This window comes from Pinus tabuliformis, chromosome J (genome assembly GCF_031772625.1).
Source record: "Pinus tabuliformis cultivar Carrire ecotype Pingquan chromosome J, CPIR1, whole genome shotgun sequence".
Classification (NCBI taxonomy): domain Eukaryota; kingdom Viridiplantae; phylum Streptophyta; class Pinopsida; order Pinales; family Pinaceae; genus Pinus; species Pinus tabuliformis.
In genome coordinates, this window is record NC_142295.1 from 1,034,844,229 (window position 1) to 1,034,916,317 (window position 72,089).

The 72,089-nt window shown below is 36.3% G+C and overlaps 1 protein-coding gene across 1 annotated transcript; it reads right to left on the bottom strand.

The window, feature by feature from the left end:
• Nucleotides 1-32,575: 32,575 nt before the first annotated feature.
• On the bottom strand, nt 32,576-33,320 carry LOC149230394 (uncharacterized). Its single transcript, XM_089381306.1, has 4 exons — nt 33,155-33,320; nt 32,908-32,995; nt 32,727-32,805; nt 32,576-32,644 (listed from the first exon to the last, which is right to left on the bottom strand). Exons 1-4 carry the CDS (start codon nt 33,318-33,320, stop codon nt 32,576-32,578), a joined length of 402 nt encoding a protein of 133 aa, XP_089237432.1.
• Nucleotides 33,321-72,089: the final 38,769 nt, after the last annotated feature.

Here is a 72,089-nt window from a genome sequence, read left to right on the forward strand (position 1 = left end):
AGAAACTTCACCATCTTATTTCATTCAGAAGATTTCCATGGTGTAAAGATTAAGTTGCAGCAATCCATGCACTTTCATTGGATGGATACTTGTCAAAATTTCACTTGGTTCGAAGGTACAAAAGAGGTATAAGAAGAAAGTTCATTGTTATTCCTTTTAGGCCTATTGGTTATGTAACTGTTGTATTTAGGAATCATTATGTTTTACATGAAATTTATGTTCAGAAAATTTCATAATTTCAAGATGTACAATTGGGCTTGAGTCATGTAAACAAAGTAGTGAAATTTGTCATCCATTTTCATTATATTTTGTTATGTCATCTTGGTAAGAATGATGTTTCTTTTGATGGTGACATGGACAAAACCATGAGTTTCTATGAAAAATGGTGCAACAAACAGTGCAGGATCAACTTGAAAAGGGCAAAGACCAGTACAGGTATTATGTCAATCACAGTTTTCAAGTCGACGGTGCAAGCTGGTGTCAGTTTTGCAAAAATAGGCTTCAAGTTGTTGAACAAGGAGAGAATGTTTATATTTCACATTCTGAATGCATTCCTACATAATTTCTAAATTAGTTTCAACAAGACACCATCCGTGATAGAAGAACAAGGTCCTCAAGGCAAGTGAATATTGATTTCCTTAGAGAGGAGCTCAAGGAAACAAATTCGTCAAAATCCAATTGGATTGAGCTTGGAAAGGTGAGGGGGATGTACCCTCATCTACTTGTCAGATAATAGTATCTTTTGGGGTCCAAAAGGCTTCTAGTGGGGAGGAATGATCAGGTGCTCAATATTTAGCTCAAAAATCAAAGTTCTCAGATTGGCTCGAAACTTGTATGAATGCGTCCGCCTCATCAAGACGATCAAAACACAATTCATTTCACTGAAAACCGAGTCCGGATGAAGGAGAAAGGGCCAACTATTAATTTTCCTAAACAACTAAAAATTGCAGAACAGGACAGAATGATGACATGGCAGTACAATCAATATGATGGGAATCTTCTTCAGTTTTGTCCAATAAGGTTGTGACAAGTGTCACTTCAGGATTCGCCAGTTTGGTTGTGTGAAGGTGAAATTGCCCAATGTCCTCCAAGGTGGAATTATGGTTCATGGTAAATATTATGTGGAAATTGTATATATATATATATATATATATATATATATATATATATATATATATATATATATATATATATCAAACATATATATAAATCTGAATATCTATACAAAAACCATAGTTTCGAACTATATGAAAGACCATGAAATATTTGAATATGGAAATGTTATAAATGGGGCGGAAAAATGTATCAAGGGATGGGTGGAGGGCAGGTCGAACCCGTGACCTCCCCCTCCCAAATCAATTACATAACTACTAAACCAAGCACATGTCTTGTAAATGGTGGCCCATGATATTTCATTTAAAGCATATAGAGGTTCCAACGGCGGAGCAGAGGGAGCCAGCCCTGTGGGGCTAGCCCCCTCACCATACGAACTCAACATATAACCAATGGCCAACGCTAAACGGATAAGTGTGATTAGCACCACTAATCTGCCTTAGCCTTAATTAATCTGAATATTATGATGGTGACAGTTTTGGAGGCGTGCCAATTTCGGTGGAATTGCCAACCTTGGTGGTGCTAACTGGAGTCTTCTCCAGTTTTAGCGGGGTTTCCTAGGGAAAAATTGAATGAAGCATATATTGAGCAATTTTCGACAAAATTGAGCTCAGAAAGAGGTGTTCTTGGCCAATTGGGACATGTTGAACACATTGGTGTAGGTATCAGGAGCCATAGAGCTTTGTAAATAACATTGTTTTTGCCACATTGAGCTAATACAAAGGCCCAAGCCATGGAAGCTGGACCAAGGAGATGTAGCCCATGAGGGGTGAACTCCTTCATCAAAACACTGTATTAATGTGTCTCTTTGATGGTTTACTGCACTGTACATGTTTGATGTTCAGTATTTGTTTCTGAAGCTATTTTCTCATGAATGTCTTTTAGAACTTAAGGAAATTTACCTGATTGTATACACAAACAACTAATGAAACCTCAACACAAGGAGCAATAAGCATGCACATATTTATAAATATGTAATTTTTATTAGCACATCAAAACTAATCATACAAAAACATATCAAATTTAAAGAAAAGTTCTTGAAATTAAAAGCTATCCTCCCCAAAGATTGTAACCATTGGACTCCTAGTACAACATCAACACCACCCATTGGAATGGAAAGCATTGGATTATTCAACACATATTCCCCCATGGTTAGCTTGATATTATGACACTCTCCAGAGCAATTTATAGTTCCTCCATTTGCAACCATCACTTGGCACTCTGGTGCTGGATATAGAAAATAGTTCAATTCCTCGACTATCTTACAATGAATAAAATTATGGGTGCTACCCGAATCAATCAACACTATTACATTTTTCTTCTTGATATATCCTTCTATATTGAGAGTTTGAGGAGTGTTGATTCCTACCAATTCATTACAAGATATATCCAGATTCATTTCTTCTTCCTTTGGGGTTGGTTCTTGGTTTATATCCTCTTTTTTTGATGTTTATTATTCCTTTTCTTCCTCCTCTTCACAATCTATGTAAAATAATTTCTTCTCAGCACACTTATGACCTTTTGTGTATTTTCTATCACAATTGTAACAAAGCCCTTTTGCTCTTTTTTCTTCCAATTGTTATGGTGTCAACCTTGTAGGTTGTGGAAAGCTAGGAGCAACAACACTTCCATCTTTACAGTTGTGAGTGGTAGGCTTCCTTGTTGCCATAATTTTGCTTTCAAATTCTCTTGCCAACCTGAATGCCTTCTCCAATGAATCAGGTTCCCAAAGGTGAACCTCATATTGGATGTTATCCTTTAAATTCCCTATGAAGACATCAATCCTATGCTCCTTTGGAATATCATTTACCCTTATATTCAATTTTTGGAAGTCCTCAATGTGCTCTTCCATTGAATCTTTTTGTTTGAGATTTATCAATTGGCTAGAGAAGGTGTTGCTCTTTGTATCCTCATATGTGTTATCATTTCATCCGTAAAAATGGACCAAGTGACAAGTGGTTTATGAGAATAAATTCATCGATACCATACAAATTGATTGGGTTCTAAATACAAAGTTGCAATGCGTACCTTTTGTGTGTGTTGCACATTATGGAGATCAAAATATTGTTCCATCTGTAGTATCCATCTTACTGGATCCTTGCCATCAAACTTCCTCATATCGATCTTTGGAATATGGTGGGTCTTCAATCCAATGTTATATTCTGTGAAATCATGATTAACATTTCTTTGTTATCATCATGAGTTTCATCTAATACCTTTTCTCCATTAGGAGACATTTCTTGTAGCAACTTTGTCAAACCTTCCATGCCTGCTTTTAAACCATTATTCAAACCATCCATCTTAGCTTCCATGTATGCTTTTAATCCATCATTCAAATCTTCCATGTCTTCTTTTAGTTCATCTTTGGTTTCTCTTTGTGAGAGCGAAATTTGTTGCACTTGGTCCCATAATTTTGATATATCATGTTGCAATTATTCCTCTTCATGTGTCATAGTAGAAATTTATGAGGGCTTAATTGGTGTAGAATTATTTTGTTTGGGAGGAATTTTAGAAACAAATACTAATATCTATGCTTCTATATTCCCTTGGAATTACTTCAAACTATTTTTCAAACAAAAGTTATGCAATTAAAAAAAAATACACACCTTTTTCTCGCTTTTAGGAGCTTGATCTTGAAATGGTTGCATCTCTTTAATTTTGGCTCTCCAAGACCTGCAATTTTGTATGGTTGTATCCCTCCAAGACTTCTTTCCAACTCAACAATTCAGATTGATATTGGATTCCTCAAGATAAAGTTATGCCCAATATCCCACGATGACCTGGTTATGGATTGGTTTAGTAAAACAAACTTGTACAGAATGCCACATGTCAGTGTTTCACCCTTCAACCCTGACAATGATACATGAAAAATTATAGTCTGTGCAATTTCATCACTTTTTATGAAATTCAAATCCGATGTTCGTAGACAAAGTTATGAAAATTTTACCTAGGTCACTTGTTTGAGACTAAATTCTGGAGCATGTAAACAACTAGACTTCTTCACACCATATCTCAAAAAATCTAGCAAAAGAAGATATGAAATTTTCACTAAAAATTCACCAAGATTTTGCTCCACATGGTCGAAATTTCAGCTTTTGAAGCCTTGTAGAAAAAACGTTATTGTGAAAATTTCAAGATGACCTGTTTGAAGCAGCAAAACCCTAGAATCCAAATCTCTTATTCCAAATTATATGCAACTAGATCATAAAATAGAAGAAAAGATAGATCAACGACTTGAAAATTAGCCTCTTTGAGTAGGAAACCTCCTTTATATCACATAAATGAATAATTATTGGATGATTCAAATGACAATACCTCCTTGGTATGTATAGGAGTCTAAGGGGTCACAATATAATCAGAACCTACATCACAATGATAATGTAAGGGCACAACAATAAAAATAGTGGGACTCTATGGGGCACAAAATAACAATATGATGTCTACATGGGCACAAAAATAACATTAGGGGCTACACTAATAATAACAATAAGGAGGCTACACTAGTATTATAGGGACCTAACATCCAATTGGATACAATATCACATGGGAAGGATAATGGTGGATGGGGTCTTATGGACATCAAAATATTTGGATTGGTGTTATTGACTAATAGTTTTTGGAGAGCCTTAAATGGTTGTGGCATTTGGAAGGATATCATAAAAGAAAAATATATGAAAATAGGTCTCTAATGGTCTAGTTCAGATTTGGAAATGGTTCTATGCAGTTTGGGGCACATATTTGGAACAATTTCTTAAATATTAAATGTTGGCTTTTTTATTATCTTCAATGGAATTTTGGTAATGGTGGAAATATATTAACATCCATTGATCCCATACAAGGTATGCTTGATAAATATATTCTTCCAATGGAGATTATAAGTGCCTTTCATGCAAAAGGGATCTTTTTCTTATCACAAATTTGTGAAATATTCGAGATATTGAATTCATTCCCTAAATGGAAAATGACAAAGGAGTTGGGTCTCACTAATGCATATTTTGTATGTTGGAAGCAATATATATATGAACTTATGATGACTGGGATTACTTATGGTGGTCATGAATATGTTTTAGGCTGGAATGGATCTCTGCATGATGGCTGGCTGGTGGTTTCAAAGATTTATAAATGCATTTCTCTTTCACTTCATAAAATTGTTGATTGTTGTTGCTACATAGTGGTTTTGAGTTGGAATATTCCGATGGAGATTATTCTTGTTGGATGGTCACCTGGAAGAATTGAATACTCACATGAGATAATTTGTGTAAGTGAGGTTTCAGTGGTCCAAGTCGTTGTTACTTTTGCAGGGATATGACCAAGCATGTTCTCCATATATTTCTCCAATGCCCATTCGCAATTACAATTTGGAATTAGACTCTATAGGTTTTTCAATTAAATACTAGATGGGTCTTCCAATCTTTGGAAGAGTGTCTTAAGTGGTGGATACGATTGAATGGCTCTCACAGGACCTTGCCTCTAATTATTATGTGGGGAATTTGGTGTGCGATAAATGCATTGATCATTGAAGGTCGCCCTTTATAGATTGAATGCATTTGTACTTGTATTTGTGTTCGTTTTGGTGAGTATGGTCAGAAGCCTCCCAAGGTTATGTTGCCATAGAATTTGATAATGGACCACAATGTCAATTTTCCGGCTGGATATTTCGATGGTGCTACCCAACTTAGTCGATGTGTTTGCAGGATTGTTATTTGGGTGACTAAACTATAGAATTGCATTTTTATTGGTTTGGTGGTTGTCGAACAAACACCATAGCATAAGTTATTGGATGGTGGGGCTTGCTATACAATGCTAGGATACTTCAAATAGATAAAATTTCTATTACGGGTGACGCGAGAGTTATTATTGGCTAGTCCAACGGTTGGGAAAACCTTTCCTCCCCCGACCTAGTAAATTGGATATATCACATAGAGAAATTAAAGAAATATTTTAATTGCATCTCTTTTGATCATGTTTTCAGAGAATTCAACACAGTGGAAGATGTGCTAATAAAAATAGGACTATCCACTTCTTTGGGTTTTTCTCACTATTATTCTCTGCGCAATGGTGAGATGCAGGATGAAAGTTATTTCCTGATGTGTTGATGATGATTCTATTTTTTGATGTGATGTACTTTCTTCAGAATATTAATCTATTTTCATATAAGAGATTAACAATTTTTGGAATCTTTCTATGAGCGATGGTAAGAGGTTTTTGTACACAATTTTGTGTATTAGAAAAATCCAGTACACATTAGACCTATATAGCGATGAACTATGACAACTATATACAGAGGTGTTGGACCTTTTGTGGTGGCTTATGTTGATTATAGTATGGTTGATTTTTTATGCATCTATGATAATATGCATTAGTTTTTTCATATTAATATGACAATCTAAAATTTTTTCTTTCCTGAAGAAGAAGAAAAAAAAAAAAAGATTTAATATTTAATCTTTATCATTATTGCTTTTATATATAATAAACAATGAAATTTCATTGTAATCTGCATTTCATTTTATTAATATATACATGATAATTTGATTTTGTGAAAAAACAAAATTAATAAAAAATACATCTTTATTGTTAATAATTTATTAAAAATTATTATTATTAATTTAAATTCATTTTAACTATATAATAATATATAAATTAATTATTTTTTAAAATTATATATCAATAAAAGAAATGCATAAATCTGATGTGATATTGTTGTAGTTGTAAAGTTGGTCATTTAGCCAATCCATGTTGTATACTAGACAAAAGTAATATCTCTAGAACTTCTTTTATAGTTCACATAGTCAAATGACCTGGCTATCGTACTGGGGTTAGAGTTGGATTTGATGCATCACTCATATTCACTTGTTAGAAATAAGAATTATTTTTTTGTAAGCTGAGGTATGATTCTATTACTATAAAAATAAAAATAAGAAAACTATGTACATATACATGGCGCCACCCGCCCAGAAGGGAAACCAGGTGGCCTTCAAAAATATATAATCCCCATCCAAAAGAAGTAAATGTTCAGGTTGTCTAACGAGAATGAAGAACCTGCTATTCTACCTAACAACATACTATGCAAAGCTGTAAAGAGAAACTGGCTTTAATTAACTTGATTCTAAGCCCTCTAAGATAGCAAAAATACAAAAAGAGTCATATAAGAACCTCCATAAGCTACTGCTTCATGGCCTCTGGCTGGATATCAGGTTCTGTCTTAACTATGCCACCATCTTTGAGCATCTGGACCAGCTTGTCCATCTTCCTGTCCTGCATCATGAGAGTTATTTGTAGATTCTTCAGTTCTTTTTTCAGGTTCTCTTGGGCAAGCTCCACCATTTCCGCTGCTACTTGTTCCATTGACTTGGCGAGCAAACGCTTCATACCCCAATAAACATGCAGAGACTGTTTGTAAAGGGACATCCTCCCTCTGGTGTGGCCCGGGTCGGGAAGATAATGCTCCCAGTCTGCCATCTCAGGGTCCGATTGGTCCTGCAGCGCCTCTTCCTCCAGGTGGTCGATAATCCTCCGAACATTGGGATGGGTTTCCTTCACATAAGCATTCTCGGCTTCCTGCAATTTCCGTCGCATGTCCTTCTTGCCTCGCCTCCTTCCAGGAACCCCGGTACTGCAACCTTCCTCATACATATCGTTGCGAGCTCGGTTCTGACCATGACCTCGTACACCACCGCGACCCCTTCGGCCTCGACCTCGACCGCGGCTTCCGTGAACCTCCTCGTCGTCATCTTCCTCTGGACTGCCATCATCCTCCGCAACATCGTCGTCTCTGGCGCCCACTGAGCCAGAGTGCCTCATCCATTTGCCTACCTTGCCTCCCGAGGTCGGCCTTAGCGTCTCCTCTGCATAATTCTCCCTGATATCTCCTGCCTGGTCATCCGACTCCTCAGAGATGTCGACAGAAATGGATCGCAAAGTTTCCTCAGCCGCATGTGTCCCTTGCTCCTCCAGAATCACCCCCTGACTGCGCGTTCGCCTACCCTCGTTGCGGACTGCAGCCATACTCGCTAACAGCAGTTGCCCAATTCTTCTTTTCGGCAGACCAAATTCCACCATACGCTGTTGCAACAGAACCACCGAACCTCCCTCACGTTGTTGAGTTAGATACAGAGAAAATCCTATTCTTCTACAGGCATGCAAGAGTAAAACAGTTCCATGCAGCCTTATACCGCCATTCGACCACCTTCCATCGTTATTGTGAGGTAGCTCCCAAGCTTGCCCATTATTACACGTCGCAGGACTAAGGCGTTGATGTGATAAGCTCCTTGGCCTCCCGATGCCACCGCACTCCCACCACAATACCCGCTCTGCAGTCGGCCTTGGGATGGGCAATTCGTCCCATGTCTTCATTAAATCGTTCTGCCAAATGGGAATTTTAACTGCTTCGTACATGATCCCACCGCTGTGTTCATTATTATGCCATTAGTAGCACTCACTGTACATTTTTTATTTTTTGGGACATCAATATATGAAATCACATGGGTATCCCGATTGGTTGGATCCTCTTGCCAATCCATTGACCCTCTACTATGAGGTGCGAGTTTGATTCTTCAGGTCTGCCTAGGCTAGACTTTGAAAGTTAAGCCGAATGTGTGTGGCTATTGCCCGCAATGGGATCATTACATTCAAGAAAAAAAAAGAAAAGTTAATTACATATTTAAATTTCTAATGAAAAGAAGACCATAGTATAATTAATTCCAAGATCTCTTTATCTTTATATTTTCGAAAGCCTTCAACAATTTCTCTAAGTGCTTCATCGTAAGAAAACTAACCAATATTTAATTGACTAAGAGTTTAATCCATTAATAACATAAATTGCATAAAGGGAGTCTCAAAGAACATTTGAGAGGACTTAATGAAAATTCTATTTGATCCTTTGTGTCATTGTTTTTATAGTTTTGTTAAGGATTTGGATATAGGTTATTTAAAAAAAAAATTGGTTATATATAATAATTTGATTTAAATATTTGTGGAATTATTTTTTATTAAGATAAGTGTTATTTATAATTAAATAATTATTAGTACAAAATTTTAGTTCAAATATGTCACACACAATAATCAAATTTGGATAAGTAAGATAACAACACCTTATTTTAATTATCAAATTGAATCCCATTAACTACCAAACAAGTTATTATAAATATTCAGAATTCATTGAAATTGAAGTAATTCAACATTTAGGTTCCTTAATAATTAACTTTCCAAGTTTGTTTATTAGACTTTAAATAAGCACTCGTAAATCCTTTAGTCTTTTAATTGTACTTTTAGTTCTTTTTGTTCTTTCCATTGTAAGATCTTACTTCAAATTACTTCACAATATTACAAATAATAAATATATTTATATGGCTTGATAGATGAGGAAGTTTTGTGTACATTATTACATTTAAAAGTGTTCTAAGTATTGATATCTTAAATAAAATTTAAGAATATGAACACAAATTTCTATATTTTAAGATGTTTCTTATTTAATAAAATTTGACACATGGAGTATAACTTCACCTTATCTCCGCCCAAAAATTATTATCTTAATCTAGTAGTGAAATAGTTTCTATAATTTTTGCAAAGTTATGATTAAAGGAAGTACATAATTGTTGATCCATGTCTTTGATGAAATATATCTTCTAAAATCGATGTTATAACAACAAAATATGTCACAATGCCCACTTTACACCTAAGGATGATATTGTACCTTGAATTTGGAGCATCATCAATCCAAAAGATTGATGTCATTGCACATTAATTTAGTTTCACCTTGTAATGTCTAAATAAATCCTTGGTAAGACTTAAGAGTTAACTAAATCGATTGTATCAATTTATTAAGGCATGAATCCTAATGGGAAGCCAAAGGTCATATTTTCAAATCCAATCAATTCTCTTGGGGTTTTCCATTGTTATTATTCCTAGTGGTTGAGCCTTCCTCCACCCAAGTCTTTTGAGGAATATGAGGAGATCCATGAGGTTTCCGCAGGGGAAAATATCCTTGATGATTAGATGCAATTCCTTAACTTATGTTGACTTTTATTCCTCTACATTCTTTGCTTGTACCTCCCAAGATACCTTAGAGAGAGTCTGACATTCATTTTTTCATTACTTGGGCTTAATTATAGATGTTCTTAGAACCCTTTTATCTAATTTGTATTATCGTAGTCCTCACATGCTATGTCAAAGTAAAATCCCTTTTTTCTCCCATCTCTCTAATTCATGCTATTCTAGGAGGTAGTCTCTTAGGATATCCCAATTCCCTTCAAGGGTCCAACATAGGTTGGCCAAGAAATATCTCAGTTGGGGAGTCTAGGAATCTCATCTATATAGGAGTTCTCACAACATCCCTCCCATAAACCCATGAGAAATTTCTCAACAAAATATCACTAAGTTGTTTTTCATACCTAATATGGTTGGTAATGTTTCATAGCATCAAGCTCTCCTTTCTTATCTTCTACATAGTTGTAAAAACTATGTATTTCTCCTACTCAAATTCCCATTCCTTTCATGCATGCTTTGACTCTCACATTTCCTAGGAAGAGGTTTCTCTTGGCTCATGTTGTCATAAATAGGTGAGATAAATTTCCCACCAAAACTCTTACATGCATTCAATAATTGGGTTTTGAAATAATCCAAAATATGAAATTAGAAGGACCATCACAAAATGATTTAGAAAGGTCACTTGAGATTATTAGCATAGAAAACTCCCCTCAAGACTCCTCCTTTGGCTTCCTCTCTTATGGAATCAAATCCCCCCAATGTTATCGTCCCTCTTGGTTCCTAACAAACAATTTATTATTATTTAATCAATGTGTGTATAAATTATAGTGCTAGGCTCTCCAACCTCAAACACACCGGCTCACCAACCTATTTTCCATATGTACAATTACATTATAATTCATAAGAATTAAAATTGGAATGTTATATGCCACCTCAAGATGGTTAAAATTGATCAAAAAATTCTTCACAAACAAAAGTAGATATTTTTCATAGGTTTTAGTAGATGTTTAATATAATTAAAAATTAAGGGAAGTTGAAGGTATTAATAGAGGTGACCTCTAGAAGATTCGAGGAGGTGGAGCGAGGGTTTGAGCTGAACAAGGGTCTGCAACGGGATAGTAGTGTTGGTTACCATGGAGGGGCGAGGAGGGGACAGTTCCACTCCCTCCTACAGTCAAGCAGTTGTGAATAGCAGCAGGGAAGCTGTTTCAAACTGCTTCAAGAAACCAATGGAGGCAGAAATTAGGGATATCAACACAGGAAAACCGATAAACAGCAAAGCTCATGAACAGGCAGAAGATCATGAGGAGGTCAGAAGAGATAAGAGAATAGGAGGAGGTAGCCAGAGAGCTGAGCACAGGAATTTAACAGGACTCTGTAAACCTAGGTCAACCATTATACCCTGGGTTGTGTTAAGTGATCCAGCGCTATAGGTGCACAAGGATCATATGGTGGCATATGCGGTAATATGAAAATTCATTGGGATATGGCCAACGGAGAAGGCTTTGCATGCTTGGATAAAAAAACACTGGAAACCAAAGGGGGAAATAAACCTACATCTCGAGTCCAAGGGTTTCTTCACAGTGGTCTTCACAAACCTAGAGGACAAAGACAGAGTGTTTGAAGGAGGACCATATTTTTATGCTGCTCCAGGCCTCTACATGCGACCATGGGTGATGAATTTTGTCCCGGAATGAGAGACATTTACATCAGTACCAGTATGGATAAGACTCTACTCCCTACCTTTAGATTATTCGTTGCTAGAATCCTTAAAAGCCATAGGCAATATATTAGGTCATTTTATAAAAATATCAAATGCAACTCGACAAGGAAAATACACCTCCTTTTCCCGTATATGCATAGAGATGGACCTATCAGGATCACTTCCAGATGAAATCATTCTAGAAGTTTATGATGAAGAGTGGGTGCAGGCGGTGGACTATGAACATGTCCCATTTAGATGTCGCAAATGTCATAAGCACGGGAAACTCTTTAGAGACTACCCATTAAACAAATTGGACAACAGTAATAAAACCAACACAGGCAAAGATCCCGAAGGCTTTACCAAAGTGGGAGGCAAAGGGAAAGGAGGGAAAAAGTACCAGAAGAAAACCAATGAGGATAAGCACCCAAGTCACAATAGATTCAAGATTTTAGAAGAAGAAGGTGGGAACAATGGGACGAACCAGGTACTGGAGGATAATCCTGTAGAGAAGGAAAAAGAGGATAGTATGGAGGAGATACCTAAAAACAACAAACTGAAGGAAGATCTGCCGAGTACCATGGAACTTGACACGGATCATGAGATGACCCCAAGCGAGGTGGGAACAGAGGACCATGATCTGCAGGAAATTCTTGAAAGGGAGAATCTCGACCTAGAAAAGTTCCTGGAGCAGGGAATCACCAAAGGGGTGGATTCTCTACCACAAGAAGAGTTTGACAGAGTGCAACAACTCTTCCTCTAGAGATCTCAAGCAAAGGGTTCTGGAGTCAAAAGAAACCATGATAGCCAGGAAAACAGAGGGGTGAAAACGATAGAGGTAACACAGGGACACTCGTTGAAAAACCCAGGCAGGAAAAGAGGAAGGAAAAGACAGAATGAACTGCTAATAGAGTGTGGGAAACTCATGATAAAATCAGGTAAGATGAAAGATCTTACTAGTTACTCATTTACAAATCTTTCTTAATGAAACTCATAACCTGGAATATTAGAGGTCTAGGAAGTAAAAGGAAACAAAGAAATCTTAGCAATAGAATAAAAGAGGAAAAAACTGATATGGTGTTTATCCAGGAAACAAAATGCTCTATAGATAAAATTAGAGCGATACACAGCAAATGGCTAATCAAGTATGAATATCTAGAATTTAAATCAGACAACACAGCAGGAGGGATTCTCACACTTTGGAACCCCCAGAATCTTGAGATCCTAGATGCTGAAGCATCCAGGAACTACCTTTCAATGGTGATCCAACCTTTGGGTGACAAGGAAGTATATTTGATCACAAATCTCTATGGTCCTCAAAGACTGGAGGACAAACTCAGGCTTCTTATCTCACTGGAGGAGCTTAGAGTAAGACATCCTGTTATACCGTGGATTCTGGGAGGGGACTTTAATATGATCAGATCTCTTTCGGAAAAAAAAAGGAGGAACCAGAACACTAGGTAGAGACTCTATTGCCTTCTAGAACTTCCTAAATGACATGAAGCTAGTGGATACGGAGACTAAAAATGGTACCTTCACCTGGAATAATAAGTGGGAAGGGGCTTCTCAAGTATCCTCTAAACTAGACAGATTTATAATCTCTGAGGACCTCATTCCCACAGGCCTTGACTTGTATTCTTTCATCCTCCCTTTTGAAGGCTCGGATCGCTGGCCTATCCAACTGGAAGCTTCTTTTATAGGCACTCTGAGAAACAAACCTTTCAGGTTTGAAAATGTGTGGCTCACTCACCCTGACTTCATCAACAATATTGGAAAATGGTGGGCAGAGGATATACCCGTTCAGGGAACTAATATGTTCCTTCTACATTAGAGACTGAAAAACATCAAAATTAAGCTCAAAGAGTGGAACAAAAATGAGTTTGGCAACATTTTCAAAGCCAAAAAAGAAGTTGAACAGAAATTACAGGCAATTAACCAGATCCTCATCATCGTTGGCTTTACCAAGGAAAGGAAAATACAAGCTGACTCTCTTCAATAGGAATGGGAGAACAGATGCCAGCAAGAGGAGATCTTCTGGAGATAGAAATAAAGAGTGCAATGGATTAAGGAAGGGGAAAGAAATACAAATTTTTTTCATAAGTCAACTGTGGATCACAGGACTCATAACAGGGTTTCAAAACTCAGAGATACTCAAGGAAAACATCTCAGCACCCAAAAAGAAATAGAATCTGCTCTGGTACAACATTTCCAAAGCATAACAGAGGAACCTCTCATAGAGAGATCACAATTCATCAACAGCTTCACAAAGAACATTCCAAAGATTGTCACTAGAGAAGACAATTACAATCTTAACAGGCCAGTGACTGAAGAGGAGGTCAGCGAAGTCATTAAAGAGATGAAAAATGGGAAAGCTCCAGGCCCAGATGGGTTCAATGTAGACTTCTTCAAAGCATGCTGGGAAATAGTCAAACAAGATATCATTGATGTGGTGGAGGACTCGAGGAAATCCAAAACTGTTTTGAAGGCGCTTAATGCCTCATTCATAACTTTGATTCCAAAGCAGGAAAAAGCTATGACACCAGACAAATTTAGACCCATAGCTTTATGCAATGTGGTGTACAAAATCATATCCAAAGTAATTGCAAATAGGCTCAAGCCACTTCTTCCAACTCTGGTGTCTGAGGAGCAAACTAGATATGTGGAAGGAAGACAAATTCTAAATAACATCATTCTAGCACACGAGGTGGTACATTCTCTCAAGAGTAAGAAACAAGCAGGTATGATTATACAACTTGACCTAGCGAAAGCTTATGATAAGCTAAGCTGGGCTTATATCAGGGAAGTATTGAAACCGTATGGATTTGAGCACAACTGGATAAGATGGGTAATGGCCCTTGTCTCCACAACAAGTTTTTCAATCATGCTTAATGGCTCACCATCCAGAACATTTAGGCCTTCGAGAGGCCTCAGACAAGGAGATCCTCTCTCCCCCTTCCTCTTTATTCTCATGATGGAAGGTTTAGGCAATGTGATCAAATCAGCCAAGGTGGAAGGCAAAATCCAGGGTCTCAAACTCACCCTGAATGGAGATGCCTTAACTCATCAACAATTTGTGGATGACACTTGTTGCAAGGTACACCTACGGTCAAGGAAGCTAAATCTTTCAAGCAAATCCTGAATGACTTTGCCATGGCTGCTGGTACAGAGGTAAGCCTTACCAAATCAAAGATTTTCTTTTTTAATATTGACATTACTATTTAGAGAAACCTCACCAGAATTCTTGGCTTCCAAAGAGAATAACTACCCTCCAAATATCTGGGGATACCTCTAATGGACAAACCTATGAGCAAGGAAGTTTGGGAACCAGTAATCAATAAACTATAGGACAAAGTCAGAAAATGGACAAGCAGGCCTTTGAATTTAGCAGGAAGGTTAGTGCTAACAAAAGTTGTCCTACAAATTGTTCCCATCTTCATGTTATCAGCTCTTCCTGCTCCTAAAGGAGTTTTGCATCTTATCCGAAATATCCAAAGGGAATTTCTTTGGGGCAAAGGGGAAGAGAATAATAAATGGGCTTTGGTCGCATGGGACAAGCTCTGTAAACCTAAGACCCATGGTGGTTTGGGACTTCATGACCCTGAAACCCTAAGCAAAGTTTTAGGGGAAAAACTATGGTGGAGATGGCTAAAGGAAACAACAACCCCGTGGGCCAATATCTGGAAACAGAAGTATGCAAATAATTGGCAAGAAAAAGATCACATTCGAATGTCTGGGCTCATCAAGGGTTCCCACATCTAGAACAATGCCTGGGAGAATAGAGCAATTGTACAAAAACATAGTTTATGGGAGATCAGAGATGGTAACCTAGCTTGGTTTTGGGAGGACAACTGGCAGCAGGAACCTAACCTGGTAAGATAAGAACTAGCCAATCTCAGAAATGACACTGATAGGAAAGGTCTACTCAGGGTAAGTGACTTTTGGGATCAGGTGAGGAACAAGGGAAAATGGAGAATATGGAAGGATCTCGTATACAGTGAGGAGGCCCCTTTGAAGGCCCAGGTAGATGCTCTTGCTGAGATCTTGAAATAGAGAAAGATTTTGATATCAACATCGTCTGACCAATTGAGATGGGGAAGAAACAACGAAGGAAAATTCAACCTCAAAGAAGCCAAGAGAGTGGCCCTAAGGTTTGACTTCCCAAACCTTGATAAGGCATGGAAGGAACTATGGCAGAACCCGCACTGGATGAAAATCAAACTGTTCATGCGGTTGGTGCAACATAAAAAAAATCCTGACTTGGGAAAACCTTCAGAAAAGAGGTGTAGCTGGTCCATCCAGATGCCATTTTTGTGAATCACAAGGAGAAACTATGGAACACCTACTCAACCTCTGCCCATTCCCCTCTTCCTTGTGGAATTGGGTGGCTTCAATCTTCAAACAAACAGATAGGGACAACTTCAGTATCACTGATACTTTGAAGAATTGGAGGAAAAACTCCTCAGATAATGAAATAATCAATAAAGCTTGGACTCTGGTTCCAGGCTTTTTAATCTGGGATGTCTGGAAAGAGCGCAACAATAGGATATTCAAGAACAGAATAGGCTCATCCCAGAGCATCATAGCTCAAATCATTAGACAGCTCAAAGAGACTATGGGAACACTTATAAAAAAACCCCCCAAGAACCCACCTCAAGACCAGGATGCACAAAACTATCGCATTTGGGTCTCCAGCTACCTTTCCCCCAGGGAATAAGTAAGATTGTAAGGCACAAAATTATGGAGAAGGACTTCTGACAACCTCCTCCTCATGGGTTTTTGAAATTTAATATAGATGGTTCCTCTAAAGGAAACCCTGGGGCAGCTGGTTATGGCGGAGTCATAAGAGATGAGCAGGGTAACATAAAAGTCATCTTTCATAGTCATTTGGGGAAAGCTACTAACAATATGGTGGAACTCATGGCCTTAGAGAAATGCCTAGAAATCTTGATGGAAACAAAGTTACATAATGCCATCATTGAAGCTGACTCTGAATTGATAATCAATTCGATCAAGAAGATCTGCAATGGTATAGCACCAGAAAGAGTGTCGAAACACTGGAGGTTATTGCAGGTCTATCAACGCATACAATCCCACCTGAGAACCCTGGGAACCCTCAATTTTGTTCATGTGCACAGAACCGCTAACAGATTAGCGGATCGTCTGGCGAACGAAGGAGTACTCTGTTAAAGCGATAATCAAAGATATGATTGGATGATGATGCCATCAGGGAAATTGCGGGAGGACTGTCACAAACAGGCTATCGAAGACAGGGAACACTTTCAAGGTATGAGAAATAAGTAGGAAGTAGACCAATGGAATCAGCAGGAAATGGACCAAGCATAGAGAAGGAGCAATTGATAGAAGGTGGGCAGGTTGGCAGGTGGTGGAGTTATGGATTTCGGGGGGAATTATGCATGTAGAACACTTTTTTAAGCAGAACCAAAAGTCTATATAGCGGGGCCTATTTACTCTTCAGGTGCGTATGAAGCTGTAAAGAGTGGGCATGTTGACGAGATCCATTAGTTATTCTTCCATCCCATGGATTTTGGGTGGAAAAACAGCTCGGTTGATAATTCTCTAATCGAACTCGAAAATTTATTGTGAGGTGGCTTTTAACTCTTCGGGTCCATAAGTTAGGCTAAACCGTGGGCAAGTTGGAGGCATCGCGTTAGAACTCCTCCATCCTATTAATTTCGGGCGAAGAATATGAACGAAGGTTAATTCTCCTTTCAGACCCGAAATAGTTTACTGTGGTGGCTTAGGATTTTTTCCGGGTCTGGTTGTTGGATTAAATTATGGACAAGGTTTCACCCCGAAATCAATTCATGGTCATTGGATCGTCGTGGGCAGAATCAAATGGTCATCAGGTTTTAAAGATAATCGAAGGAGGAAAACGGTGCTAAGGTCTTCGGATCTGTGGGCTTCTGGTTCTTTTTTGTGGCTTGAGAGTTGAATTTATTAAACTCTCCTTCTGGTCAGCTATGCAGGTTTAATTCGCTGGCTTTTTAGAGCGACACCCTGAAGGTGGACAGTTATTGGATGTCTTTTTGTATTCTTTGCAATCTTTGCTGGGCGGATTGTCATGTCATCGCTCTTTTGTAGTCTTGTTGGTATTAGGTTCAGGATTTTGATATCCCAGTTGTCTGTTGAAGCTTTACAGAGCTGATGCTACCATGCTTGGCTCTGTGAAAGAGATGTACTATATGTATTTTGTTTAGATTAATGAAAATCCCACTCTCACTTGATCAACAAAAGAAGAAGGTATTAATAGATGTTTTTCCTCTATTACACTTACTACAATAATGTGCTTCAATGAAACACCATATAATATAAAATAACACATATTATATATTACAATGCACAATTGCTTCACATATGGTTAAGAATTAGTGTGTATATATCTATGTGCACTAGTAAATATTGGTAATGGTAATAACAATGGAAAAATTAATAATATCATCGAAAGGAATGGTGTTGATGTCGTACTTAGGAGCATTGGTGTATGCAACACCCCCATCAACCTTCCTAGACCTTTTTTGGGAACTGGAAGGTGTTACTTTATTTTAACCCAACCTCCATAGTCCTGTCATGGAAATGGGGTCACAAAAATTCCTCAAATTTAAAATACCCCAAAAATACAAACAAATACCACCATTGTGTCAAACTCATCAAAATATTTTTGACAATATAAGATTTCTCACAATCTGAGCTATGGATCAAAATTTATGGCCATTTGAACTTGGCCTTCATTTAAGTTTGCCTCATCATCATGACTACCATGTGGTGATCACTGTGTGGGTCATGTGGCTTACCCTTTCAACATAGGGTCCCCATGTGGTATACCATGTCCTTGTATCCTTGCCACATCATCATGCCCCTTTTTATGTTATATGTGATCTCACTCTTAGTGTGCTTTCTTGTTTCACCATGTTGTGCACATCATAAAAGGGCTCAGGGTGAGACAAAATTAACTCCCCGTCAATTGATGGGAGGACATTCCATCTTGCCCCCCCGTCAACCTCGCTCTCCTTTGACACATACCCAGTTGCGACATGGATTTCCTAAGGACTAAGACCCAGAGGTCCTGACACATAAAAATCATTTTGTCAATTTTTTATTTCTCCTCCCATCCCTTGGCCCCATCTACCTCACCGTTCCCTAAGACACACATAATACCAATCCTCTTGAGGTTTCGAGGTCTGTGGTCTATTGAAAACCTTATTTCTGTTAAATTTCATTCTAATTCTCTATCTCGGCCTCCTTCTTCATCACCTTCACAATCGTGCACATTACCAACCCTATTGAGGTCCCGATATGATGTCATCTTGAGATGATCCCCTTATGACATCATCTCATCTACGTGGCATTGTCTAATACCGCCATGTGTCATGCATTTTTGGCCCCTTCGGCCCACCAACATGCCCTTTGAGAAACATGTCACCCTGAACCCACGTCACCATGCCACCATGGCCCCTAGCCTAGGTCCCGCCATGGTCTCAACTCATTGTTCAATGCAAAAAAATTCCCATTATAGGATGAGAAAACATTTGGTCTCGACTCTCATTATCTCAACCCTTTTCTCCTCTACACACATTGTAATCCCTTCGAGGAATGAGGTCTTGAGGCACCAAGATTACATCATGTTGATAGTCTCACCCCACCTCTCGAGCTAACAAGCACATCCTGCACACCTCCTTGTAGTACGAAGGATACAATAAACATTTCTACAGTACATGATAGGGATTACAATTCATCAACTGGCATCTTCTCCCGCCTTCACTTACTAGCTATATAGTGTGTCTAGGACTTGGGCTTTCCGAGAAAAATTTTGGAAATTCTCCCATATATGTATATGATTAGGGACTCTCCCATGTCTATACCACAACTTCGATCCCTCCTAACTTTGCACCTTATGTATATTAATATATGTCTGAGTATACATGGTCAGAACTCCTGACATGACCACACTACCATCTCTCCTAAGCTCGCTTTTTTGTGTGATATGTGTGTGTGTGTGTGTGTGTGTGTGTGTGTGTGTGTGTGTGTGTGTGTGTGTGTGTGTGTGTGTGTGTGTGTTTCTACCCATATACAATCGTATATATTTATATTGTGGCCTTTCTCAACATGACCAAGAAGCCTATCCCTCTTGAGCTTAAATAAATGCCCAACCCAACCTATATGTGTGTTTGAGTGTGTAGGAATACATGCACATATAAATAAGCCACCCTTTGTTAGCTTTAACATATTTGAATTAAAAATATCGACTTTATCCCATTCACTCACACTCTCAATTATGTGGCCTCCCTAAACAAAGCCTATTCTCACTATTGTGGTCTCCCTCTACCTTCTAATTCCAGGCTTAAATATGTATTTATTTATAAATACATACATAGTTTTATACATCGGTTAAGGGGATGATTTTCATTACAATTAGACACTTTACAATGTGATTCCTAAAATAATTCCAATCAAGAATACTAAATTTCAAGAATACATGCCATATGTAAGACAAATGTAATACAAATCCATAACAAATGAACATTTTATCATATACAAGAATGAACATTCTTAATAATCATACTTGCATTTTAATCCACAAAAAATAATCATTGGATTACATTCACATTTTATTCACACATATAATAGAATAAGTGGAAACTTATCTTGTAGTATGAAATATTGGTGACTGATATTGGGCCTCTGACTCTCCACCCAACCTTAACTTGATTTCATTGCAAGCCTTCTTGCAGTCAATCACCCTTGTGCAAGGTCAAGCTTGAGGAGGTGTACTCAAGTGAAAATTAGCTAAACAAATAGATGATACATGGAATCCAGAGATCACACCATCTCAACCCTTTTATCCAGGCAACAATTCTTCCCTCGGGCGTCCACCCAGAACCAAGAATCCAAAGTGCACTTTCTTAACTACAAAGTCGTAGTCAAATGGTAAAACACAGAGGGAACCTTTGCAAATCAGGAGTCTAAAGGATTTAGAGCCTCCACTCAAAATTGGGAGCCTAGAGGGCTCTAATCCTTCACCTAAATAATGATCTACATGCTCACTAAGAACACTCATAACATATTCCTGATTCATGTATTTTTGTTTTCCCTACATCCTCTATTGTGCATGTGCGGAGTAGTTACTCTTTCCAAACTATATCCCAATGTGTTTTACCTTTTATCTATGCCCCCCCTATTCCTCCTCAACCTTCTCTTGTGTGACCTCTTTCTACTACTGTCTACCCATTAGTGCTCTCTGTCCTCCCCTATCAATCATCGTTGGTTGTTACTCAGTTGACTTGGGAACACAGTCTATGAGACATGACAAAGGAGTTGAATCTTCCTCAAATTAACTTCCATTTGCATTAAATTATTATTAGCTATGCCTTGGCTGCCATTAATTATAAATTTTCCCAATTCCCCAAGAAACCTCCTCCTCCACAACTCTAAACCTGTGTCCCAATTCTTAGCTAGTCCATTTCATTTCACAATCTCATTAGAAGGTTATCATTCGTAAATATTTACAAGAGGGATTTTTATCAAAAATGGTTTCACAAACCCTACCCCCTTGGAGGAACACTATCCTCAGAGTTATTTTTCCAAACATGATTATAAAACTTTCTTAGACCAAGCACACAAGTCTACTGGGAGCTTTATTCACACATCTCTTTACAATAATTATAGAATTATATACATTTTCTTAACCAACAAATGAAAATGGATATGTTTCCCACATGTTATCAACCATCTCCCATGTGGCTTCCTCGGGCCCAAAGTGCCCACATTGCACCTTGAATTGCTCGATTACTTGATTCTAGAGTGTGAACTACTTTTGATCCAGAATGCATATAGGTTCCAGTTGGAACTCTCCTTCTGGTTCCACCATAACACTGACCAATCAATCACATGATTAGCATCATGTACATACTTCTTAAGTAAAGAAACATGGAAAACATTATGTACGTTTTTGTGGGTGGCAAGGCTAGCCTATATGCCATCAACCCTATTCTTTCAAGCACTTGAAATGGCCTAGAAAACCATGGTTCCAACTTGGCACAAGACCAATTTTCAAATAAATTCTCTTGGGTATAATTGGTAGGCAACATGTTCCCCTACTTTCAACTCCTTATGCGATCTAGGCTGGTCTGCATAGCTCTTTTGCCTCTCTTGAGCCACTTTTAAATTTTTTGTAATGGTAATCATTTCATGTTCCATTTCCCTAGCATATTAGGCACTATAAGGACCTTATTCGCTGGGTCACTCCAGTTAATAGGAGTATTGTACCTTCTTCCATGAAGAGCCTTAAATGGACTCATCTTCAAGGATTCTTGGTAACCATTATTCTAAGCGAACTCTACTATTGGAATAAAATCTTCCGACTTCCTCAACAAGTTAATAACATACATTGTAAGAATGTCCTCCAAAACTCTATTTTCCTCTTTGTCTATCTATCTGTTTGTGGATGGTATGTTGTGCTAAATGTCAATTTCGTCCCTAGGCAAAAAAATAGTTTCTTCCAAAAAAATTAAGTAAATTTCACATCTCGGTCTAAGATCATTTTCTTTGGTACTCTACGCAACCTCATGATTTCTATTATGAATACTTGAGAAATATCGCTCTTTGTATATGTGGATCTTGTAGCCATAAAGTGGGTTACCTTGCTCAATTTGTTTAACACAACCATTATAAGATTGTTTTACCTAGTTGTCCTTGACAAACCTGTGATAAAATCCATGCAAAATACCTCCCATTTCTATTTTAGAATGGGATTGGCTATAACATTCCTGCTAGATGCTTGCATTTATCATTCATTGCTGACATTCTATGTAACAACCCCAGGTTGATTTTCCATGTAAATAAAATAAGACCAAGGTCATGGGACACGTATTCCAAGTTGAATGGAGGGAAAACACTATAGTGGGAATCATTTGTGGTTAATAAATGGCTATGGAAATTGGAAAAGGCACTGGCAAAGGCAAAGAGGAAATAACTAGCAATTTAATATGGGAAATAAAGGAAAATAGGAGAAAAGGAAAATGAAGAGACACAAATATGCATGCAAGGGAAATTAGAGGAAAATGAAATAAAAAGGAAAAAGGAAAGGAATAGAGTATATATCAATAATAAAAAGGCATAAGAGAAACATTTCACAAATTTTGTCAGTTTTATCTTCATCACTTTGAAAAATATAGCTCTAAGGGAAGAGAGTGGAAGCACTTGGGCAAAAGAAAGCAATGGACAAGTAAAGGAAATCAAGGGAGCACAAGGAAAAGGTTGGAAAATAAACTACAACAAGAGGACATTGTGTTGAAATTTCTAAGTCTATCCATTAGAAATTTAATCTGTATTCTTCTGGTTTATTTCTTCTACTTGTTAATTACTAACAAGTTATTTAAAACATATAAATAACGAAATAAACACAATGCAGTCTCAACCATCTACAGATCAACAACTGAAAGAAATAGCAAACACACAAGTGACACCGTTGTTTTTGGACAACTCGTCCCCGGAAAAACCCAATGCGGGAAAATCGGTGCAAGAATTCTGAGGGTTTATTATTATGTAGTATATCCTTGAGTATAACTGGGTGCCAAACTAGCTCACCTGACAGAGAAAAACAACCAACAATATTACCTCTCTATTCGAAAGCATGTATTCAGAAAACCTGCCCCATGAAACCGTCTCCAGCAACACTAAAGAACTGCGTTAGCCCTCTTGGCCTCTGTGTCAGCCTCAGAACCCTCTGCATAAGCCTTCTGAGGCACTTTATAGCCTTTGGGACCCTTTGCGTCACTTCTGTTGCCCTCTGCGTGGATGACGCAGGCCCTCTGGCCTCTGCGTTGTCTCTATTGGGTTCTGTGTGGCCTGCTCTGGCTTCTGCGTCTGCCTCTCTACCTCTGCACTGGTCTCTCGGCACTATCTCTGCCTCTTTGTCTAGTACTCACTACCCATCGCTGCTGATCATTGATTTGACTTTACTTAGCAAACCCCGCTCTAGTAAATCGAATCACTGATCACTCTCGTGTATCTTCCAACTGACCCTCAAGCCTCCTCTTATACTTTTCATGTTGGTCCTTCAACAACCAAGATTAAATCCCTAATCAATGGCTAAGATTATATTTGGCTTGATCCATGACTTTTGGAACCTTCTAACCCAATTTTATATTAATACCCATTAATATTTTATTTTTCCTAAATTTGGACTTAGGAACTCCTTTAAAAATATTAATTATTTTAATATCTCCCAAACCATGCACAATCTTCCCAAACCATTTCTGGGTCTTGGAGATCTCATGTTCTTTAGCCTCTCCACCAATTTTCATGGCTAGAGCTCATTCTATGCTACCCCAAATAAACACTCCCGCTTAGCGAGGGTTGTGCTCTAATAATACTCCTTACTGAGCATTACTCTGATTATATGGCACTGGTACCTGTGTTGATGCTAGGCATCCCCGCCCAACATCCTTTGCACTATTGCATCCTGTACTATTGCCCATGGCCCTGCCACTGCCACTGTTGCATCCGTACGATAGCTCCCTCTGCATATGTGTTGTTGTTGGTCCTTTCTCCCAACACTTCATATGCATTGCAACCCCCTCTCATCATGTTGCATTATGCTACTGCATTGCAACTCAGTTACTGAGAAGTAAGTAACTGATCCACCCAACTACTAACATCCCTGTCAGGCTAGAAACACTCCCGATACTAAAGCCCTCTCTGCCGCTAACAAGTGCTCCCTCTATGGCCTCGACACTATTGCAACAACTCCCTACATCTTGCACCACTACAAACCTATATGTGCCATTATGCACTATTGCAACACTCTCCGAGCCTCTCACGCTACTGCAACCTGCTAGCCTTGCACTGCTAGGGGACTCCTGCACTGTAGCACTCTCTGTCACTTCATCCCCATCTGTTTCTACTGACATCCACGAGTCCTGCTACTCTCTCTTCAGGGTTCCCGTAACAAGGTATAATCCAAGAGGTTGGGTTCCTCAAGGATCCTTCCCCTTATCGCCTATAGTCTTCCTGACTACAGCTCGATGTCTCCCCACCTCTTCTCTATAGGTACATGAGCACTCATGGCACACACAATAGACAGGATCCTAGCCTTCCAGATGACGAAGTTGGATGCCCCATCTAGCCTGTCTTGATCCCTCATTCCATTCATGGCCATCTCTTTTCTCTTCCTTTCGACTCCTCCAAGTCTCTACTTCCCTCTGAAAGTTCTCTCTTCGACTCCTTCTGAATCGCTACTTCCCGTCTGGAAGTTCTCTGCTAGACTGTCTCCGAATCTCGATTTCCATCCTGGAAATCCGCCTGCCAGCCGTCGAGTTGCACCTCTCCGATCTCCTATGCACCTGCAACATTGATCTAGATTCCTTGGCTAGAAATCCACCTCAGTAGGGACTCCCTCTACCTCGATTTTGCCCCATTAGCTACTGTTCTATCTCAGAAGTAACAACATCCCAACAACTTCACTACCTGCAATCTTCCCATAGCTTCCTATGCCCCAACAACTGAAGGACTGAGCCTCTAGGCTCTGCGCAATCCCGGCACTGGCTGAAATTCTCCCCCAGCCAAATCCGTTAACCCTCCTGGTCTTTGCGTGAGTCTTTTTTTCCCTCCTCAGCCTCTGTGTTGGCCTCTCTCTGGCCCGGACTGATGACGCAGTCCCTCTGCATCAACCCTTCTCTACTGCTTTCTACAAGGAACAACTTCTATCACTTGGAACAACTATCTCTACTGCAAAATGCTCTGCTTCAGCTGGTGCCTTCAACTCTCCTATGATTTGTAACCACACTCTGATACCATGTTGAAATTTCTAAGTCTATCCGTTATAAATTTAATCTGTATTCTTTTGGTAAATTTCTTCTACTTGTTAATTATGAACAAGTTATTTAAAACATATAAATAATGAAATAAACACAATATAGTCTCAACCATCTACAGATCAACAACTGAAAGAAATAGCAAACACATAAGTGACACCATTATTTTTGGACAACTCGTCCCCAGAAAAACCCAATGCGGGAAAACTAGTGCAGCAATTCTGAGGGTTTATTATTATGCAGTATATCCTTGAGTACAACTAGGTGCCAAACTGGCTCACCCAACATAGAAAACCTACCCCACGAAACCCTCTCTAGCAACACTGAAGCACTGCGTCATTCCTCCTGGCCTATACGTCAGCCTTAGAACCCTCTGCGTCAGCCTTCTGAGGCACTGTGCAGCCTCTGGGACCCTCTATGTCACTTTTTCTTCCCTCTGCATGGATGATGCAGGCCCTTTGGCCTTTGCACTATCTCTGTTGGGCTATGTGTGGCCTGCTCTGGCTTCTGCGTATGCCTCTCTACCTATGCGCTGGTCTCTTAGCACTATCTCCACCTCTTTGTCCAACACTCACTGCCCCTCACTACTGATCACTGACTCAACTTTACTTAGCGAGCCCCGCTCTAGTAAATCGAATGACTGATCACTCTCATGTATCTTCCAACTGACCCTCAAGCCTCCTCTTATACTTTTCCTTTTGGTCCTTCAACAGCCAATATTAAATCTCTAATCAACGGCTAAGATTAGATTTGGCTTGATCCATGACTTTTGGAACCTTCTAACCTAGTTTTATATTAATACCCATTAATATTTTATTTTTCCTAAGTTTAGACTTAGGAACTCCATTAAAAATATTAGTTATTTTAATATCTCCCAAACCGGGTACAATCTGCCCAAACCATTTTTGGGTCTTGGATATTTCATGTGCTTTAGCCTCTCCACTAATTTTCATGGCCAGAGAACATCCGATGCTACCCCAAATCATCACATTGCAAGTAACTAGTTGCATGTGTGATTTCATTGTTGAGATTTAGATGCATGGTACATGCATTTAGTCATTTGGTTGCTTTGTTTTCATTGGCATGGGATTTTCCTAGATTGACAGTGATTTTTAGCCTTACCTTGCCATTTTCTGGATAGCCAAGGTGTTGTGGGTTCCTTTTTTGGTTTAAGCTTTGGATGTTCGGTACGTTTTGGATCCCGGTGAGGTGGTCTTGGGAAATTCCCAAGGGTCAAGGGTGGAGATGGAATTTCTCCTAGAACTCTTGACAGATGGGTGGAGAGAGGAAAATTCCTTTGGGTATGGTGAATAAAGTTAGAGGCATCCAAGCTTATTTGGTGTTAGTGATTTCTGGACCGGTTTAGGTGAAATCACTATGATTGAGGGTTGAGGTGGTTTAGCCTCTGAAATTCCTGGTTAGTTCTATTTTGATTTATCCCATGATATCCCACATTCATGCTTGGAATATGGTATGTGGATGATTGGTTGAAAGAGAGATTTGGTTCAACCCAATCTATGGTCAGGTGGTACATGTAAGTCCCTGACTTCTTTGGCAGTTGTATATGTTCACATGAGTTATTTCCTTATTGTGACCAATGAGCACATGTATTGGTTATTGTGTTGATTTTATGATTGATTTGTCATGGATTCATTCTGGTTATATGTTGGTTATAGGCATGGTTAAATGGCATGCTCTTGTTATGGATCTTGTTCATGATTTGATAAGTTATTGAATGGTTATGTGAATGCATGGGCTAACTATTTTTGTTACAACTAGTTTGAGAGGGAATTGAGACTTCATGATGATTCCTTGACGAAGTTAAGAATACATTGAACATATATGCATTCATGACCCGTAGTTACTATGTTTACCATGTGTTTGACGAACTGATCTCGTGTGTTTGGAAACTTTTGAGCAAGATCTAGCCTTAGTACTTATCATATAGACTTGTCATTACCTTAAAATTGATTTTAGAAATTTTTGGGTTGTTCTGGGCAATGGTTTGTAGGCTAGCCCTGAAAATGCGGCACTAATTTTGTAGCCGCATGCATGGAACTAGGAAATTTGGGTTGTAACCACACTAAGTGAGGCCTTTATGTGCATCTGGAGCCTTCCAGTCACACTCACAATGGATTATGCATAAGGTTGGGTTGTGAGATCAGTTAAAAACAAGTTCCAACTTAGGGTATGAGCACCATGGGTTGTGGTCTGACACCTAGGTGATATGATGTCTCTGAGAGGTTTAAGTAAGTTTTCGGTTAGTAGACCCCACTTTCATAAATGGAACTTGGATGTTGGGTCATGTCATATTAACTCTTAGCTCATGTTTTCCTGGAGAGATTGTAAAAGCATGTAAATGTGGAATGGGATGGTTACAGGGTGGTATTAGAGCGAGGTTGCAACACTTGACCTCGGGGTAAATGTAGATTATTATGCATGCATGTCAGTTGTTATATGTTTATAATTCATGCATGTTAGTTGTTTATTGTAATGGTTATGATATCCATGTATAATATGGTATTCTTGTGATGTTGTATCATGCCACTTTGGATTGGCCTGTGAAAATGCAATAGCCTCCCCTGATATACCTTGAGGTATGATTTTGATTATGTTTTACATAGCTAACAATGGCATATTGCAAGACATAGAAGGCCAAGAGATGAAGATAAAAATATTTTAGTATAGTTCATATGACTCTCCATATAGGCCTAAAGAGACATTAGTAGCATGGGAGAGATCAGTTGAGTAGCAAGGAGAGGGACATTCTCCTAGTTTGGTAGAGACATTGAGAAGTTTCAAGGCAGAAATCATGAGTTGCAAGGAAGACAATGAGCAGTTGATTGAGGCACAGGAAAGGCTTGCTATAGATTAGGAAAAGGAAGCCAAGGTTAATGCAGTGATTCTTTAGAGCCTTTTAGATTTGGAGAAGAAGAGACAACTAGGAATAAGTCATGGACAGGAATAGAAGACAAATGGTGTGGATGGAAGCAAGTGTCGCAATGAGTACAAGATTAACAAGGATGATACAATGAGAGGTGGAAGATCCTTGGATACACCTGATGGGACGGCTAACACTCATGGATTTTATTCTAGCTCCAGTTTCGACAGACATCATTGTCATCACCACCAACATGCTTATAGGAGGAGTGAGAGGGGTACTTGCTGGAGGATTTCAAGAAAGGAAAGCCTCCTACTTTTGATGGGGAAGTGAAGAAAGAATAAGACTTAGAATCATGGCTTCTTGGGATGAAAAAATCCTTCGGATTGCATGATTACTCAAAGAACATGAAAGTCAAGATAACTACCTTTAGTCTCAAGGGAAAAGAAGATATCTGGTGGAAGGATGTTAAGCACGTTAAAGGCTTCATGGAAGAGGAGCTATTTTGGAATGAGTTTGAAATACTCTTGAGTAATAAGTACCTGTCTGAGAGGTATTATGATGGAAAGGCAAAAGAATTCTATGAGCTCAAGATGGGTTCCATGACAGATGAAGTGTACAAGACCAAATTTCTAGAGTTGTTGAGGTATGTTCCCTGTCTCATGGATGAGAAAAAAAAGTTCCGAAGGTTCATCAGTGGATTTCCATTAGCATTCAAAAATAGGATTGAGTATGATGAGCCTCGGTTATTGGAGGAAGTCGTTGGAAAGTCGAAGCATTTTTATGAGCAGTCAAAGCACAATCCTAAGTTCAAGCGGGACTAGAAAGGTAATGAGAAGATGAAATGAAAATGGCCTAATAAGTGAGGAATATCTTAGGATGCAGGTGACAAAGAAAATGTGGGACCTCATAAGAAGTTAAATGTAGTTGAGAGAGGACATGGGTCTCACCCTGAGGAGTAGTAAAAAAAGGGCAATGGCAGGAAACCTTTGAGATGTTGGACTTGTGGTGGAGATCATCGCAAGAGGGATTTTTCATCACATCAATGTGGTAGGCCTTTGATTTAAAGTGCTCAAGAGGCGCAGACAATTGGGGATGTAGGCTAGATCATTCCTTAGATCTATGCATTAGTGGATAATAGGCAGGTAGATCATTAGGCATCTATTATTGAGATGGAAGGTAAGCTTTGAGATCAAGTTTTTTCTATTTTGATTGATCCTTCAAAATTATTTCAATGGTGCCTTCTTGCAAACATAATTCCTATGGGTGAAAATCTTTAAAAACATTGCTTTGTTTGTCCAAGTTGGTGTCCCTTCTGCAAAAATGTTGAGGAATCAGTATATCACCTATTTCTTCATTGTCCTATATCCTCCCAGGTATGGAGGTCAGTTTGTGAGATGATGGAAGTAAGATATTTATGGCATGGTGAATCATTTTGGGGATGCTTCATTCCCCTGGTGGCATGAGGTTAATCCCCACAAACTGCCAAACCTACCCCTATTATCAGTTGGGGCTTATGGCTTGGTTGAAACAATATTATATTTCAAGATAAGTTGTTGTGTTGTGATAGGTTGATAGGTCATATTATTGCCATATATGATCTCATGCTAGATGATCCTATGATCAACATATCTCAGCAGTTTCATGAGGAATAGGTGGACAGATCTAAGCCATGGGCCTATTTTGATGGGTCTTTGCAAGATGGAAATCAAGAGGAGGAGCCATTCTGTATTTAAATGAGCATAATTTCTTTAAGCTCAAAAGTGGTTTAGGGCAGGGCTCAAATAACTATGTGAAACTTTTTAGTTTGAAACTTCTTCTCAACTTTGCTCTAGAAAAAGGATGTCGACAACTATAAGTTTTGGGGGATTCCAGGGTGGTCATAAATTGGTTCAATGAAATTTCAGTATGCCACATGCACACACTTAGGCCCATTCTTTAGGAGGTTTTGAGAATTAAAGGACTTTTTTATCACATTATTTTTAATCACATTTACAGGGAACAAAATGTTATATCTGATGAGCTTTCGAAGGCGAGTGTGCAACAAGCTTGGGGGTCTTGGAAGATCTCAAAGCAAGTCGGCATAGATCATTTCGAGTACTACCATAGACCCTTTTCTGAGGGGTTATAGGATGCAGCTATCTGAGATTGATTCTACCAGCTTTTTAATATCACGATGTTTCCTTTTTATTACAGTTTATACATACTTTTTCTAGATTAGCATATGCAGATATGTAATCAATGCATTTTGGTTATCACAAACTCTGATGCTCTTTAGGTAACATGACATATGGACAATATATTTTTTATTATATGGACTTATGTCAGTTTTTGTCACAGCAAGTCCTCCTTTTTTTTTTACAACATGTAATTTTCACCATCTTTAACAAAAATTACAATTTTTCCTTGAGGAAAAAGAAAAAGAAAAATAACTTGCTTTCATTCAAAATAAAGGTAAATCTTTCTACTATATTCTTTAAAACACATAAAAAAATTTATATCTCTTTCAAACCTTATCATTTAAAATATATAACAAAACATACTCTACTACTCATCTTTATCCAATTCTAGATAACTTTCCTTTTCTACCATCATAAAAAACAAACATAATATTACTCTGTTGTATTTCTAAACAATTCTCAAGTAAATAAAAAGAAAAAAGCATCCACATAACCCTTGGACAACTAACTGCAAATAAATAAATAATAGCATTTCATAGCTTGATATTACCAGCGTGATGAGAGATATTTTTATCAAATTATGCGTATCTGATTTGATCTGGCTCCGTAGAGCATCCTTCTTTTGACAATTTGTCTGTCTCATTATTCTGCTCTCTGAACATATGGGAGATGTGCATCCAGTTTGTAAGTTCAAGATTCTCCAAGTTATTCCATAATCATTTTGGAATCTCTAAAGACTTCAATCTCGTCTATTACTCGCAGAAAAACAGAAATTATATATATATATAATACACGTAATATATATATATATATAATAATTACAAGTAGAGCTTGAATATTTGCTTGCATATTTATAATAAACTGGGAGAAGCCTAGCATTAAAAACAAGTAGTTGGCAGTAATCACAAAGAACATGTTTAAATACAGAAGTGGAAGAGAACTGGTTGCAAGGGCATAAAGATGGCAAACACTGACAACTACTAGAAAAAATTGGTACTGTTTAGGAATCAAAAGAAAGCCTCAAATATAAACACACACCATTGGCCAATAAAAAAAACAACAAAAACTACACAGATAAAGAAAATTCTAAAGAAAGCCAAGTAACCTCAAGCTACAATACCATAAAAAAAATCCACAAATCCACACAAAGAACTCCAAACACATTTGATGTTCAAGGCCACCAAACTTCTGTTTTTTTTTCTGATCTTTCAATACTGCTGCTCCTTCCAGAAATTTTGCATGAGACCCAGTTTTCCATTTATCAAAAAACGAATTAAGAGATCACCATCGTGTAAGGATGAAACCCTATGAAAACTATCACATTGAGAAAAAAAATCACATTTATGTCGGAGAAAAAACACTTTTAACAACCTAAATAATATATTAACTAGAATAAATTAAGAATAAATTATCAAGGTAACAAATAAGAAATATGACAAAATAGTTCCTCAAGGTTGAATTTGCGTTTCTATATACATTATTAACATCAAATGTTTCAGATAATAATATACATGCTCTATGTTCATTCATCAGGTATTCAGCAGTCATTGCACGATATATACTGTCAATGATTGGTAATAATATCACTGAGTGTAGCGCATCTCGACAAAAATGTAACAATAATTTCTATTATTATTTCTATCTTTTCTAAACAAGTATTCACACTTCGATTTTTTTTTAGAATTTTCAATTCTAAATAATAAAAAGTAATAATTTCCCTTTATGTATAAATAATATCTGAAATCAAATATACTCCCAAACTGTGTAAATAGTATTTGAATGCTTCATGAATGGTAAGATTCACTGAATCAAATATACTCCCAAACCGTATAAATAATATTTGAATGCTTAGTCTTAAACAAAAATATAACTATTATTGCTATTATATCTTCTCCGTTGGTACATATAGTCTTTCCTCTTTCCATTCCTTTACCAGAAATTCAATCATTACCTGTGACAGAACAAGCTAACTATGTCACGCATCTATACCCTTTTCAAACTCCTTTCGAAAGAAAATAAAATGATAGACTTACAGGAAGAGGGATGCGTTGAGAAAATGGCCCTTTGGTTCTAAGCAAGTTCTCGTATAAGTTCTCATATATTGCATTAGATCTGGAGACATCATAACATTGAGAAACACATTTTTAGAAAATTAATATTAATACCAACGTGGAAAAATGAATTAATTCTGCTGAATGAACCATAAAAATATACCCTAGACCAGGCTCAGCAAGCTGCTTAGCCTTTTCCGGAGGTCTATTTCCAACCCATTGCTGCCTCATTTCAGTCCACAAAATAAAGGCTGCAATACGAACATAAATTTCAGAGGCTAAAACCCAAATAAAAAGATTCATTCTGGTTTTATATTTAGTTTGACCTGGCCTGTTATTATCAATCCTTTTCCTTAGTTGAGATGGTCCTTAAATAATGATGAATAAAAAGGAACAGGTGACATATTTACCATGGTTGACAAACTCAGTGTTTTCTGTGTTGGCATTCACTGCCACAGAATCAACATTTTGGCTCGATCCACTTCTGTTGGACTGTACTGTATCGTTGTCATGGGAGAAGGTAAGTTCCTTCTTGCTTCGTGCCTGAATTTTCAACTTCTTCGAGCTCTTATCCATTGTAATGACTGGAGATGGTTTTGCACAGAGCACCACTGCTCTGTTACACAGAAGGTTTTATGAATTAGCATCAATAACCAGCACTGAACATTGGTTGCAGCACGCTAATCCAATGCTCTAAATTAGTGTTATTAGTGTCACTGGTTTGAAGTCATGAATTTGGTGATGACAGGAAGAACAGGAAATACAACTAGAATGCCTGCAAGATTATGTATATTTCTAGGTATGGAAAGAACAGTTGTAGTGATAGAAGCCTAATGCTGGCAGGTCATAGCAGCTGTTTATTTATTTTTTATTTTTTTTAAATCAGTAACCTATATTCCAATAAAAGTGTTTTTTTTTTGGATTGGTGGGGCAACAAAAATGTTTACACTAGCTAGTTCTTGCAGGTTCCAGAGAGACCATGCTGAGCCATGAGAAAGGGTCAGCTTTTTGGGTGAGATAGTTCTTGCAGGTGTCAAAAGAGACTATGCTGAGCCATGAGAAAGGGTTAACTTTTTGGGTGAGAGGGGAACAAAAATGTTTACACCAGCCAGTTCTTGCAGGTGTCCAGAGAGACCATGCTCAGCCATGAAAAAGGGTAAACATTTTGTGTGGAAGGGTGAAACAGAAATGTTTACACCAGCTAGTTCGAGCAGGTTTCAGAGATAAAGGGTCAATTTTTTGGGTGTGAGGGTGAAACAAAAATGTTTACACCAACTAGTTCTGGCTAGTATTTCGAGATAGATTGTAGTGTTATTTTTAGTGATAAAGTATGTATAAGAGTTTGAAACATTTAACTTGATAAAATATAAAACTAAAGATTTTTAAAATTAGATTTAACCAGGAAAATGAAAAAAATATATATATAAAAAAATTATAAATAATATAAATTAAAAATAAAAAAAAAAATAAAAGATTTTTCTTAGATTAAAAAAATATAAAAAATAAAATAAAACTGAAAATAAAATATATAGTAAGATTTGGGATATTAATGAAAATAAATAATGTAAATTAAAAATATTATTAAAGATAATAGGAATTTGAGGATGGGGAATTGGTTATAAATCAAGAACCATAGGATTTTAAGATAAATTAGAAGAGAAAAGAAAGGAAAAGTGAAAAAAAATGGGAAGAGAGGAGAACTAAGGAAGGGATATTGATGAGTAATGAGAAAAATCAGAAGTGAATCAATTAAAACAAATATTGAGAGGGATATTTTATCTTGATGGATGAATAATAGGTTTTCAAGAATGGCTTAAGTTTATAGTCACTTTCATGATTTTTTTTTTTTAATTTCAAGTGGATGAATGATAAGAATGGAGTAAAGCAAATATTGAAGGGGTTTGTTTTGGGACTCATGAATAATAGGTTTTGAGGAATGGGTAAGTTTATAGTCACTTTCATGATTGAAATTTCTATTTCAAAATGTAAGAGTACGAGGATTTAGAAGCCAATATTTTGGTTTAGTTTGATCAAAGAAGATGAAGTTATGAGTTGTAAGAGTGTTTTGTAATAACTAATAACAAATATCAAATGTTAGGTTGTGAAAACCTACATTTTCAAATGATATAAACTTGTATGAATCAACAATTTGTAAGATACAATAATTTACATGTTATATCACTCCTGTAAAAAAAAGTTAAGTCTAGAATTTAAAAGAAATTTGACATGTACACATTTCAAGAAAAACACGGAGATGATAAAAAGAGAGCCAAAATTTGAAATCTTACATAGAAACAGGAAGTACTTATTTTGGCAAGTTGCTATCGTAAATCTTAAAATCTTAAACAACGAGGGAAAACTTTAATGAATACTAGGTTTTCAAGAATGGCTTTAAGTTTAAGGCCACTTTCATGATTACTTTTTTTAATTTCAAGGGTATGTGATAAGAATGGAGTAAAGCAGTACAGTGATGTGTGGTTTGACTGTAAGTCACATGGGCGAAGCCCGGGCAGACCGAAGTTCAAATCTCATTGAGTACAATGACCTGCTGTGGTGGCAGCTAGAGGGGCAGATTCCCCTTTCCCGTGAGTCTCCTAAAATCATAGGAACTAGGGCAGATTCCTGGTCTCCCATAGATAGGAACTTAGTATGGTGGTTGGTTATGCTCTTGGTGTTATAGTGGCAGCTATGAAGTTTGATCCTTGGTCTCCCATCATAGGAACTAGGGCAGATTCCCCTTTCCCGTGAGTCTCCTAAAATCATAGGAACTTAGTATGGTGGTTGGTTATGTTCTTGGTGTTATAGTGGCAGCTATGAGGTTTGATCATTGGTCTCCCATAGATAGGAACTTAGTATGGTGGTTTGTTATGCTCTTGGTGTTATAGTGGCAGCTATGAGGTTTGATCCTTGGTCTCCCATAGATTAAGCCTGAAAGTTACCAGCTGATTTTGATCCTTGGTCTCCCATCATAGGAACTAGGGCAGATTCCCCTTTCCCGTGAGTCTCCTAAAATCATAGGAACTTAGTATGGTGGTTGGTTATGCTCTTGGTGTTATAGTGGCAGCTATGAGGTTTGATCATTGGTCTCCCATAGATAGGAACTTAGTATGGTGGTTGGTTATGCTCTTGGTGTTATAGTGGCAGCTATGAGGTTTGATCCTTGGTCTCCCATAGATTAAGCCTGAAAGTTACCAGCTAGAGGGGCAGATTCCCCTTTCTCGTGAGTCTCCTAAAATTATAGGAACTCATAGGAACTTAGTATACCCGACTTGCAGGTGGTTGGTTATGCTCTTGGTGTTATAGTGGCAGCTATGAGGTTTGATCCTTGGTCTCCCATAGATTAAGCCTGACACTTACCAGCTAGAGGGGCAGATTCCCCTTTCCCGTGAGTCTCCTAAAATCATAGGAACTTAGTATACCCGACTTGCAGGTGGTTGGTTATGCTCTTGTGTTATAGTGGCAGCTATGAGGTTTGATCCTTGGTCTCCCATAGATTAAGCCAAGCCTGATAGTTACCGATTCACCATGTGGTAAAAAAAAAAAGAATCATAGATTAAGCCTGACAGTTACCGATTCACCATGTGGTTAAAAAAAAAAAGAATGGAGTAAAGCAAATATTTAAGGGGTTTGTTGTGAGACTCATGAATAATAGGTTTTGAGGAATGGGTAAGTTTATAGTTCCCCTTTCGCGTGAGTCTGCTAAAATCATAGGAACTTAGTATACCCGACTTGCAAGTGGTTGGTTATGCTCTTGGTGTTATAGTGGCAGCTATGAGGTTGATCCTTGGTCTCCCATAGATTAAGCCGATTCACCATGTGGTAAAAAAAAAAAAAAAAAAATCATAGATTAAGCGTGACAGTTACCGATTCACCATGTGGTTAAAAAAAAAAGAATGGAGTAAAGCAAATATTTAAGGGGTTTGTTGTGAGACTCATGAATAATAGGTTTTGAGGAATGGGTAAGTTTATAGTCACCTTCATGACTAAAATTTCTATTTCGAAGTGTAAGAGAGTACTAGGATTTAGAAGCCAATATTTTAGTTTAGTTTGATCAAAGAAGATGAAGTTGTGAGTTGTAAGGATGTTTTGTAATAACAAATATCAAATGTCAGGTTGTGAAAACCTACATTTTCAAATTATATAAACTTGTCTGAGTCAACAATTTGTAAGATATAATAATTTACATGATATATCACTCCTGTAAAAAAAAATTAAGTCTAGAATTTAAAATAAATTTGAACTGTGCACATTTTAAGAAAAACACAGAGGATAAAAAGAGAGCCAAAATTTGAAATCTCACAAAGAAACACGAAGTACTTACTCTGGCAGTTGCTATCTCAAATCTGAAAATTGCACAAACTTCTTACTCTGGGAGTTGCTATCTCAAATCTGAAAATCACACAGACTTCTTTCTGTAGAGGTAGTCCGTCTATGAATTCATGCCGCGAACCCGTAACACAAAAAGAGGCTAGTTTTCCTTTATACATAATAGTGTAGCTAATTTAAGGAATTTTTCATCATCGAGCAAGGTTTAATTTCCACTAGGTTTAACCTGAAATTAGGGACAATTTGAAGTAGTGTTTGAACATGTGGTTGAACCCAAAAAGGTCATATTAATGATCTTGTGATCAATGCACACGTTAGTGGGTCAAAACCCACCCCATAACCTTCAATTTCTACAAGTCCGTGGAATGTATAACATTAAATGATTTTTGTCACCTGTTCACACATAGATGGATCACAGCTTCAATTTTTGTAATTCCACAGAGATGTAGAATATTAATAGTCACTAATTATTATAGATGATTGTTTTTAAATTAATTTTTAAAATAAATTTTGTAATTTTTTTAAATATGTTTCTTGATTTATGGATAATAAATGAATAAATTGTCTACTGTAATATTGTAACTTTTTAATTTTAAAAGAAAATAAAAAATTATATATATATATATATATATATATATATATATATATATATATATATATTCTTAAAATTAATTAAAAGGGAAAAAAATCATCATAAATGAAATAAGAAAAACACTAACAAATCCGGGAATAACAAAAAAAAAAGAACAAATCCAAACTAAAGAGTAATGACATAAATTTTATAATTTTTGGTGTGTGTATGTGAGATGTAATATTAACATACACGATAGTTCCAACGTTTGACTGAGGTTTTTAAAATCAAGTTGTCTTTCGTGAGATTTGAGATTTTTTGGAAGTTTTTTTAGTGGATTTTTTCCGTCTAATTTCTCTAAAATCCGGTCAAACTTACCTGTACACAATCAAAGTGCCCTAGGGGTTTTTCAAGGTGTTGAATTCATACATATAGTAAAAAAACCCCAATTTAAATAACACATATCAAGATTTCACCTCAAATTTTTCGACACCGCCCTAAGGGTTTTTCAAGGTGTTGAATCCATATATACAGTAAAAAACTCATTTTAAATAACGCAAATCAAGATTATGGTTAAAAAACTCATTTTAAATAACGCAAATCAAGATTATGGTTAAAAAACCAGTTTAAATAACACAAATCGAGATTTCACCTCAATTTTTTGAGCACAGGAAAGTCCAAAAAATCACACTTAAGACAACTCGTTTTAAAATGTGTAAGTTTAAATGGTTAAATTATGGAAGATTTGTTATAATTTAATTTTAAATAAATTGTTTTTGTATGGAGAAGTATGTTGGTGATGTTTAATGTGTTATAAATATTTTGATTTAGTCAAAATAAAATAAAAATAAATTTATTTTATTATTATTATTATTATTATTATTTGTTGGGTAGTTAAGGTAAATATGATTTGGTCAAGTTACCAATATGTTTTCAATTCCAGGTTTATGAGGATCCATGGTATTGACCTATGGTATTTATGTGGAATATATCTTATTTAAATGGTCAAATTAAACCATCCTAGATCCATTTTAACTCTAGATCTACCAAGAGCTGAGAGGGATCAAATCTCTTTTGCATCTCAAGAAATTTGATCCCTCCTGGCACTTGTAGATCTGGAATTAAGATAGATCTAGATTAATAATAATTTTAATATACTTTTATGTGTATGTTTAAATTATACAAATATTTTTTAATAATTAACTTTTATAAAATATTTTAATGATGTTAATTTTTTTAAATTAATATTTTTAAGATTTGAAGTGTAATAATAAATATTTTATATATCTTTCTAATTTAAAGACATTTTCAATTGAAATAATATTTTTTAAAGTCTTTAAAAATACTAATTAACATAAATATTCTAAAGCTTTTATTTTTAATAATTTGGATAATAAGAAATACATTAAATTTAAAAATAAACCCTATGAAATTTTGAAATTTTTTAAGTTATATAATTTTATATTAAATTTCAAAAGAGATTTAAGTAAAATAAAATAAATTAAACATGTTTAAATATTCTCATAAATATAACACAATGTACTTATACAATATTTTATTTAACTCAAAAAAATATTTTCTAAATATTATTTTTTTCTTTCAACTACTAACTAAAATGTCAAAGCAACCTCGACTTAATAAGACTATAATGTTAAAGGCACATCAACTTTGAATGGATAATATTGGATCCATACATCAACTTTGAATGGATAATATTGTATCCATACGAAGGAATAAGGGAGATGATTTTATACTCTGATTTTATACCAATATCACCCAAAAAAAACACATGATAAAAAAACATACATTTATTATAGACACATATTACGTACAAATTAGTTTTTCTAATGACTTTGTGCGTGTGGATTTTGGAAGAGGTAAAATATGTGAATATAGATATATGAAGAATCTTTAAATATCTTTAAAATTATATTTTATTTTTCAATAAGCATATATTTAATTAATTGAAAGATGGGGTATTAGAAAATTGTCTAAGTCTTTCAGTTTTATACTTATATATATTCAAAACAAGAATGGTCAGGTTTATATATACATGTTTGTGGAGGAAGAAGTGGAGGAAGATGTCTAGATTAAATAATAAAATTATTTTTAAGCAATTTTTTGTTGGTTAACATCACACCAATGGAAATTGGTTAAAAAGGATTTTAATATGCATTTCTAGCAATAATTATCTTGTTTTTATTTAGAAGTGCATAGTCATGTCATTTGTGGCAAGAAAGTTTGTGCATTTAGATGTTTCAAATGCTCTACCCCTTGACATAGTTGTTCAATCTTTTTTTTTTGTAAAATAATTGTCATGATCCTTAACCATTAATTTAAATCACAAACAATATATCAAAAACCACAAAAAAATTTATCAAAATTTCCAAATGCTTTATTTATTTAAATAACATTAAAGTATGGAAACATCATACAATGATCTTTGTATGAATGGAATTTATCCTTATTGACTTGCTTTCTAAAATAAAGTAACCTCTCAATAAGTTAATTTCTCCTATGCAAAATACTCCAATACATAAGAAATAATAATCCTTAAGAAATAACAAGTTCTAAATTAAAATATGGTAAAATTATGAACAATTTCAATATTCAACAAAGATTATAAGCAATCTCAATGTGTCCAATAAGAAACAACTAAAAAATAATTAATTATAATCTAACTATTCAAAATTGAACCAGAAAATTAATTAATTATAATATTTATATAAGTGTTAATCCTTTCTGGCAGCTTCCCTCATAAAAATAAAATACACATCAACCTAAATGTCTTGTTGTAACATTCACCTTTTCAACATGATAAGACAAGCCTAATTGGTATTGAAAGATAAAACTACAAATATGAGCATATCTTTGATTATTCCAATCACGTGATATAATTACTTTGTAGGATTGTCCCTTTCCTCTATGCCCAAAGAAGTGTGATGCATGATATTTAAATAACTACTCAGAATAAATTGTAGCCTAATTGATACTAAAAAATAAAACTACAAATATGAGCATAGATTTAAGATGATTTCAGTCCCGTGATATAGTTACTTTGTAAGATGGTGCCTTTCCTCCATACCCAAAACAAGTGTGATGCATGATATTTAAATAATAACCGAGAATAAGTGTGTTTCTAAGTGTTGCATAAATTATAAACTAATAAAAGTACTTTATTTATAAACCAGTAAAAATAATTTACTTATTAGGTAGGAAATTGGTTTTATTTGGCCTAATGTAAAAATGTTTTTGATTAATTTAGAAAAATTAGGAATTATGTTTTGGTTTTGAGAGTTTTTTAGAAAAAATTTAAAATCAACTGTTAAATTTTAGGATTTTAGGTTTCCCAAGAATTTTTATGGTGTTGAATCTATTTCCTCAGTAAAAAATTATTTAAACACTCCCATAGTCAAAAAATTTCAAACAAAAAATTCACTAGAATGTCTTTTTATTTTAGATGATTAAAAGGAATTTTAATTTCCACAAAAATAACATGATGAACTTTAATGTAATAGGCAATCTATTAATAAATTGGTTTAAAAGAAAGTGTCACTAATTCCCCATTTTGGATGTGGTGTCATTAAAATTCGTTGAAAGTTAGTCGATGAAAGTTGTGGTGATCATTAAAAAGGAAGATTCAAATCAGTTGCAATCAATACTGGTCCATCCTACAAGTATATGTATACTTCATCAAGTATTTGTCTTTGTTGGTCTGGGGATCTACCACATCCGGAGCTAAACATATCTTCTTTTTCACCTTCAGTTTTTTGCCTGCATCCAACTTAAACCATGAATTTCACTTCACATATTCCGCATTGACGTTAAAATGAAATTAGAAGGGAATGAAGTATACATATACCCCTCTAGGACAGCTGATTTGAATCTTCCTTTTTAATGACCTCCGCAACCTTCAAAGACAAACCTTCAACGAATTGTAATGTCGATATGGGATCCGAATTGGAATTGGTGATATTGTTTTTATCTGATGTCCCAATCATTTTTTTCAGAAGAAAAAACCTCTTTCTCAATCAACTTATTAGGGCGTGACTGAAATATAATATATTATTATGTTTGATATTATATAAGATAAGATAATTATATTTATGCATATCGATTGAGCACAAAGTAGATCAAAAGGATTCTTGAGTACAATGATGTACTAACATTTAGCCTTGGCGGAGAAGATCCAGGGACTAATAGGTCTGAGGATCAAACCCATTTTTCATTAGAAAAAAAAAAAAAAAGAGAAAAAGAAAAAAAAAGAAAATTGAATGAAGATAAGATGGATATTCAACCTTTCCCATTCATAACTACATTTTTCCATTTTTTTACAGGTTTTCTTGTTACTTACCAGAGGCGGCTGAATACATTTCACATTGGCTCTCCCCTTCGCTACTTGAATGCACTGATTTTTTGGGTGCAAGTTTTTGTGATCTCTCAATTGTATCGGATGCTACATTTCCATTCATTCTACAACTACTGCAACTGATCAGTAGTATACGAACCAACGTCCAGGAGCATGGGTCGAAGAGGTCAGAGTCGAGGAACGTGACTGAATAGTATGTTTCTTCTAAGATAGTGGAAACATATAAAGGCTTTTTTGCAGGTTTTCTCTGACCAAGGACCAAGACGAGGATAAAAATTGTTGTAAGATAGGTCAGAACCTTTCATTAATGAAGGTGGAGGAGCGAGGATCCAGCATGGAACGAGGAAATATGAAAAATCGACCCCAGTTTTCTGACTAAACAAATCACTATAAAGCTAACATTTCCCACTGTTTCGAGGATGGGAGTCAATGTATAATGTTTACACCGTTTTTTTCTGTTGTTACAATGATTAACATACAGGTCAGAATATCTACTACAAAAATTTCAACTAGTCTTTCGACCCAAGGGGACCTATGACACGAATTTTTTAAAAGGACTATGGATGATGACCGAAGAACGATTAACGAAAGCATAGAATAACTCTGTTTTTTAATGCATACAACAACCTTACATCGGTAAGAGGGGGAGACAACCTTCAGTGATACACGCAGTTATATGTTTTTAAGAGATGTTGGGTCTAGAGGTGCCACACACTCCTACAGAGGATATTTTTTCACATTTGACTGTCACAAGTATATTCTAGGGAATGAAAGTCGAAAGAAGAAGAGTGGAGCTAGAAAATTAAGAAACCATTATTGCTGGAGATGAATAACATATAAAAGTGTTTACTAATCATTTTTCTAAAGAGGTCGTAGTAGCTAGCAGTCGAAATGATTTGGGAAGAATAATAACATTTACACTGCAGACAGTTATCACAACTCTTCAGTTTGTTTCCATAGCAAGGGGAGACAAAACAAAGATGCTTAACATCACATGCTATTATGCTTATGTTTGATGAATATGTTTTCTGCGGGTATGAATTACAGATTTCCAATCTTCGATTTTGATTCCCAGGGACTTTTAATCGATTCTCCAGTATCAGACGTAACCAGAGGAGACAAGATCTGCGATATTTTTGTCATTAACTGACATTTTCAAATTGCATGGATATGAGTGATCACAATCATTGTGAATTGACTTTAATTCGGTAGTAGGTAGGTAGGATATTGGATCAGATTTCAAAATTTCCTAAGAGTACCACATTTACTAGGTGGGAGGTGGGAGGCTTGAGGCATAATCTCGTCACACTTTCCTTTCTCCTGTTGGAAAGGCAGGGGAGTTTAAACACAGCTTTCACACACAAAACATACGAGTTGCGACTCTTCTATTGATCACACAAAAACTTAATGATTACAATGAACCCAGTGAAGGGCATTTAACCTTTTCCAACTAGTGACTCGCCTAAAATAACTTGGCATGCAACCACACACTATAAATTTGACTATAACTTAACTCAACTTGACTCAACACTCAGTTAACTGACTCTCTAATTTTATCCAACTCCTCATGTGGGAGTAATTAGCTTATTTTAACACTCCCCCTTAATTACGACTGCTAAACTAGGACATGACTCATGACAACTCAAACTTGCATGCTGGTCTATGTCTCAGCTAGGCTTACAACACCCAAGTTTCTTCTATGAAACTCAAACACATTTTTTGCTAATGACTTTGTAAATATATCAGCCAATTGATCACTAGATTTAAAAGGCTTCAAGTGAACTTCTCCATTGCTCACAAGTTCTCTAATAAAGTGATATCTAGTATCAATATGCTTGCTCTTTTGATGAAACACATTATTCTTGGATAGTGCAATCGTTGAGGTGTTATCACAATATATTGTTGGTGATCCTTGTTATTTTTGCTTGAGTCCATCAAATACTCTTTTTAACCACACTGTTTGACATGTTGTTGAAGTTGTTGCTACATATTTTGCTTCTACTGATGAAAGTGACACAATAGGTTGCTTCTTAGATGCCCATGAAATCACACCTGAACCAAGATGGAACACATAACTAGAAGTGCTCTTCCTGTCATCCAAACTACCTGCAAAATCACTATCTGTATATCCAATCGAATCCCTCTTCTTTGTGCTTGCATACATTATGCCACAATCTTTATTTCCTGTTATGTATCGCAGAATTATTTTTCTTGCACTCTAATGTGTGTCTTTTGGAGTCTCCATAAATCTGGAAATCAAACTCACTCCTTGCATAATATCCGGTCTTGTAGCTATGAGATACATGAGGCTTCCAACCAATCTTTTGAATAGAGTTGTATTGACATCTGATCCTTCATCATCCTTTCTTAACTTTGTACCTATTGCAACTGGTGTAGGGACAAGTTTGCAATTTTCCATCCTGAATCTTTTCAGCAAATCTCTAGCATATTTATTTTGACAAATAAAAATTCCTTTTTCAGATTGTTAAACTTCTATCCAAAGAAAATATTTCATGAGACCAAGATCTGTCATCTCAAATTCTTTCATCATTGCTGCTTTAAATTCATCAAACTCAAAATCACTTGTATAAATCATGTCATCAACATATAAGCAAACAATCAAAATTTGTCCATGCTCATTTACCTTTGTGTACAAGGCAGGCTCAATGTTGCTTCTGCAAAATCCATTCTTGATCATGTAGTTGTCAATTATGCTATACCAAGCTCTAGGTGCTTGCTTGACTCCATAGAGCGCTTTCTTCAACCTATAAAATCTATCTTCTTTACCTTCAACTTCATATCCTGGATGTTGTTACACATAAATTTATTCTTCTAGAATTCCATTTAAGAAGGTTGTTTTCACATCCATCTGATATACTTTCCACTTGTTCTAAGGTGTTGTGACTAGAACTGCTCTTACATTATCCAATCTGGCTACCGAAGTAAACATTTCTCCAAAATGTATTCCCGGTTGCTAAGAGAATCCTTTTGCTACAAGTCTTGTTTTAAATCTGTCAATTTCACCTTTCTCATTCAACTTTGTCTTGTACATTGATTTCACACCAATGAGATTTTTGTCTTTTGGAAAATCAACCAAATCCCATGTATCATTCTTTTCAATAGCTTCAATTTCTTCATCCATGGCTTGCACCCAATTTTCATCTTTGATTATTTCTTCGAATGAAGAAGGTTGGAATGACAACAATGCAAAATTTGAACTAACATCCGAATCATCATAAATATCTTTCAGACTTCTCATCTATTTCTTACCATTTCTTGATTCATCACCTGATTGATTGTTGGGAGAATCTCGATCTGTTGATCTACATCAAGATCCATGTTGTGCAGAAAATCTTGGAGTCCTTGTTGGTGTGTCTTTGTTTGATGTCTTCACCTGTGATTCTTGTTGCTCCTTTTTTGCTACATCATCTTCTTCCATCAGTGTAACTTGTGCATCAACTGTTTTGTCTACAGTCCCATTCCATGACTCTTGTTCTTTAAACACAACATCTCTCCTAATTATGGTCTTCTTGGTGACAGGGTTATACAATTTATAAGATTTTGATTGCTCATTATAACCAATAAATATCGATTTTTCACTTTTATCATTCAATTTTTCTCTTCGATCTTTAGGCACATGTTCATAAGCTACACATCCAAATACTCTGAGATGAGATACGCTGCAAGACATACCTGACCATGCTTGTTCTAGTACTTTGTTCATCACACTCTTTGTAGGAGATATGTTGATCACATAAATAGCACATGCAACTGCTTCTACCTAATACTCATTAGACAAGTTTCTTCCTTTCAACATGCTTCTTTCCATGTTCGTAATTGTCATGTTCTCTCTCTGCTACACAATTCTGTTGCGGTATATACCTTTGTAAACTGTCTTTTGATTCCATGTTTTTGCAGTACTCATGGAATTCCTTTGAATCATATTCGCCACCACGATCTAACCTCAATATCTTGATCTGTTGATCACTTTGGTTCTTTGCTAAGGCTTTGAATTCTTTGAACTTTGCAATAGTTTCAGACTTCTCCTTTAAGAAGTAAGCCCATGTATTTCTGCTATAATCATCAATGAAAGTGTGGAAGTAAGAACTTCCACCAATCCACTATGTCCTCATAGGTTCGCACAAGTCAATATGCACTAGCTCAAGAGGTTTCTTTGCTCTATATGCAACTCCCTTTGGAAAAATTTCACGGTGTTGCTTTCCCAAGATGCAACACTCACAAGTACTAGTAGGTTCTTTGATGGGGGGTAATCTTTTGACCATCTATTTTTGCTGCAACAATCTTAAACCAGAAAAGTGCAAGTGTCCAAACCGAAAGTGCCATAACCAATAATCATTAGAACATGTAACTGTAAAAGAACTGACCTGATCATTGTAATTCATGACTAGAGGAAAGAGTTTGTTCCTCATCATTTACACCTTTGCTATTAGTTGCTTGCTTAAGGGTTTGTCATATATAACACATTCTTGACCTTGAAACATAAATTTGTATTCCTTTTGTGTCAATTGACCAACACTTATCAAATTATGTTTGAGACCAGGGACATAATATACCTCTAATATTTTCTTCGGCTCCCCCTGCTTGGTCAAAATCTTGACCACTCCTTTTCCATCTACATCCACAGTCTTATCAGTCCCCAACTTTACCTCTGTCTTCACAGATTGATCCAAGTTTCCAACCAAAATCTTGTTGCCTGTCATGTGGTTACTACAACCACTATCTAATAGCCACACATTATCAGAAGGTTCATAAATAGTATGGCAAGCTAGGAACATGGAGTTAGTACTCTCTGTAGTGACATTAGCTCTCTGGTTCCCTTGATCAACTATCATCTTCCTGCAATCACGGGCATAGTGACGAAATTTATTTTAATAATAACATCTCACCTTTGATTTGTCAACTCATTGATTATTGTTGAATCTTCTGCAGTTGCTTCCACTTTGATGTTCATGCTCTTCTCGGTCATCTCTCTTACCACCATATCTTTCGCTTCTTCCTCTGCGTCTCGATCTACTTCTACCTCGACCTTTGTCTCTTGAAATAGAAACATGTCTTTTGAAAGCGGTTTCTAAAGTGGAATCCTTATTTCTGCCTATCCTTTCCTCATGTGATAGAAGTGATCCTATCAACTCATCAACTGTCATTGATGTCAATTCCTTGGCTTCTTCTATGGCTTCTACCACAACACCAAATTTTGTAGACAAAGATCTAAGCACCTTCTCAACCACTATTTGATCGTTAATTTCCTCACCATAAATTTTTAACTGATTTACGACAGTCATGACCCGATTCATGAAAGAATCGATGTCCTTTGTCTCGTTCATCTGTAGACTTTCAAAATCTCTCCTAGTATTCTGCAACTTAACAATATTGACTTTGGCCATACATTTATATCTTGTCGCCAAAGTATCCCATGCTTCTTTTGCTGAAGACGTGATCATAGTCTTTTGGAACACTGCTTGATCCACTCCTTGTTGGATAAGATGCAACGCTCGTGCATTCTTCTTCTTGTCTTTCTTCCATAGATCTCTCTTTGCATTAGTGAGAGCTCGTTCTTCTGCTTCATCCTTAGGTTCTGAAAACCCAAACTAGACATAATACCAAAAATCATGAGCCTGCAACATGGTCACCATCTTAATGACCCACACATCATAATCTTTCCCTGTGAATGGTGAGAACTAAGGCTGAAATTTTGAAAAAATCATCTTTCTTCAAAACTTCTCTTCAAAAAAACCTTAAATTTCTCCTTTTATAAATTTGCAAAGCCTTTTTTTTAAATTCATTATAAAAATTTTATAAAATCTTTCCCTTTTATTTCACATAACATAAAACTCACCCAAATCAAAACTTTATGAAATACCCTTTAAAACACCTTTATAAATAACCTTTTTAAAAATCCATTCAAAAACCTTTTTATAATAAAAATATTTTTAAAGAAAAACTCGTGTGCATAAAACCTTGAACTTTATGAAAAGTTTTTGAAATCCCATACGCAAACTTTAAAAACCTTATAAAAAAATATTACGTGACCTTTTCAAACGAAAGGTTTGACTTTCAAATTACGGTTTTCACGTTTTCCAATTCCTCACGGGGTTTGCCTTTTTCCCATACGTGAGAGGGCCTGCGCCCCTGACAGAATCGTAGTTAAATGATATTTGCGCAGTTTTTACACTAACAAAGTGCAAAATCTGCGCGCTCTTTAACAGTCCGGCAAATTTAATAATAAAAAATATCTTGGCCATTTTTTCATTAGCTTTGCAGGCACCACGGATCCTGTGATCCTTCCTCACCTTTGATACTAATTTGTTGGAAAGGAAAAAGAACTTAAACACAACTTTCACACACAAAACACACGAGGTTGTGTCTTTTCTATTGATCACACAAAAACTTAATGATTACAATGAACCTAGTGAAGGGTATTTAACATTTTCCAACTAGTGACTCGCCTAAAATAACTTAACATGCAACCACACACTATAAATTCGACTATGACTTAACTCAACTTGACTCAACACTCAGTTAACTAACTCTCTAATTTTAACCAACTCCTCATGCGGGAGTAATTAGCTTATTTTAACATCTCCGGTGTACTAGACATAATGGTTTTTTTTAGGGACGACATGCAGTGCCATTGCCCTGCTAGTTTCGGAAGGCACTGAGGTGGCATCAAATCCTTGGAAAATCTGCAAGGCTCTCTTGTTTAGTCGGATTTCACTATCAAAGAGGGGTCATGGAGACCTTTCATTTCCATCTATTGGACTCTAGGATGGGACATTTGTACAACATGCAGGAGTTGTACGCACTCTCCCTTGAGACACTGATTGATGTCACAGTTCAAGCTAAATGGGAGGAAAAAATGCACAAGGTTTTTTCGCAGTCCGTGTCTCCCTTTTCGAGAAAGACTAATGCTAGAGTTGAAGCCATTACAACGCCCCACTGTGAAGGAAATGTTCAGAATTACTCATAGATTCATCCCGAAAAACATAGGGCTAAAAAGAAACCTCTCAAGGCAGTGATCAATGGACAACCATTAACTCTGGAACCCGAGTCTTTTTTGGAGAGCGTTGAAAGGCTCAAAGACAGGGAGTTGGTGGGAAGGTGGCACCATTTACAGATGTCTGGTGAACAGGTTAAAACATGGGTGGAGAGTCAATGGCTACCCCTTTTGAAATACCTCCTGAAGGTTAGCATCCTCTTCAACGGGTGGATGGTTTTTCATTTCCTCAGTCATGAGGATACAAAGCAGATTTTGGACACTCCATGGTTAAAAGGCAGATGTTTTATAACCCTTCAGAAATGGAAGATGGGCTTTGACCCCTTCTCCGAACCGCACAGGAGAAATTTAATTTGGGAAAACTTACCTGGACTGCAGTTAGAATTATGGAAATTGATGGTGATTAAGGCGATTGCTAATCGTTTGGAATGATTCTACTACTAGGATGAAGGAAACTTTGGTCAGCTTGACAAGAGAATGGCATGGGTTTTGTTGGAAGTGGATTTCAGCAAAGGCTTGCTGGAAGAACTGGAATTACGACGAGGTACATCTGCAATAAGGCTCAATGTGGATTTATGGGGGGTACCTTTCTGTTGCTTAGAATGCCATGAGACAGGACATCTGATCTCAGCATGCCCAAAGATGCACACTTTTCGAGGTCGCACTAGACAACAAGAATTTCGTGGGAATTCGTCAAAGGATAAGGACGATGCTCCATCAAGGAGAACTACCCTAAGTCGGCCTCTTTCCCCAGGTAACCCACTTTCTCCAAAAATGTCATCTCTTGTGCTTGATAAAAATGAATGTGTTTCTTTGTGGGCTATGGGCTAAAAGGGGGAAATTCCCTAATTTGTTTACATGAGTCCCCAGTATCGAGCATATCCCCACCGAGACCAAATTATCCCCCAAAACCTCCTCTGGCATCATCTGCTGGAGGTATATTACCTGGGGGTTTAAAGAACCATCCTAATCTGTCTTTCCATACTTTTTCTAAGAAATAGGATTCTTTTGTCTTCTTCTCACGAAGGCAAGAGCCACGTCACCTACAGCCCATGACTGTTGGGACTTATTTCGACTTATCCCCAAATTGAGACCTAATCTCTCTTTCACAATATGCATCCTCAGATATCGAAAGCCTTCAAATTGTTTAGGTATTTTTTCATTCATCCAGGGCCATGGAGAAACCTCTTCCCTAGAAGGTCAGCCCTAAATAGAAAAAGAAAACCCCTAAATTTAAAAAGATCTATGTTTGTAATTTCACGGAGCCAGGTAGGAGACCTGCGAATGGAATACCAGAGAAATCGATGCCTTTAAAAATGGGCATCACTAAGGTTCCAGGTAAGTTTTTCTTCGTTGTTTATGAGCAGGATATCCTCACCAATGCTGGCAGCATAGATTATTACTAGAAGACAAAACAGGTGACAAACTCGTTTCCAAAATGATGAAAAATACCATATTGTATTTGTTTTTGTTACATTCTGAAATGTAAGTCACAGTACTATGAAGGTATTTTGTTGGACATACAAATTTATGTAAAAAGGAGGAAATCACAGGGATAAAAAGCAAGATAGTAATATCTATGTTAAGAACATGAATGGTCTTGTAGAAGCAGAAACAAGAATGAAGTAACTCACTTATACTTCATAATATAAAGTTTGTGTTTTTTTCCTATGAAAAAAGAAAAACTACATATTTCCATTGTTTCACAATTGTAATGTGCGGTAATGAAATTGCTATAATTGTGAAATATCAAGAAACATAGTTAACAAATGATTGGGGCCAAGTTAATTTCCCAAAATCAAATTTAAAGAGATTATTATAATGAATTTAAGAAGATTATTAATAAAGTTTGGTTAAACTTGACCGAACCAAGTTACCAACTATTTTCAAAATCCAAGATAATAACACATAATTTTGCTTCATAATTGGTCCTAGTGACATCGATGATCTTACAGAATCCCTACCTGTCAAAGAAATCTTTACAGAACTCTTGGTCGTCGAAGAAATATTTAAGAAACTCCTACACTTTGAGTATTCGCATAGAACTTCCCACCAACACAACTGCTCTGAAATGGAGCATATTAGTAATGTTGTGCTAATTCCCCATTCAAAATAAAACCCAAGATGCTTATCATTTTCTTATCAAGTGCTCAAGGATTCAATATTTTTGCTTAATTAACTGATTCCCATGGGAGTTTCTTATGTAAATGTTAGAAATAATTTAACATAAAACATATGCTGAACAGCAACAAAGAACATCAAAATACAACACACAACAAGCACATGATAAAGGAGTTCACCCCTCCTAGGCTACGTCTCCTTGGTCCAGCTTCCAATGGCTTGGGCCTCTCTATTATGCTCAAATTATAATAAAAGTGCGTTTACAATGCTCAAATGCCTCTGAAACTTATCTCAATGAGTTCAGAATACTCAAAAATGACTATCTAACCTCCTTTTGCATCCAATTTGGATAAGCACTGAAGAAGTTATGACTTCTCCCATTTCTTCCACTATTTGTTCCACAAATTGCTCCAAAACCAACCAAAAACCCCATTTCCGCTCCAAAATCTGCTAACGGAGTGAGAAATTTACCATACATCGAGCTATATCCTGTCGGATGTATCGCAAATTGCAATCAGCAAGTGTTGCAGGCTCTTAGGGTCTATGAATAGAAAACAGGCAATTTGTGATTGCAATATTGCGGACCCAACGGGATATTAAATCACAACCTATAGTGGCATCACATCCGAGGACTACTGCATTTTGCAATCGGCGTAAAATCTCGACAGATGGTCTTGTAAACACAGCAAAATGTTTCGATTGTGATATCGCAGACCCGCCGGGGATATTTAACTGTAACATATAAAATCCCGTGTTCGGGGTCCATCGCTCATCGCAATCAACGAAGTTCAGCGACCAAAGGTCTTGTTAACACGGCAGAACATTGCAATGCGATATCGGCGGACCCGACAAGAACTTAAACTATGACATATAAAATCCCGTGTTTGGGTAATTTATTGCATCGCAACCTGGTAAATGTCAGGGGTCGATTCTGACTTGTTCTCCCCTCGTCGATCTGCGATTACAATATGTGATGGCCTTATCGCATCGCAACCCTAAACCTGTCGAGGCTGATTTGTAACGCTTTTCCACCTTGCGACTATGATTTGCGAAATGTGGGTGCCAATGGCATCCTGCCACTTAGCGCCTCCTCATTCGCTGAAGACCTTGTCACCTCATCCCAATCCTAGCATGTAGACAAGTCAAACTTGAACTTTGACATGCTCTAACTTCTGCATACGAAATCGGATTTGAGTACTGTTCACACCATTGGATTCAGAATGACGAGCTCTTCAATCTGAAGTTGAGTGTGACAAGATTCTGACACTTTGGTTTTTGAGTTTAATTCTGAGCACCTGATCACTCCTCCCCACTGGAAGCCTTTTGGATCCCAAAAGATTTATATTCATTTATTGAATAAATGAGGGTATTGTTCCCTCACCTTCCCCACTTCAATCCATTTGGCCTTCGATGGATGTGTTCCTTTGAGACCCACCCAAAGATAATCAATACTTCCCCTTTTTGTTGTCCTTATCCTTCTGTCAAGTATAGTGTCTTGTTGAAGCACATCAAGGAATTTTGGAGAAAAGTCTTCAATAGATGGAATTTGAACATTCTCTCTTTCATCTTCAATCAAAGGAGGTTCATACAGTCTCAAATTTTCAACATTAACGATGAAATAGATTTTCATATATGAAGGCAAATCAATCTTGAAAGAATTATTACCAATCTTTTCTAGAATTTTAAATGGACCATAACAAATTGGTTTCAGCGGTTTACCTTCACCTTGAATCCTTTCCTTGCTAATTTATAGCCAAACTTCATCACCTACTTGAAATTGATGATCCACACGATTCTTATCATGCCTTGCCTTATACTTGCCTTGACTCTTTTCTAGTTGTTCTTGAACTGTTTGGTGAATCAACTGAATTTGCTCAATGAATTTCTTTATTCTATCTATGTCACTATGTCCATCTAGAGCTACATCTTTCTCAAAGATGAAATCCAAAGGTGATTTAGGAAAATAACCAAGACATGCCTCAAAAGATGAAATTAGAGTAGAAGAGTGTTTCGCTCAGTTGTAAGCATGTTGAATATAATGCAACTGTTCATCCCACAACTTAGGATGTTTGCTGCAATATCCTCTTAGAAAATGAATAATTGTCATGTTAACCACTTCCGTTTGGCCATCTATTTGTGGATGGAAAGTTGTACTTTTCTTCAATTTGGTGTCCATCAAGTTCCATAAACTTGACCAAAATTTCCCAAAAAATCGAGAATCATGATCGCTTACAGTAGTAGGCAATCCAAAATGAACCCATACATCTTGAAAGAAAAGTTGAGTTGTTTTTCAGCTGTAATTTGTTTTTTACAAGGCATTAATATGCACACCTTGCTGAACCTATCCACAACTACATACAAATAATCATGACCTTTCCTTGATAAAGGAAGACCTCCTACAAAATCCATAGAAACACTTCCCATGGTCGTGAAGGCACTGGAAGTGGTGTGTACAATCCTAGTTTTCTATTACTAGGCTTACTAACTGCACACAATGAACAACCTATGATAAAACGCGACACACTTTCAAGCATATGAGGCCAATAAAAATACCTCTGAATATTTTCCACTATTTTACTTACACCAAAATGTCGAGCAATAAGAGAAGTGTGCGCTTCCCTTGTGACATTTACTCTCTCTCCCTGTGCAACACAAAATTTTCCCAAATGATACAACATATTATCGTGTACATGGTAGTCTAATTCCTCAACTTGGTGGCCTTGACTCAAGTTTAAATATACCTCTTGAAAGTCAACATCTTGTGTGTATTGTTCAACGTAACTTTCAGGCATGGAAGAATGATTCTTGAGTAAAATGGCTACATTAATAGCTGGTCTAGAAAGCATATCAGCAACTCTGTTATAAATACCTTTCTTGTACCTGATTACCAAGTGGAATTTTTGTAAAAATCCCATCCAATGAAAGTGCCTTGATTGTTGCAATTTGGTTTGAGATTGCAGATATTGTAAAGGTTGATGATCGGTGTGAATAATGGTTTCTTTTCCCATCAAGTAATGCTTCCATTTCTTCACACTTTGCACCAATGCATAAAGCTCTATATCATGCGTAGGATAATTAATAACAGTACCATTAAAAATTTCAGAATGAAATGAAATGGGCTTACCATGCAGGAAAAGAACTGCACCCATGGCGTAGTCACTTACATCTGTTTGTATTTCAAAGGGTTATTTCAAGTCCGGCAATGCTAAAACTGGGGCTGAAGTGATATTTTGTTTTAAAGCATCAAATTATTATTTGTGTTTGCCTCCCCACTTAAATACAACCTTCACGTTGGTCAAAGCATGTAGTGGAGCTGCTATGGAAGAGAAATTGGCAATGAACTTCCTCCAATACTGCACTGCTCCCAGAAAACTCCTTACTTCTGTGACTGATTTGGGTATTGACCAATTCACAATGACCGAAACTTTAAAGGGGTCAATCTTCAACTCACCTCCTCCAACTATGTGGCCCAAATACACTAAGGAAGTTTTCCCAAATTCAAATTTAGACATCTTCATAAATAACTGTTCTTTTCTAATGACATCAAAAACTTTCTTCACATGCTTGACATGTTATTCTCGTGATTTGTTGAATATCAAAATATCATCTAAATAGAAAATTACAAATTCATCAAGAAAGGATCTTAAAACATCATTCATAACTCTCATGAATGTAGCTGGAGCGTTGCAAAAACCAAAAGGCATAACCAGCCACTCAAACAATCCCTGTTTGGTTTTAAAAGTAGTCTTCCAAATATCCTCCTAAGTTATTCTAACTTGATGATATCCACTTCTCAAGTTTTCTAATTCAGTGAAATACTTTGCATTCTTCAACTGATCTAGAAAATCATCTATTCTGAGCAGTGGGTATTGATTCTTTATTATAATCTTATTCAAAGCTCGATAATCTACAAACATGCGCTAGGTTTCATCTTTTTTGGGTACCAAAATAATTGGTGAACCACGTGGCGAAGTAGAGGGATGAATTACACCTTTATCCAACAATTCCTGGACTTGTTTCTTAATTTCTAAACTTTCCCAAATTGACATTCGATACATACCGATGTTTGGGAGTGGACAATCTTGTTGTAGTTGTATCCCATGTTGAATTCCCATTTTTGGTGGCAATCCTTTTGGTTCTTGAAACATGTCTCCATATTGATTGACCACATCAACCAATTCAACTTTTAGCTTCACATCACAGCCTGCAAAGGATTCCTGCTCCATGTCATTCTTCTACTTGATCATAAGGAGCACGAGACTCTTGCTAGAATTGACCAATCGCTTCATTTCCCCTGCACTTGCTAAAGACAGACTAAGATTTCTGCGATGGGCTCTCACAATATACTCCACTCCGTCTTTGAACAAATGATATTTGTTCTCAAATCTATGGAAAACAGCTTTCCTATCATACAAATACGGGCTTCCCAACACAAACCCAGAAATATCCAATGACACAATGTCTAATTCGACTTCATCAACGAAACTGGCAGTGATTGCAAACCTGAAAACGCATTTCCGTGTGACCTGCAAATTGGCATCCTTGGTTATCCAATCCAATGGATACGGTTTATGATGAGGCACGGTTTCCAGATTCAACTTCTTGACCAAGTATGTAGAAATTAAATTTTTATGGGATCCACTGTCAAACAACGTATCAATTTTGGTGTGTTTGGGAGTAACTAGGATATGGAACAACTCTATTCTATTTTCCTCATTTGAAACATTATTGGATTTTTTTGTTGTGCTAGTGCTTGCCATGGCTTCCTCTTTAGTGACTGTGGCTGAAATCTTCGCTTCGTCACCTGAGTTAGAACCCAAGTCTTGTTGTGCAGCATCATTTGTCTTTTGTTTCCCTTTATTGTTAGATTTCTTCAGTCTTAATTCAGGATGAAGCTTCCAACAATGCACTTCGTCATGACCCTCTTTGGAACAATTCTTGCACACGGGTTTCTCCCCTTCTTTCTTAATAGAAGCATTGTTCTTCTGATTTCCTTTAAATTTCTTCCCCTTTTCACCACTCTGAAATGGCTTCTTCTTACCTTCTTCCTGTACATTTTTCCCTCTTGCTTCGAGGTGTGTAGTTTTAACATAGACCTCATCAAGATTTGTCGGACTAAACATAAGAATGGTATGTCGAAGATAGATATGCAACCCTCCTATGTATTTCAGCAAAGTAACATGTGACTGTAAGTCTACTCCTAGTATAATATCTCTTTTCCTAAACTCTTGAGTATACTCTTGCACATTTTGACCTTTTAATTATATGAAATTTTGTCAATTCATGATAGCTTTTTGCATATGGGCTAAAGGGTAGAATTGTCTTTTTATAGCGGCAATGAAATCAAACCAAGTAATAGAGATCTTACCATGTTTTTTGATCTCATCTTGAGTCCTTGATTCCCACCATACAAGTGTTTCACCCTCCATTCTTAATGAATCCAACTGAATTTTGATATCATCCTCTTGAAGGTTCTGAATTCTATAATACACCTCCAACTGACAAATCCAGTTATCCAGCTTCTCTACATTAACTTCACCATTGTACATAGGCAACTCGAATTTAACATCAAGCTTTAGAAAAGGTGTTTTACCAATCCCTTTTGAAGAATGATGATGAGTATGAGTAGCGGTGGTATTAGTGGAAGAGTATGAAGATGATTTCGAAGAAGAAGATGAAGAAGATGGTGGAGCTAGTGGAGGCTTGTCTCCATTCCCATTACCTCCTCCTAAAGAGAATTCTACTTTGGGAGGCTTGGAGATTTCTCCCTGCAATCTATTGTTCCTCTCTTCATAGAGGACCTTCACCATCTCTGTCATATCAAAGAGAGTCTTTCTGAAGGTCTTCTCATCTTCTATCATGATAGGTTCTCCTTCATGAGACATGATCTTTGGAGACTCAACTGCAACTTCTGCAACTTGAGGATGTATTGGTGTAGAGACTTTGGCAACCTTTCTCTTCTTCCACTTGACCCAATTTCAGGTCTTTCAACCAACTTTCCTTCACCTATTTTGAGCTTTAACCTTGTAAGCATGACATAGACTTGCAAACAATTAAATCATTCTTTCACAAAGCAAATCTAGTAGGCAAAAACCAGTGCTCTGATACCAACTTCATCTGAAATGGAGAAGATTAGTAATACTATGCTAATTCCCCATTCAGAATAAAACCCAATATTCTTATCATTTTCTTATCAAGTGCTTAAGAATTCAATACTTTTGCTTAATTAACTGATTGCCGTGAGATTTTCTTATGTAAATGTTAGAAATAATTTAACATAAAACATATGTTGAACAACAGCAAAATAACAGCAAATAACATCAAAATGCAACATACAGCAAGCACATGATAAAGGATTTCACCCCTCTTGGGCTACGTCTCCTTAGTCCAACTTCCAATGGCTTGGGCCTCTCTATTATGCTCAAATTACAACAAAAGTGTGTTTACAATGCTCAAATTCCTCTGAAACCTATCTCAATGAGTTCAAAATACTAAAAAATGGCTATCTAGCCTCCTTTTGCATCCAATTTGGATAAGAACTGAAGAATTTATGACTTCTCCCAGTTCTTCCACTATTTGTTCCACAAATTACTCCAAAACCGACCAAAAACCCCATTTCCGCTCCAAAATATGTTAACAGAGTGTGAAATTCGTCGCACGACAGGCTATATCATGTCGTTCATATCGCAAATCACAATCAGCAAGCGTTGTGGGCTCTTAGGGTCTGTAAATAGAAAACGGGTGATTTGCGATTGCGATATTACGGACCTGACGGGATATTAAATCACAACCTATAATGGCATCGCATCCGAGGACTATTGCATTTTGCAATCAGCGTAAAATCCTGGTGGATGGTCTTGTAAACACAGCAAAATGTTTCGATTGTGATATCGAGTACCCTCCAGGGATATTTAACTATAACATATAAAATCTCACGTCTGAGGTCCATCGCTCATCGCAATTGGTGAAGTTCAGCAGTCGAAGCACTTGCTAACACGGTGGAACACTGCGATGCGATATCGGCGAACCCGACAGGAAATTAAACTATGACATATAAAATCTTGCATCTGGGTAATTTATCGCATCGCAACCTGGTAACTTTTGGGGGCCGATTCTAACTTGTTCTCCCCTTGCCGATCTACGATTGAGATATGCGATGGCCTTATCGCATTGCAACCCTGAACCTGTCGGGGTCGATTTGTAACTCTTTTCTGCCTTGAGACTGCAATTTATGAAATGCGGGGGCCAATGGCAGCCTGCCACTTGGTGCCTCCTCATTCACTAAAGACCTTGCCACCTCATCTCAATCCTGCCATGCAGACAAGTCAAACTTGAACTTTGACTTACTCTAACTTCTGCATACGAACTCGGATCTGAATTTGAGTGTGACAAGATTATGAAAATTTGATTTTTGAGCATAATTTTGAGCACCTGATCAACAACTTCGTCAAATTGGCTTTTACTTGTTCTAGCATCCTCCAAGCACTTGCCAACCATTTCAATGCATTTTTTAAACATATCCATCTTCATCTCCTCAAACTTCGATCTCCTTATTTTACAATGATGGTGTTGAGTTCCATGGCAACAAGGTACTTCAATGATGGCCTCCATAGGGGAAGACAACTTTCTCTTGGCCCTCTTGCACGCATTGCAAAGTCTCCTAAGCGCTCTTGCATTTGAGGATATATTGATTTTTTTTTTTTAATTCTTGCACAAAATGGCGTACCATTCTATTGTCAAAATCCTCGTTTGCAAGATGGTGTCTCCTCTGACTGCCTTGAATTCAATTTTGTGCTTCTTTATATTAAGCACAACAACATCTAAGGTTGTATTCCACCCAAATCGAAGATTAGGATGTTCTTCCCATCTTCTGATGCATTAGAAGTTGGTTCGTTTAATATTTGAAACACGTAAAAAGGGAATTCGTTTATGTGGATTGTAGATTCCAGAAATATTTTTGAATCAATTGATCAAAATTAAACAATTAATTATTGGCATTATTGTCATTGACGGAAAAGGAGCATTGAAGCAATGCAAGGAGCAACAAAGAACAATGAGAAGCAGCAAGAAGCAGCGAAGGAAAAGGAGCAGCAACAAGGAACAATGAAGGAGCAACAACAAGTAAACGAGAAACAACAAGGCAATGTATACACTAATGAACAAGATCAGCAATGCAAAGGAGAAGAAGAAGGAGAAGGAGTTGTGATACATTGAAATGTTTTGGTAAATTTGCAGAGATTTCTATATTGAATAACTTTTTGTGATGTAAAATTGTTGATTGAGCTGAATTGTTATGATGCAAAGGCAAGACTCCAAGGCAAAGGTAAAGATGTTGCAAATATTGTTATGATGCATTAATGATAAATGTTTTTATTTGATGTTTGCATTAGGTTGATGCATTTAATCATTACATGTGGCTAGAATTAATATTGGATGGATTATTTATTTTTGTGTTCTAATATTCAATATATGAAGAGTTTGGTAATGAATGAGTGGAAGGCAAAGAGTTAAGCTTATTCACTTCATATTCCTATGTGGGATACAAACAGCCAGAAAATTATCTTTATAAAATATGTGATTTTGGAAGGCATCGAGAGGTTAGAGAGTGGGAGAACATGTGAGAGTTGATTGAGGTATTATGCATTAGTTACCTGGCACATATGAAGCTTATGTGATGCAGATTTGAAGGGAAGAAGAGGTTGAAATGAAGATGGAGATATGCAGAATTTATGACCAAGTAAACCAGCACATTGTTGTTTCTTGTTTGCATCAGGGGGTTGTAGTCTCCTTTCAAGTGGTAGCTTGATAAACATCAGATTGGATCATGTTGTGGTAGGAGCCTCCTGTGGGTTGTAGCCTACAAAAAATCAGATGTAATAAGGAGTAGCAGCCTCTTGTAGGTTGAAGCCTACAGAAAATTAGATGTAATAAGGAGTAGGAGCTTTCCTTTGCATCACAACAATAATAAAATCGTGGTTTTCTCCCTTTATGGGTTTCCACATATATCTCGTGTCAATATGTGTTGTTATTATCTATTGATGTGATGTTTTGATTAGATTATTACTTCTTGTTCACATATTCAATATGTTGGTTATTATTTGTTAATTTGTTCATGCAATGTTTCAATTAATGAGATTAAGGAAAATAATTTTAATGTCCATGAATATACTAAACTGATTCACCCCCACCCCACCCCCCTCTCAGTTTAGTCAATTTTTCATCAATTGGTATCAAAGCAGGTTCCTTCGGTGTAAGCCTAACAGCTTGAAGGTAGTTTTGGTTGAGTCATGGAGTGTCAAATTGTGCCTATGCTTAGTACATCAAACTTTCATGAATCGAGAGATAAGGTTAAAACCGAACTGATAGCCTATGGACCTGGTGTATGGAAGCTTGTATGTGATGGTTACTGCAAATATTCTCCCTCTTTGCAAGAACAATAGTGGAATGCTAAGGAAAAATGTGGCATGTACAACAATCTTCATAATAAGGATATTTATATAGTCATAGATTTAACTTCTGCAAAAGAAATCTGGGATAGATTGCAGCTCATGCATGGAGATGCTAGCAGCAGTAGTGCAGAGAAAGAAAAGAGAAAGAGGAAGGACAAAAAACCTTGTCAAAAGGAAAGTGTTCAGTTAAATGAAACCTCTACCTGTGTGAATGTACCTGACCCTCATGAAGAAAAGACGGATGAAAATAAAGCTAGGCTTGACTTGTCATTGGCTAGTATAGAAATATTCAAGAATGAAAACAAAGATTTGAAGAAACAGGTGCAGATATGTGATGAGAAAGAGCATGAGTACAAGGACGAATGTATCATCTTGAAGACACAACTTGAAGAAGCAAGGAGACTAGAAGAGGTGATGGGAATTAAATTCAAGGAGAGAGACCTATAGTGTAAAATATTAGAAGTTGAGATTAAAGAAAATAATAGGTTGTGTAAGTAGCTAGAAAAGGAGGTTGCCTCCATGAAGAACTCAGAAAAGGCAGATATTAAAGATGATAATGAAGCTTTCCTAAAAGGACCTGTAGGAGAAGGGACAAGCACCATGATTAATAAAGAAGAGAACAAAAACAAGTAGTAATATCAAAATCCAATGAATGAAATGAAGAAAGGGTTCACCGCAAGAAGATCATTCTCTCCTGAAAATGAGTTGAACAAATTCGAAAGATCTCAAAGGAGATTCTTTACTCCTAGGGAAAATATCACATGTTTTTCTTGCCATGAACATGGACATGTGGCAGTAGAATGTAAGAGAAATCAAATCAATTTTAATTAAAAAAATCAAATGACAAGGCTCCCACAAGCAAGAAAACAGAGAAGAAAACCATACACCAGGTACACAAATAAATTTTATGGTTACTGTCATTTATGTAATGAATTTTGGCATAAATTTGTTGAATGCAAAGTGTATATAAAGAAAAACATGAATGCAAAAAGAAATACTCCATTTTCTCTGTTTTTTGGCCACATAAGATGTTTTGTGTGTAATAATCTTGGCCACAAAGCCAAGGATTGTAAGTTTCCATATATTCTAAAGAGCACTAGACAGAAGATGGAAGAAACTTCAATAAATTCAAACAAGAACCTACTAATGTGTGGAAGAGAAAGAATAAAGAGCAACTAGTGACCTAGCTTGGTCCTAGGTGGAGTTCCTCAAGAAAGAAAAGAAGAATTTTTCAGTGTTAGACCAATAGCACCTGAGGGTGAGGGAAGCTCCATTATTGCCAATAAATATTTGAATATGTAGGTGTGAAATACATCTATATTGTGGAAAATGTATTGAATAAAATATTATATAATAAAGGACGATTTAGTGGATGGAATTACCACTATATTATATCCAACTTGCAGGAAAAGAAAAAGAAAATTACCCCACTGCAAAGTTATCTCCAATGTCTTGGAAATAATTTGAAATCAATGATGCATCCTCCACCAATTCGGAAATATCTCAAAAGGATTTAGAGAAAAATGATTTTACAGTGTGTTGGGCCAACTTAATTAGAGGATCTGAAAGTTTTGTATAGTAGCTCCATCACAATTTTAATAATGTTGAAGATTTGTGTAAAGCAAAAGAGGGTTGTAATCATAATGAATCTGTAAAACATGATGAAGTTGAAGGAACACCTCTCCTAATTGCAAAAAATATCATCACAATTCTTTGTAAATAACTATGTCAAACAAAGTGTTTGCTACAACATATGAAAGAGGCAGGTGTTGTGCTTGAGGAGATTTTGTATCAGGAGTTGATTTTATACAATCCAAAAATTCATCATTGTATTGGAAAGAATCAAGTTACAAAATGGAATGTGTCACCTCTTTGAGAACTTGAAGTAGTAAGAGATATGTGAAGCAATCCAAAGAAAAGTTGAAAGATAACAAGAGAAATTTCTTTTGCAAAAAGGCTTCTGCAAAATCTGCAAGAAAAAAGGGGACATCTCCAGCATTAATTCATTTCAACAATTAAATAACTACATACATGCCAAATGCTGCAAATAAAAATGGAGAAACAAGACAAAACCCTAAAAATTAAAAGATTCAGATCCATCTTGAGTGCATCAATCTCAAACAAAGACCAATAGACTCTAAATGGTCTTGATTGCGATTGTGGATACAAATCTTTGAGAACAAGACATTCTCATGCATCCGATTACAATAGAAAAATTGTGAGTTAAAGAGAACCAAAGATCAGGAAAAATGGATGTATAAAGCTCAAGAGTCCCATACAAGACACTTTTTAATAATGGGAAGGAGTTGAATTGAGACTGGACAGTGTTATTTAAAAAAAAAAATGAAGCAGAACTTCAATTTCAATGAGAGTAATAAGAGATGATTCCACTCCAAGCATATGAAACTGTGCTACCTCTGTGATGAGTTATGGAAGTTATTTGCACACGAGAAATAAGGATATGTGCCATATTTGGATGCACTCCATTTCAAACAAAAGGGATCTTTGAAGCACAATTTTAGAACTTATCCCTACATCAATGATGGCTACTAAATGAAACAACGACTAGAAACAAAATAATATGTATTCAATGGAGACAAAGTTTGTGATTCTATAGTGAGATTGTAGGGACATAACTTATTGTAGCATTGCTTGAGAATGCTTTAGCAAAACATCCACTATCAACAATTGAGAAAGGGCGAAGTAGTGCATCTAATCAATTGGTTGAACATTTATCACAACAAAGAGATTATTTGATTTTGCCTTTGCATATGGGAAAACAAGACAATCTCAAAGGGAGATGGAATACAATAAAGACTCAATGGATTTGACCAAGATTTTATGGCTGAATTTAATTATTTGAAAAATCATATTAATCATCTCTACTCTCACATGGATGTGTTTTGGAAAAAAAAGGTTGTTAGAATTAAAAACAGGTGTCAGGGAATCAAACCAGAATACCAACGCACGTTAGACTTGAGATTGACATGAACAATATTATTGCGTCATTACAAACCAAAGAATCCATGCAGGCATAGCTATGTCGACCATTGCATTATGGGAATGTTATAAATGTTGATTGAATAATTCGACTAATATAGGAATATCATTAGTTTCTATCAGACCATTAGCAGAAGCAACACTATAATTGTATTCTTGGCTAGCGTTACAGTTGTATGCAGTGTTTATTTGAAAAGTATGAGGTTGGAGTGCGTATGGAGTTAATTTATGGAAACGTTATTGTTATCACTATCGTTATCATTAATGGTCAACGTTTTTTTTGGATCTTTTTACAATATCTAAGTTTTCACCATATGGAAACCTTTTACAATATCAAGCAGCGCTCAATGTGTTCAATGCATTCAATTCTTATATTCCAGCATTAAAGAATTAATACAATTCTAGCATTCATTACATTCTTTACCATGGTGGAGAGAATTCATTGCACTCATTTCATTCTTTATTGTGTTGGAAAGCAGCATTAGAGAGGTGCATATGATCCTTTCCTTCCATGGACTATAGTTGGATAGTCCCTCCAACCTGTCCTCATACTGGATACCAACTTGCAACTTCGACATTGTCTCCTACAATGTGACCAACTCCCTCTTAAATCCTACTTCGTTGTGGACAACTCTGATTCACTGACTTCCAAAGTAGCTCAGACACCCTTTGATACCATGTTGAATTTCCACGATTTTGGGTCAAGGATAGAATCTTAGAATCTCTAACACTACCAAACCAAGAACCTCAACATAACTACTTTGCACAGCGGAAAAATATAAAGCAGTAAATCTCATATGCACAAGTATACATAATTTTTAACAAAATATTGTACAATAATATACAACCCAATCTTCGTTATATTAAACCAATCTAAATAATAGAACGGTCTATGGAATACAAGATACAATGACAATATTGTTGCTGCATCTATGTCGTATCTTGTCATGTCGGTCCTTCACTCTCGTTCTGCTCTCTAGTTGCCCCTTAGTCCTTCAAAGGAAAACACACAAAGTCTCCTCGAGGACTACCACCTATCACTGCTACATGTCACTTCTGCTACATTGAACACAAGTTTATCTAATCTCCTCTCTAGGCTAGCCAATACCTGAGCTCCAATCTGCCAAGCTAGTAGCCTCTTTCATCCATCAAAGGGCTACACATTAGGCTACAAACTTCACCCAAACTTTAGTTGTCACACCTCCTTTAGGACTGGTAGTCACGGGCTACTTTGGGTAGCCAACACGTTTCCCTCCACAAGTCCAATGGCACCCAACACTTCACTATAATTTTTGTTCCTAGTTGAGGTCTCCAATTGCCCAAGTCAACCTCAACACATGGCACTTATAGATTTCTCATAAAACCAATCCAAAACTGATCCAATAACATGAATCTAACACCTACAAGATGCACCAAAATATGATATCTTTAGCTCACTATTTAAGGTCCGTTCCTCTGCTGCAACCTCGGTCTGGTTAGCACAAAACCATAGTCACTTTCTAGCCCTTAATTTCTACCCAGATTTTCTCCTCACGGTTGTGGTTGTCCTTCCTTGAGGGGTGGTAGTAGTTTGTTGTAGGTATGGGTTGTTCTAACCCACAAATAACCCTCATCCCTCCTTCAATTCACTACGGTAGCTTCAAATTTCCTCAACAGGTCTACAATTACCTGTTCTAAGGACAATCCACCCTTAAATGAACCCTTAAAAAGTCTTGTTCTTGACTTCTACGCCTTGGCCCTCTTATTTTTCAATTCAATCACCAACAAAAGCCCAAAACAGTCTTCTCCTCCACACTGATCTCTCATTTTTCACATGGCCCAGACAGAATCCTCTATCTCCTTCAACGATTTGTTCTCTTGTGATGTGTTGCTCACTTTGGATGTGTCAAATGGTCTCACACTCACCTTTTATTTATAATACATACAAGGGCTCCTCAAAACGCCATCATGGGGCTTGACAACCTATCATAATGCTTATTAACATCAACTCAACCTTGACCTTGTGCCACCATGCCGACACATAACTTTCAAAAATTCATAACTTCATTTCTACAACTCGGAATCGAATGATTTTCATTGCGTTGGAATTGTCTCAACAAGAGCTATCATCCTCATCCATCGCATGTTGAAATGTGTCCATGGTTTTGGCCCAAATCACGATTGGTGCAAAACCCCAACCTTGGGTTCCTAGCCCACAAGTGACCCTTGTGGTATTTTACCCTCCAAACCTTGAACCCTAGTGCTTGGATTACATCCCAAGCTACTCAAAAATCAACAATTTTGTGGAGAATGTGAGACACTATAGGTTTAAAATAACTAACACATCCAATGGCTAACCTAGAAGTTGGATTTGGAGGTTGGGGAAAATGACCCATGTCTCTTGAAAGGAACTTCTGTGTTAGACTTCAAAGCATTTAAACACTATGAACATGGACTAGGAGGTGGATATTGCAAGGCTCCAAATTCAATCCTTCTTGTACTATTTGAAGGATGATGGAGCAATCCCTTTCCCACATGCACAAAATATCATTATCATCAAAGAGGTTTCTAGTAAGCATCTCACCTCTAGTTATTTTAATTTAAGTGATGAGATGTTGGTTTTACCTAAGAGATGACCAACTCTAGTTATGGTAGTCAATACTTACCTTTCTACCCAGAAGCGTAAGAAGGTTGTGAAAAATACAAACCTTAAGTTAATTGCAATGAAATTTGAGAAAAAAAATATAACATAATCATCTAATATTCATATGATATTAGATTCCAAGGATTTTAGGGAAATGCAAAAAAGGGGGAAGGGTCATGTCTCTATTATATTTAAGAGTTGTGGTCAATATAGCTACCCTTTAATATCCAATAATTTGGATTGAAATTGAGGGGATGTAGTATGAGGGGTAGGATTTGGAGACACTAAAGAGGGTATTACTCATATTGTAGGTAGAAAGCATTCCATCTAAAAGGCCAAAGAGAGATAAACCATTGAATTGTAGTAGAGTAAACAATGCTTGCTTACAATGGCACTTAGATCATCCTCCTTCAATTGCATATTAATGATAATTATATCCTCTAACATTAGGGTACTAAAAATCAAGTGAAACAACAAGCCCAGTACATACTGGAGTTAAAAATATAATTTAATTATTATTACAAGAGACCATGGGGTCGAGAGACTAGGAATTTATTGTTTTGGACTTTGTTGGCCAATATAGGGGGGTATTATTATTGGTTGGAATTTGAGTTTGGCATTAACTAATTCCTTTGTTGTTTTATCAAGTATGTGCATGGAATTCATTATTAAGGATTGGTCCAACCCATTATTTTGATGAACGTGTATGTTCTATATGAAGGAGTGTAGTATTTTTGACATGATTTATTTTGTTTATAGGTGGTAAGGAGTGGAAGGTTGATTTTTGGGTGGTGATTTTACCTCTACTATGAACAAAATGAATGTATTGCTAGCGGGGAAGAAGCCAATGTTGATTGTCTAGCTAATATTTCTTCTTCATTAGATAAAGCTAGCATGTTTGATTAATGTGAAGCACATCTCCATCAACCTACCTAGAGGAACAAAAATGTGGGGTAGGAGGTTGTTTTAAGGCATCTAGATAGATGCCTTGTTTCTAATAAATTATTTAATGGTGTCAATAGGGTTGTGTCGTGTAGTTGATGGTGGAATTTCAAATCATAGTCCAATTTTCTTATAACTTGAGCTAGCTCATTTCAAGTCCTATGATCCCAATAATTTCAACTCAAGTTGCTAATGGACAAAGAATTCAAAGAAATTGTAAAAAATACTTGGAGGAACTTCAATAGGAACCACAATGCTTCTACCATTGAATAGTTGGTAGTGTCTCTAGTAGTGAAAGGTGAGGTGGTTTCTTGGACTAGGGAAAGATATTTAAATAGAGACAAAATAATAAAGGAAAATTAGATGGTATTGACACATAATTAAATAATAACTCTTTTGGTACATTTAATAAGCCTAGACTTATTAAAGTTAGAGAACTAGAAGCTAGGAAGAGAATTACTAAATAATTAGGAAGTGAAGTGCAAGTTAAAAACCTAAGTGACTTGGTTGTAATTGAGCAATGAGAATGCTAAATTCTTTCACTAGTTTTCTAACTATAGGAAAAATATTAATACTATTTGGGAACTTCAAAAGGAGGATGGAGATGTATTAAGAAGTTTTAAATTTTAGTAGATATGTGTGTAAAACTCTTTGTCTCTTTCTATAGAGATATTGAGGGTGTAAATATAGTTAAAATTGTTAAATTAGCTTCAATTTTCCCACAATTTGTTTCAAAAATAATATAACCAAGAATTATATGAATAATTTATCTAGATGATTTCCTTCCCAAAAGACAAGATCATATGATTGACTGGTGAACAATTGAATTTTTCTTTGGGTTCTTTGATTTGTTGGGAGATGACTTGTTAAGGGTGACAAATGAGGTTAGGCTAAATGGTAAAGTACTTGCCTCCTTCAATACCACATTTATAACTCTTATAGTACTTGGCTCCTTCAATACCACATTTATAGCTCTTATACCCAAAATGGACAAGCCAAGTCATATGATGAATTTCAACCAATACATAACTATTCTATAAGATAATATCTAGTGTTTTGGCCACGAGACTCAAAAATGTATTGTTTGTTATGATTTCACACAATCCATTGGGTTTTCTTAGGAAGGGTTACACTCAATCAAATTTAATAATTTACCTACTATAATGATCAAAGATCATTCTATCCAAATCTTATGATAGGTTGTGCTCACTATATTTTAGATTATTGCAAAACCATGTGAACTTTTTTAGGTCTATTTGTCAATTAGATTATAGGTTTTGTTAACTTAGTTACATTTGTAGCTTTTATTAATGGAAAACTTGTCCCTCATTTAACACTACTAGAGGTTTAATGCAAGGTTTTCTACCTTGACCCTTTTTTTTATTAGTTGCCAAGGGGCTAAGCACATAAATTCAAGAGGCCAAAAGATTGAGACTTGTTTAAGAGGTAGAGTTTGAGGAAACAAATGTCTTACATACTTACTATTTGTTAATCATATACTTATCCTTTCTAATGATAGCTTGGGAGAGGATAGGAAATATCAAGAACTACTCCAACTTTATTGCAAGGCATTTGCAATGGAGGTCAATCACAGTAAGTCTACCATTTATTTTAATGACCCATGAGTTTAAAGAGGAACGAGAACTCAAGAATATTTTTCCCTTCATACAACTAGATTTACAAGATGGATTAAAATTTTCAGAATTTAATTGAAGAACAAACTATTATGGTAAGTGATATTGGAGCTAGTTGATTGGTAAGATAGAAAAGAGCATTCATTTATTGTGTAATGTGTAGCTTTTCAATAGTGGAAGATTAAAATTCATAAATATTTTTCTTAGAGAAATATGAGTCCATTGGCATTCATTAGCTCGTATACTAAAAGGAAATAACAAAGTGACTATATTGAACTACACTTCACCAACTGGAAATCATTAGTGGGACCCAAAGGAGAGGGACGCTTGGGGCTCAAATAAAACCCTAACTACTAAAATCCTTTGGAATCAGATTTCAAAATAAAGTCCTTGGGAAATAATACTTATCTAAAGTACATAAACCCCCTCCTATTTATATTTGGGGAATCTAGTTAGCATGCATTTATGCTAGGATTGAGGGGTGCACGTGTATACATTTCAATTTTTTACTCAAACCAATGCTCTATTATAATTGACAACAAAATTTCATGGATTTCAATAGGTTGGGATCTTATGGTTGACAAGGCCTATTCTTGAAGGTTCTTTGATCAAGCTTGCCAAGGGCTTCTTTGATGGAGCTTGGCAAGGAAAATTACAATAGAAGAGTATTATAGATGTATTTACTTATATTGCAATATTAGCGATGTTTCTGAACTTTTAGCCAAATTTTAAATAAAAATAGTCAAAAAAGTTATATTTCCAAAAAGTCAAGAATAAAAATATTTACAATATTGTACATTATGGTTTACTTTACTTGATAAACTTAACCTAAAATTAATATTTAATTAATCAAAAAATTGTTTCATTATGATTGACTTTACTTAATCAACTTACTATTAATATTTGATTAAGCGAAAGTTAATTTTCATGTACACTTCCATTCAACAAAACCATTTTTAAAGAATGGGAGTATCATGTGCTTCTATATAACTTGTACCTGATTTTGACTACCAACAAAATTAGATTACATATAACCATAATCTCCACCTCTATGCATTACTAGATTTTGTTTTGAGTGCATCCACTTTAGAAGTGGAAGGTTGTCTAAATGATGTCAAAGGTACAAGAGAGGATTTTTTTTAGGGATTATAGCCATGAACATAGCATGCATTTGGATCATCATGCCGCATCGTCACATTGAGTTCTATGACTGTGAAGAATTATAATTGAATCTTCGTTTTATTCACTAGTTCCCACAGGGTAGGATAATCTCCTAGACTACTCTTGGTAGTTTTGGAAAATGGATCCTACCATCTGTTCTTCAACAAATGGCTCCAAGAGGCAACTAGAAGTGCAAGGTTGCTACAATCTTAGTCTTGGACTTAGCAAGATGTAGAAGCTATAGCAAAATATGACACAAAATTTTATAGGGCCTACACAGAGGATGCAATGGTAGATCTAGTCATTGTTAGTTTCATCCCTAATTTAGGCTTCATTGATGCCCACATAACTTTTCCTTCAAATGTGACACAAGTTTTCTTGCACATGTGATATACTTCTCTGATGCAATTAAGAAATAAGGCCTAACTAAAGTACCTCTAGGCTAATGTACATACAAAATTCAAGCTCCATCTTGAGAAATTTGGCCTCCCACTCCCTTAGACATTAGATCTCCATTTAAAATGAGGATTTTAAACACTTAACCTAATTCTTCATAGAGCTTGCAATTTTCTTATAAAGCTTGAATTTTTTCTATAAATGAGAACCAAAAAGTTTGAACAAAGGAAAACAATTGCAAACGTATGTTAGTGTAAGATTAAAGACGAATTATGTTTTTATTTCTTTTTCAAGAAAGAAAAAATAGCTGAACCCTGGAAGATTGGATTGAGAATCCTCATAAGAGTCATCTTTGAAAATTGTTCTCATATTTACTCTAGAAAAGGGATGCTGGTAGCTGCAAGTTTTTGGGGATTCCAGGGTGGTCATAAATTGGTTCAATGAAATTTCAGTATGTCACATGGACACACTCAAGCCCATTCTTGAGGAGGTTTTGAGAATTAAACGACTTTTTGATCACATTATTTGTAATCACATTTATAAGGAACAAAATGTTATATCTGATGAGCTTTCGAAGGTGAGCATGCAACAAGCTTGGGGGTCTTGGAACATCTCAGAGCAGGTCAGCGTAGATCATTTCGAGTACTACCATAGACCCTTTTCTGAGGGGTTATAGGATGCAATTGTCTGGGATTGATTCTACCAGTTTTTTAATATCACGATGTTTCCTTTTTATTACAGTTTGTACATGCTTTTTCTATATTAGGATATGTAGATATGTAATCAATGCATTTTGGTTATCACAGAATCTAATGCTCTTTAGGTAACATGACATATGGACAATATATTTTGATGATATGGATTTATGTCTGTTTTTGTAACAACAAATCCTCTTTTTTGTTTACAACATGTAATTTTCACTATCTTTAACGAAAATTACAATTTTCCCTTGAGGAAAAAGAAAAAGAAAAATAGCTTGCTGTCATTCAAAATAAAAATAAGTCTTTCTACTATATTCTTTAGAACACATAACAAAATTTACGTTCTTTCAAACCCTATCATTTAGAATATATAGCAAAACATACTCTACTTGCTAATCTTTATCCAATTCTAAGTAACTTTCCTTTTCTACCATAATACAAAAAAAACAAACATAATATTACTTGTTTTTCTAAAAAAATCTGAAGTAAATAAAAAAAGAAAAAAACATCCACAGGACCTTTGGACAACTAGCTGCCAAATAAATAAATAATAGCATTTCATAGCTTAATATTACCTGAGTGATGAGAGATATTTTATCAAATTATGTTTATCTGTTGGAGTTGTCTTTAGTGCGACTTTTTGGAGATTCCGGTGATGGAATCCAGCGGAAAAAACTGAGGTTAAATCTTGATTTTTATTATTTAAAATGGTTTTTTAACTGCATATTTGGATTCAGAACCCTGAAAAACCCTTGGGGCGCTTTGATTGTGCAGAAATTAGCTATCAAACTTGCGATTCCAATAAATTGCTACCAGATTTTGATCGGAAAAACCCACCGGAAAAACTTCCAAAAAGTCTCTTTAAAGACAACTCCTTATCTGATTTGAACTAGCTCTGTAGAGCATCTTTCTTTTGACAATTTGTCTGCCTCATTATTTTTCTCTCTACAAATATGGGAGTCTAGTCCTGTGCATCCAGTTAGCAAGTTCAGAATTCTCCAACTTATTTCTAAAATTATCTCACTCCACAATCACTT

Excerpts from the sequence above, each read along its gene's own strand:
- LOC149230394 (XM_089381306.1), bottom strand. The coding sequence starts at position 33,320 with ATGGATAAGAGCTCGAAGAAGTTGAAAATTCAGGCACGAAGCAAGAAG. Across the intron at positions 32,996-33,154 it reads CACTGAGTTTGTCAACCATG|CCTTTATTTTGTGGACTGAA; the intron begins GTAAATATGTCA and ends TTCGTATTGCAG. Across the intron at positions 32,645-32,726 it reads CTCAACGCATCCCTCTTCCT|GTAATGATTGAATTTCTGGT; the intron begins GTAAGTCTATCA and ends GTTCTGTCACAG.